The 50565-nt window shown below is 43.4% G+C and overlaps 1 protein-coding gene across 2 annotated transcripts; it reads left to right on the top strand.

Annotated features, from left to right (window-relative positions):
* The first annotated feature begins 9871 nt into the window (after nucleotides 1-9871).
* cluap1 (clusterin associated protein 1) lies at nucleotides 9872-49984 on the top strand. Of its 2 annotated transcripts, none has more exons than XM_041877477.1 (13): nucleotides 9872-9961; nucleotides 10225-10295; nucleotides 20224-20335; nucleotides 20452-20536; nucleotides 21010-21189; nucleotides 38873-38968; nucleotides 39318-39401; nucleotides 39518-39651; nucleotides 46725-46866; nucleotides 47710-47782; nucleotides 48034-48144; nucleotides 48397-48449; nucleotides 49317-49984. In XM_041877477.1, exons 2-13 carry the CDS (start codon nucleotides 10274-10276, stop codon nucleotides 49482-49484), a joined length of 1260 nt encoding a protein of 419 aa, XP_041733411.1. In that variant the 5' UTR covers nucleotides 9872-9961; nucleotides 10225-10273; the 3' UTR covers nucleotides 49485-49984. The 2 variants fall into 2 exon arrangements, with proteins under 2 accessions (XP_041733411.1, XP_041733402.1); XM_041877468.1 differs by having other exon boundaries at nucleotides 38873-39052.
* Nucleotides 49985-50565: the final 581 nt, after the last annotated feature.

The following is a 50565-nucleotide window of genomic DNA, read 5'->3' as shown; positions in this document are numbered from 1 at the left end:
GCTGGTTGAGAGAATGATAAGAGTGTGCAAAGCTGTTATCAAGGCAAAGGGTGGCTACTTTGAAGAATCTCAAATATAAAATATATTTTGATTTGTTTAACACTTATTTGGTTACTACATGATTCCATATGTGTTATTGGACACTTTTTGGCAGGGGGACATTATTTGGCATGATTGGCCGCCCAACCAAATGTTGCCTAAGGGCCCCAAAAGGATATAGCATATATTCTGACACATAAACTGGTCAGTGCCTGCCTTCAATCATCACAGATGGTTCTTAGAACACTTTGAGAAACCTTATTATACTTTATTATAAATAGGAATGAGTCATCCTCCATCATATGCTCTGCAAACATGGCCATTCATCAATCTATCATTCATGGAGTGAAATCTCTAAACAAGATATTAGCTTACCCCACTTAGCTAGGAGAACATTACATCCTAGAGCAAAGAAATGAATTACCCCTGCACGCCTTTGAAACACGCTTTTTGAATCCCCAACTAATGTACTATTGATTAGGCTGTTTTTCACGCTAAAGAGCATCATTCTGGGAGGGGTAAGAGGTGAAGAAACAGAGAGAACAGAAGCAGTGAGCATTGTTAGAGGCCATCTCATTAAGCTGGTTGGCTGCACTAGGTATTCCATTCGTGAAGATCCCACAAGAGTGCCATCAAAAGTTTTTGTCCCTACCCTCAAATCTTCAATGCACAATTGGAAAAGCCAGATGAAAGGAGGACGACAATTGAGAGTGAACCCAGCAAACCAAAATTGGTTCTGTGAAATCTGTTCTTTAAAGGAATAGCTAAATACAATTTTATTCGGCACATGCTTCGTAAGCAACAGGTGTAGACTAACAGTGAAATGCTTACTTACAGGCCCTTTCCAACAATGCAGAGTGAAAGAAAATAGAGAAATAATAGAAAAGTAATAATAAATTAAATACACAATAGGTAATGATAACTTGGCTATATACACGGGTTACCAGTACCGAGTCGATGTGCAGGGTTACGAGGTAATAACTAGGCAACAACATAGATAATAAACAGTAGCAGCAGCATGATGAGTTTAAAAAATAAGTTGTTGCAAAAAGGATCAATGCAGATAGTTAAATAAACCAAATAGCTACCCAGACTAACTATTTAGCAGTCTTAAGGCTTGGGGTAGAAGCTGTTCAGGTTCCTGTTCGTTCCAGACTTGGTGCGTCGGTACCGCTTTCCGTGCGGTAGCAGAGAGAACAGTCTATGACTTGGGTGGCTGGAGTCTTTGACAATTTTTAGGACCTTCCTCTGACACCGCCTGGTATAGAGGTCCTGGATGGCTGGGAGCTCGGCCCCAGTGATGTACTGGGCCATATGCACTACCCTCTGTAGCGCCTTGCGGTCGGATGCCAAGCAGTTGCCATACCAAGCAGCGATGCAGCCAGTCAATATGCTCTCAGTGGGGCAGCTATATAACATGCCAAATCTTTTCAACCTCCTGAGGGGGAAGAGGCGTTGTCGTGCCCTCTTCACGACTGTGTTGGTGTCTGTGGACCATGGTAGATCCTTAGTGATGTGGACACTGAGGAATTTGAAGCTCTCGACCCGCTCCTCTACAGCCCCGTCAATATGAATGGGGTCGTGTTCGGCCCTCCGTTTCCTGTAGTCAACGATCAGCTCCTTTGTCTTGCTGACGTTGAGGGAGAGGTTGTTGTCCTGGCACCACACTGCCAGGTCTCTGACCTCCTCTATATAGGCTGTCTCATCGTCGTCTGTGATCAGGCCTACCACTGTCGTGTCGTCAGCAAACGTAATGATGGTGTTGGAGTCGTGCGCAGCCACGCAGTCGTGGGTGAACAGGGAGTACAGGAGGGGATTAAGCATGCACCCCTGAGGGTCCCCCATGTTGAGGGTCAGCATGGCAGATGTATTGTTGCCTATCCTCACCACCTGGGGGCGGCCTGTCAGGAAGTCCAGGACACAGTTGCAGAGGGAGGTGTTCAGTCCCAGACTCCTTAGCTTAGTGATGAGCTTGGAGGGCACTATGGTGCTGAACGATGAGCTGTAGTCAATGAACAGCATTCTCACATAGGTGTTCCTCTTATCCAGGTGGGAGATTGCAGTGTGGAGTGCAATAGAGATTGCGTTATCTGTGGATCTGTTGGAGCGGTATGCGAGTGGGTCCAGGGTGTCTGGGATGATGGTGTTGATGTGAGCCATGACCAGCATTTCAAAGCATTTCATGGCTACAGATGTGAGTGCTATGGGGCATTAGTCATTTAGACAGGTTACCTTAGCATTCTTGGGCACAGTGACTATTGTGTTCTGCTTGAAACATGTAGGTATTACAGACTCGGTCAGGAAGAGGTTGAAAATGTCAGTGAAGACACTTGCCAGCTGGTCAGCGCAGGCTCTGAGTATGTGTCCTGGTAATCCGTCTGGCCCTGCGGTCTTGTGAATGTTAACCTGTTTAAAGGTCTTACTCACATCGGCTACAGAGAGTCATCCGGAACAGCTGGTGCTCTCATGCATGGTTCAGTGTTGCTATGCCAGCATAGAAGGCATTTAGCTAATTTAGTAGGCTCGCGTCACTGGGCAGCTCGCGGCTGGGTTTCCCTTTGTAATCTGTGATAGTTTGCAAGCCCTGCTACATCCGACGAGTGTCAGAGCCGGCATAGTAGGATTCAATCTTAGTCCTGTATTGACGCTTTGCCTGTTTGATGGCTTGTCGGAGGGCGTAGCGGGATTTCTTATAAGAGTCCGGATTATTGTCCTGCTCCTTGAAAGAGGCAGCTCTACCCTTTAGCTCAGTGCGGATGTTGCCTGTAATCCATGACTTCTGGTTGGGATATGTACGTACGGTCACTGTGGGGACAACGTCTTCGATGCACTTATTAATGAAGCCAGTGACTGATGTGGTAAACTCCTCAACGTCATCAGACAAATCCCGGAACATATTCCAGTCTGTGCTAGCGAAACAGTCCTGTAGCTTAGCATCCGCTTCATCGGACCACTTCCGTATTGGGCGCGTCACTGGTACTTCCTATTTGAATTTTTGCTTGCAAGCAGGAATCAGGAGGATCGTGTTATGGTCAGATTTGCTAAATGGAGGGTGAGGGAGAGCTTTGTATGCATTTTTATGTGTGGAGTAAAGGGGATATAGAATTTTTTTGCAGTTCTACTACCATACCCCGTTCAAAGGCACTTAAATATTTTGTCTTGCCCATTCACCCCCTGAATGGAACTCATGCACAATCCATGTCTCAGTTGTCTCAAGGCTTAAAAATGCTTATTTAACCTGTCTCCTCCCCTTCATCTACACTGATTGAAGTGACATCAATAAGGGATCGTTGCTTTCACCTGGATTCTCCTGGTCAGTCTATTTCATGGAAAGAGCAGGTGTTCCTAATGTTTTGTACACTCAGTATATATTATCCATGTCCAGCAACGACTCCGAGAAACATAGGCTATTACAGTTCTTCAGGTCCCGTTGATAGGATAGTCTCGAACGGAGCTCGTCCAGTTTGTTCTCCGGTGATTGTATGTTAGCCAATAGAGCGGAGGGTAAAGGCGGTTTATTTACTCGTCAACGTTGTTTCGTCAGGGTGCCCGCACGTCGGCCTCTCTTGCGCCGTCTCTTTATCTGTATTGCATTGATTGCTTTGTATACCTCTATACTGTTCAATTGCCACCATAACAACTCAATCCCTGCAATGGCAGCTGCCTGGATAGGCTAGATAAGGATGGCACACTTGTGAAGACAACAACATGAAAGAAAAACAAATAATACACTTTTAAAAGACCAACTCCAAGACCAGCTCCAGTTGAGCCTTTTGGTAAATCTGAATCCTAATAAGAGTCTGTCTGAGAAAACCCAGGGTTTTAACCATTCCAGATAATCCTCAAGAGGTCTAAAAGCTAATGTACATATATTTCTTAGTCAATCAAAACACAAGAGTGTGCATCACCACAGTGGCGATGTGATTTCGGGGAGAATGTACTGTTTTGCTTGGCTATTTGTTTGCTAGTTTGTTGCTCAATTTAATGTGGCAGTAAAAGCAGTGAGGGTTGGCAACATAACATCTGTGGGTGGTGACACAATATCCACTCCTGCTGTTAAGGGTCTCCTCAGTGGACCTCCCCTGCAGTCAGTCAGTCAGTGTGGAACAATGCTAATCACTATGCCAGACAGACACCTGCAGACCCCGGAACCTACCCTCACCAGTAACCCCCTCGGGCTCCAGACTAACACACACTGGTGGGCTTAGATTGGCAGATCACATTTAGTCGTTTTACTCTCTTGGCAGGACCAATTTCACAGTCATTGCCAGTGGCAGCTAAAGCAATGGTTCCCTATGGAGAGAAAGACTCTTGGGTCTGTTGAGTGACACAATAGACTGTGAATGTCTGTGTGCTCCCTGAGCAGTATGAGTTAGAGCAGAGGTCCCCAATTACATTCAGCCATCAGCCAATTTTTCCTTGAGCGGATGTTCCAGGGGCCGGAACATAGTTATAAATAATTTGTACACTGCAAATTCACAGCAAGAATCCCAAACAGATATAGTATGTGACAAAAACAGAATCATTTCAAACCTTGATTACATTGGGATACGATCACATATGTCTCTCTATTTATGAATGGGAATAATTGGTTACAGATTTCCTAAATTAAAAACACTGATCTCATTTCCTGGTGATGTTACAGCAGTGGAGGCTGCTGAGGGGAGGACGGCTCATAATAATGGCTGGAATGGAGTCAATGGAATGGTATCAACCACATGGAAACCACGTGTTTGATGTTTTTGATACCATTCCATTGACTCCATTCCAGCCATTTTTATGAGCTGTCCTCCCCTCAGCAGCCTCCACTGTGTTACAGTCTTTTATGTCCAAGAAAAAAATATATGTTTTTGTTTTCTCAGAAAACTTGGGGGTATATGAAATCACTTGCAGGCTGAATTTTGTCAGTATCTGGTATGGCCACCATTTGCCTCATGCAGCGCGACACATCTCCTTCGCATAGAGTTGATCAGGCTGTTGATTGTGGCCTGTGGAATGTTGTCCCACTCCTCTTCAATGGCTGTGCAAAGTAGCTGGATATTGGCGGGAACTGGAACACGCTGTCATACACTTTGATCCAGAGCATCCCAAACATGCTCAATGTGTGACATGTCTGGTGAGTATGCAGGCCAAGGAAGAACAGGGAAATGTTCAGCTTCCAGGAATTGTGTACAGATCCTTGCGACATGGGGCCGTGCATTATCATGCTGAAACATGAGGTGATGGTGGCGGATGAATGGCACAACAATGGGCCTCAAGCTCCCAGCCGGCCAAACCCTCCCCTAACCCGGACAACGCTGGGCCAATTGTGCGTCGCCTCATGGGTCTCCCGGTCGCGGACAGTTGCGACACAGCCTGGGATCGAACCTGGATCTGTATTGACGCCTCAAGCACTGCAGTGCCTTAGACCACTGCACCACTCGGGAGGCCCTGGTCTTCTTTCTTTTTAAACAATCTTTATTAAGAGCTGTCATTTTATTGAGAGGAACTGAAGTTTTATCAGAAATGTTTTCTGTTTTGTCCTCTGTTATTTGAGTATACCTTTGACGCGGAAATGTTCAATAAATGTTTTGTCCCGATACCGGGTTACCCTCAGATGGGTTCCGTGACACTTGTGGGGGTCATAGAGCAAAACAGAGAACACCATTGTGTTCGTGAGAGTCTCATCTTTCCACAGAGGGGTGAAATCATCAGTATGTAGCCAAGTATGTAACTGTTCGGAAGCTACAGTCAGAAGTTGGCATATCGGCTGTACTGACATCAGACGAGTCCGGTAACGCTTATTCTCAAATTGAAGAACATTATATGAGACAGCTATTGGAAATATGCTGCAAATGAGAAGAGATTGCAGACTGAAACAGAGATTATTGCAGCCCTTTACGAATGTGGTAATGACTTCCGCCCTCCACCACCACTTGGCACTGACAGGAGCCTCGCGTCAGAACAGCATAAATGGAATTAGAATATCTGAACAGTTCGTCCTCAGAGCGGAGCAGTCAAGTTCAAACGTACATAATTACTGACATTACAGTTGAATTGTGTGCACTGTGCACACTCATCATTCATACAGTAATCTCTCTTTTTTTTCGCAGAGCCTGCACTTCACTTGGGAGATTTAACAGAGGAATCATGAGACCGTAAGAATAGGAAGGAAGGGAAGGATAGGAGAAATCAATAAATAATATATGCCATTTAGAACGAAAGAGAAAGGAAGGATAGAAGGATGGAAGGAGAGGGTGAACGGAGGTGATTAAAAGGGGATGAGATAGGAAGTGCTCCTCAGGTACTTGTCCCTGTAGTTAGTGAATATATAAGACATGAGACCAAAGAAGTACACACCGCCTACTCATGTTGTCAAACTCAAAATCAAACTCAAAAGTAATAGAAGTCGAGGAGCCAGAGAGAAAGAGTGTGAGAGAGGAGAGAGTGAATGGAGCATTCACACAAGAGCATTCAACGTCAGTTGTTAATAGGGTCATTCTTGAATTGCGGTGGCATTTGCGTCCCTCGCCTTTGCAACCATGAAAAACACTTACAAATTATAAACAGTTACACATCATACATATTTTTGTTTATATTGAACTGTTTCTCAATTATAAAACATAATGCAAGTCCTTTATAATGCAAAACTTTGTTTATGCATTTTTTCAAGTACTTTCGGAAAGCAAAATGGCTTGTCTCAGTAGTGATGAGTAGAGTTGTAGTGACATGTTTTGGGGATTTAGAGATATCTATCTATCATTTTGAATACCAGAAAGTAAACAAAAGTATTGAATATATTATATAGATCAATACAAATATAACGTGTTGCTATGTTTTATGTCATTGGTGTTACCACCTTGAAAATCACTCATTACAAAGATCTACAAAAAAATTAGAAAATATTTGTATTATTTTTGTATTATTGTGACCTTGAGCATTTCCTCCAGTGGAATATGTTATTGGGGAAGGGATCTGTATTAAACATAATTATTAGCTAATCATACCCTTTTAGTATATCATACATTTGAGGATTCCATTGATCATTTGGTGTCTAAATACAAAGTGTAAATGAAGGGAAATTACATTGTGAGCAAAATGATTAATCATATCACTTTAGTAAATTATTAAATAAAAATAATAAAAATGAGTAATTGGTGTTAGGACCCCTACTGGTGGCACAACGTATCATAATGGTACAACATATTTAAAGCCACTAAGCTGCCATATTAGTCCATTTAGAATAAGAGGATGTACCCAAATACATTTGAAAAAATCTAGGAAAATTAAGATAGTTTTTTCCAAATGCCATGTCCAAATGCCACCGCAATTCAAGAACAACCAAATACATCCATAAATGCTCATTTGAATCCCTTCAGATTAGCATGGTGTTGCTGTTTCATCACGAAGGTGATCTTATCAAATGAATTTGAATAATATCACATATAACCATTAATTAATCATAGCACCATGTACTGTAGTTACTGTATATGGTTTAATAACTACCCAACAGCAGGAGCCTCAAGACTACTTACCTGTCACTCCTTTTGCTCTATACTTGCTGATGCCCAACAATGATTGACCATTTAAGAATGGTAATAGTCATATATGCGTAATGGTACATTACAGTATGTAATGGGTTAGCTTATGTCTATTCCACATCAACATAACCTTTGAAAACCATGGTACATCATAATCATTGATTGGTGTACGATGGTTGTCAGCACTCCAGTCATTCCATTTCCTCACAGCTCAGTTGGTAGAGCATGGCGCTTGCAACGCCAGGGTTGTGGGTTCGTTTCCCACGGGGGGCCAGTATGAAAATGTATGCACTCACTAACTGTAAGTCGCTCTGGATAAGAGCGTCTGCTAAATGACTAAAAATGTAAAAATGTAAAAAAAATTTACGTGTATATTGTTGTTCAGTATAATATAGCAGGCATAAAATAAACACCTGAGCGGGGCCGGTATAAACTGGCAGAATCTGGTTTTCAAGCTTCGCCTCTTCTCTTTTTTGCCCCTGAAAACCGGATGCTTCCGGTTTACATTGACCCCGCTGAGGGTGGTGAAAATAGAGCTCTTTGGCCATGCACACCAGTGGTGGGTTTGGCGTCGAAATGAGAATGCAGAAGCAGAAAAGATGTGATGATGCTATTTTGCTTCCACTGGTCCTAGGGCCCTTGTTAAGGTCAACGACATCATGAAATTGACCCAGTACCAGGATTTTTTGGCCCAGAAACGTGGATATTCTAGCAAGACAATAACCCCAAGCACATATCAAAATCCACAAAGTAATGATTAATTGTCCACAAAATCAACATTTCAGTCTCCGGACTTGAAATCCATCGAAAACCTGTGGTTTGAGTTGAAGGGGGCAGTCCATAAGCGCAGACAAAGGATATCAAGGATCTGGAAGGATTCTGTATGGAGGAATGGTACCCAACTCATAAAACATTTTAGAAAAAGGCTCAGTGCCGTTATCCTCGCAAGGTGAGGTATGGAAAGCTATTGAAAACAGGGGTGTCAATAATTTTTACCCCTACCTTCAGAAAAAAAAGTATTACTTGTTCAACAAAATCAATGAACAATAAAGTTGCATTCTATTCTATTCTACTGTATGTCACATTGACTGTAACTTCTTTAAGAGATTTAGTTTTAGATTTTTTTTTACTCAAAGGTTATAATAAGAGGTCCACATCTAGGCTATATCATTTGACAATCACAACTTCAAACCCTTAATAATGTTATACATTTACATTTTAGTCTAACAGGTAAAGCAAAAATAACACCTCTGGAGTCCCTACAGGCTGACATTTACAATTAGATAATTTGTGGATAAAAGGCAGGTGCTACTGAAGGCCAATAATCTTACATTTCAGCAGGCATCAGTAAATCAAACAAAATGCGATTACAATTATACCATAAACTTTGTGAAATTGTACCCTCAAGCCACACTGTAAGATGTACACACCATCAAGTGGGCTACCAACTAAAAGGTAAACAGAATAGAGTAAATGGACAGAAATTGAATTCATTCTATAACAGTAGAATGTATTATAGTTCTATGAGTAAATGCATTCCATTCCGTTTTCACATGCAAATAGGTATATTTCTGCCCTTGCAAATAATACAGGAATTCTCATATTTTCATTGCAATGAAGTCCATTTATGCCAGTATATAATTCAATCAACAATAGATCCATTCTTAATGGCTGGAGTCCACCATCCATTATTAAAAATGTTTTACCAGTGCCCACAATGTTCTTATTGAATAACATTGATTATATGCAGGTCACATTAAAGTTAGTCTACAGTAACCTACCTTGACAACATCAACTATAAACTAAGAACAGTTTAATACATGGCTAAAGAAATAGGGTACATAAAATAGAGTACAATATTTAGAGTACATAAAGATACTGTACCTTCAAGTAGAGATGTTGCCTCTTGTCGAAAGACTGGCACTGAGATGCAGTGCACCTGTAGCAGTCAAGTGGCATCATTATACATACAGAAAACTACGTACGTACCATGCATGCACCAATACTGACAGTTGATACCCGGTTGAAATATCATATTCTAGGGATTTAGACCAATTATTTTAATGCATGCAATGTAAATTCATAGCCCCTATAATCTACGCATAGAATGGACTTTATCTCAACCAATAATATAATTAACCTATATAGGCTATTTGGCTATACAAAGCTGACGTGATGACAATGAAACTATATTGAACTATATGCTTATTATAATAATGAAGAAATTATAATTTTTCCAGCTACAAATTTATTTTAGCTAGATTATGAGAATGCGTTCCATTAAAACCGTTAGCTTTGTCTCCTCTACGATTCCGTAGTATTGGCTCCATAGAGACGGGCAAGGATATTATTATTTTTTGCCAGATAGCTAACAAGTTAGCAAATCTAACACCCAAGATAAGGTAAATCGTGTTTAAACTTTATTACTAAGGCATTGTGTTATCGTGTGCAACTTTTAAGAGCATTTTGCAGCTAGTACGATATCAACTAGGTGTTTTGCTCGAAGTTTATAGTTAATGTAGCTACATTCCGGGCTGTCATGTTTCTCATTTAGCTAATGTTAGCTAGCTAGCTAACGTCTTTAGTGATGATGGCACCACATATTAATGTTTGACTTTGGTAGCATAAGGCAATATCTGATTTTTCTCATTCTCAAATCTCTCAGGATCCAGAATACTTCATTGGGTGATTGAGTGCCACAACACGAACAAACTATGTCCTTTAGAGACTTACGAAGTAAGTAACGAACGTTAGCTATTACCACAGACAGAAGTGGTAGTTCTAAATATCGTTGCTATTACTATCTGTAATAGAGAGCAATAGTAATGGCGTATTTTTGTAGCCACTAGTAAGGGAGGCCCGCCGTGGCTCGTTGATTAAAGCCTACAAGGAAACGAATGTGGGTTTGCGATAAAAGCCGAAAATAAGGTCTGGTAAACAAAGGCTTAGTAGATCTTATAAGTTTAGTCCTATGAGATAATCTTAATTAGGTAACGTCACTTTTTTGTGATTTTGAAGCATTTATGTAGCTACGTTAATCAAACAAACACAAAAGCACAACATCTTTTCTCGAAACATGTCGAAGTCTACGCCCCTTCGGCGGTCATTGGTCAACAGAAGGGATTCTTCAATGGAATGTTAGTCATGCAATGACGACAACTTCGACTTGTTTTCATGCACATTTTTTCACTTGAGAAATACTGCATCAAACATTTAAAAAATAGTAAAAATAAAGAAAAACCCTTGAATGAGTAAGTGTGTCCAAACTTTTGACTGGTAGTGTATATACATACAGTACCAGTCAAAAGTTTGGACACACATACTCATTCAATGGTTTTTCTTTATTTTTTACAATTTAGGACATTGTAGAATAATAGTGAAGACATCAAAACTATGAAATAACACATATGGAATCATGTAGTAACCAAGATAGTGTTAAACGAATCAAAATATATTTTAGATTCTTCAAAGTATCCACCCTTTGCCTTGATGACAGCATTGCACACTCTTGGCATTCTCTCAAGCAGCTTCATGAGGAATGCTTTTCCAACAGTCTTGAAGGAGTTCCCACATATGCTTAGCACTTGTTGGCTGCTTTTTCTTCACTCATCCCAAACCATCTCAATTGGGTTGAGGTCGGGTGATTGTGGAGGCCAGGTCATATGATGCAGCACTCCATTACTCTCCTTGGTCAAATAGCCCTTACACAGCCTGGAGGTGTGTTTTGGGTCATTGTCCTGTTGAAAAACAAATGATAGTCCCACTAAGCCCAAACCAGATGGGATGGCGTATCGTTGCAGAATACTGTGGAAGCCATGCTGGTTAAGTGTGCCTTGAATTCTAAATACAGTGGGGGGGGAAAGTATTTAGTCAGCCACCAATTGTGCAAGTTCTCCCACTTAAAAAGATGAGAGAGGCCTGTAATTTTCATCATAGGTACACGTCAACTATGACAGACAAATTGAGGAGAAAAAACCCCAGAAAATCACATTGTAGGATTTTTTATGAATTTATTTGCAAATTATGGTGGAAAATAAGTATTTGGTCAATACAAAAGTTTCTCAAATAACACATGTAAAAAGCATATTGTGATTTTGGTTGGTGAGTTGCAACTGGATGCGTAAGGTAGGTTTAATATAAAATACTAGGTAAACTCCAGCAGAATGCGAAACAGTAATGCACACAACAGATTTAAAACAAGGAAGCCATGCCTAAAACAAGGAAGCCATGCCTAAAACAAGGAAGCCATGCCTATATGCAGCTATATCAACACCCTTCAGGTACATGTTGCTTCTGTCAATTGTGAGCACGGACTGGGAGACTAGTCAGGATCAAGGGAAAGATGAACGGAGCAAAGTACAGAGATCCTTGATGAAAACCTGCTCAGGACCTCAGACTGGGGCGAAGGTTCACCTTCCAACAGGACAATGACCCTAAGCACACAGCCAAGACAACGCAAGAGTGGCTTCGGGACAAGTCTCTAAATGTCCTTGAGTGGCCCAGCCAGAGCCCGGACTTGAACCCGATCTAACATCTCTGGAGAGACCTGAAAATAGCTGTGCAGCCACGCTCCCCATCCAACCTGACAGAGCTTGAGAGGATCTCAAATCAAATTAAATCAAATTTTATTGGCCACATGCGCCGAATACAACAGGTGCAAACATTACAGTGAAATGCTTACTTACAGCCATTAACCAACAGTGCATTTATTTTTAATTAAAAAAAAAGTAAAATAAAACAACAAAAAAGTGTTGAGGAAAAAAAGAGCAGAAGTAAAATAAAATAACAGTAGGGAGGCTATATATACAGGGGGGTACCGGTGCAGAGTCAATGTGCGGGGGCACCGGCTAATTGAGGTAGTTTAAGTAATAAGTACAGTGAGGGAAAAAAGTATTTGATCCCCTGCTGATTTTGTACGTTTGCCCACTGACAAAGAAATGATCAGTCTATAATTTTAATGGTAGGTTTATTTGAACAGTGAGAGACAGAATAACAACAAAAATATCCAGAAAAATACATGTCAAAAATGTTATGAATTGATTTGCATTTTAATGAGGGAAATAAGTATTTGACCCCCTCTCAATCAGAAAGATTTCTGGCTCCCAGGTGTATTTTATACAGGTAACGAGCTGAGATTAGGAGCACACTCTTAAAGGGAGTGCTCCTAATCTCAGCTTGTTACCTGTATAAAAGACACCTGTCCACAGAAGCAATCAATCAGATTCCAAACTCTCCACCATGGCCAAGACCAAAGAGCTCCCCAAGGATGTCAGGGACAACATTGTAGACCAACAAAAGGCTGGAATGGGCTACAAGACCATCGCCAAGCAGCTTGGTGAGAAGGTGACAACAGTTGGTGCGATTATTCGCAAATGGAAGAAACACAAAATAACTGTCAATCTCCCTCGGCCTGGGGCTCCATGCAAGATCTCACCTCGTGAGTTGCAATGATCATGAGAACGGTGAGGAATCAGCCCAGAACTACACAGGAGGATCTTGTCACTGATCTCAAGGCAGCTGGGACAATAGTCACCAAGAAAACAATTGGTAACACACTACGCCGTGAAGGACTGAAATCCTTCAGCGCCCGCTAGGTCCCCCTGCTCAAGAAAGCACATATACATGCCCGTCTGAAGTTTGCCAATGAACATCTGAATGATTCAGAGGAGAACTGGGTGAAAGTGTTGTGGTCAGATGAGACCAAAATGGAGCTCTTTGGCATCAACTCAACTCGCCGTGTTTGGAGGAGGAGGAATGCTGCCTATGACCCCAAGAACACCATCCCCACCGTCAAACATGGAGGTGGAAATATTATGCTTTGGGGGTGTTTTTCTGCTAAGGGGACAGGACAACTTCACCGCATCAAAGGGATGATTGTGGGGGCCATATACCGTCAAATCTGTACCCTTCCCTCAGTCAGGGCATTGAAAATGGGTCGTGGATGGGTATTCCAGCATGACAATGACCCAAAACACACGGCCAAGGCAACAAAGGAGTGGCTCAAGAAGAGGCACATTAAGGTCCTGGAGTGGCCTAGCCAGTCTCCAGACCTTAATCCCATAGAAAATCTGTGGAGGGAGCTGAAGGTTCGAGTTGCCAAACGTCAGCCTCAAAACCTTAATGACTTGGAGAAGAGTGGGACAAAATTCCTCCTGAGATGTGTGCAAACCTGGTGGCCAACAACAAGAAACGTCTGACCTCTGTGATTGCCAACAAGGGTTTTGCCACCAAGTACTAAGTCATGTTTTGCAGAGGGGTCAAATACAGTGGGGGAAAAAAGTATTTAGTCAGCCACCAATTGTGCAAGTTCTCCCACTTAAAAAGATGAGAGAGGCCTGTAATTTTCATCATAGGTACACGTCAACTATGACAGACAAAATGAGATTTTTTTTCTCCAGAAAATCACATTGTAGGATTTTTAATGAATTTATTTGCAAATTATGGTGGAAAATAAGTATTTGGTCAATACAAAAGTTACTCAATACTTTGTTATATACCCTTTGTTGGCAATGACACAGGTCAAAGGTTTTCTGTAAGTCTTCACAAGGTTTTCACACACTGTTGCTGGTATTTTGGCACGTTCCTCCATGCAGATCTCCTCTAGAGCAGTGATGTTTTGGGGCTGTCGCTGGGCAACACGGACTTTCAACTCCCTCCAAAGATTTTCTATGGGGTTGAGATCTGGAGACTGGCTAGGCCACTCCAGGACCTTGAAATGCTTCTTACGAAGCCACTCCTTCCTTCGGTGTGTTTGGGATCATTGTCATGCTGAAAGACCCAGCCACGTTTCATCTTCAATGCCCTTGCTGATGGAAGGAGGTTTTCACTCAAAATCTCACAATACATGGCCCCATTCATTCTTTCCTTTACACGGATCAGTCGTCCTGGTCCCTTTGCAGAAAAACAGCCCCAAAGCATGATGTTTCCACCCCCATGCTTCACAGTAGGTATGGTGTTCTTTGGATGCAACTCAGCATTCTTTGTCCTCCAAACACGACGAGTCATCTGACCCTATGACATTCTCCCAATCCTCTTCTGGATCATCCAAATACACTCTAGCAAACTTCAGACGGGCCTGGACATGTACTGGCTTAAGCAGGGGGACACGTCTGGCACTGCAGGATTTGAGTCCCTGGCGGCGTAGTGTGTTACTGATGGTAGGCTTTGTTACTTTGGTCCCAGCTCTCTGCAGGTCATTCACTAGGTCCCCCCGTGTGGTTCTGGGATTTTTGCTCACCGTTCTTGTGATCATTTTGACCCCACGGGGTGAGATCTTGCGTGGAGCCCCAGATCGAGGGAGATTATCAGTGGTTTTGTATGTCTTCCATTTCCTAATAATTACTCCCACAGTTGATTTCTTCAAACCAAGCTGCTTACCTATTGCAGATGCAGTCTTCCCAGCCTGGTGCAGGTCTACAATTTTGTTTCTGGTGTCCTTTGACAGCTCTTTGGTCTTGGCCATAGTGGAGTTTGGAGTGTGACTGTTTGAGGTTGTGGACAGGTGTCTTTTATACTGATAACAAGTTCAAACAGGTGCCATTAATACAGGTAACGAGTGGAGGACAGAGGAGCCTCTTAAAGAAGAAGTTACAGGTCTGTGAGAGCCAGAAATCGTGCTTGTTTGTAGGTGACCAAATACTTATTTTCCACCATAATTTGCAAATAAATTCATAAAAAATCCCACAATGTGATTTTCTGGAGAAAAAAAATCTCAATTTGTCTGTCATAGTTGACGTGTACCTATGATGAAAATTACAGGCCTCTCTCATCTTTTTAAGTGGGAGAACTTGCACAATTGGTGGCTGACTAAATACTTTTTTTCCCCACTGTACTTATTTCCATCATTAAAATGCAAATCAATTCATAACATTTTTGACATGCGTTTTTCTGGATTATTTTGTTGTTATTCTGTCTCTCACTGTTCAAATAAACCTACCATTAAAATTATAGACTGATCATTTCTTTGTCAGTGGGCAAACTTACAAAATCAGCAGGGGATCAAATCCTTTTTTCCCTCACTGTACATGTGGGTAGAGTTAAAGTGACTATGCATAGATAATTAACAGAGTAGCAGCAGTGTAAAAAGATGGGGTGGGGGGCAGTGCAAATAGTCTGAGTAGCCATGATTAGCTGTTCAGTAGTCTTTTGGCTTGGGGGTAGAAGCTGTTGAGAATTCTTTTGGACCTAGACTTGGCACTCAGGTACCGCTTACCGTGCGGTAGCAGAGAGAACAGTCTATGACCAGGGTGGCTGGAGTCTTTGACAATTTTGAGGGCCTTCCTCTGACACCGGCTGGTATAGAGGTCCTGGATGGCAGGAAGCTTGGCCCCAGTGATGTACTGGGCCGTACGCACTACCCTCTGTAGTGCCTTGCGGTCGGAGGCCAAGCAGTTGCCATACCAGGCGGTGATGTAACCAGTCAGGATGCTCTCGGTGGTGCAGCTGTATAATTTTTTGAGGATCTGAGGACCCATGCCAAATCTTTTCAGTCTCCTGAGGGGGAATAGGCTTTGTCGTGCCCTCTTCATGACTGTCTTGGTGTGTTTGGACCATGATAGTTCGTTGGTGATGTGGACACCAAGGAACCTGAAGCTCTCAACCTGTTCCACTACAGCCCTGTCGATGAGAATGGGGGCGTGCTCAGTGCTCTTTTTTTTCCTGTAGTCCACAATCATCTCCTTTGTCTTGGTCACGTTGAGGGAGAGGTTGTTATCCTGGCACCACCCGGCCAGGTCTCTGACCTCCTCCCTATAGGCTGTCTCATCGTTGTCGGTGATCAGGCCTACCACTGTTGTGTCGTCGGCAAACTTAATGATGGTGTTGGAGTCGTGCCTGGCCATGCAGTCATGGGTGAACAGGGAGTACAGGAGGTGGCTGAGCACGCACCCCTGAGGGGCCCCTGTGTTGAGGATCAGTGTGGCAGATGTGTTGTTACCTACCCTTACCACCTGGGGGTGGCCCTTCAGGAAGTCCAGGATCCAGTTGCAGAGGGAGGTGTTGAGCTTTGAGTGCACTATGGTGTTGAATGCTGAGCTGTAGTCAATGAATAGCATTCTCATGTAGGTGTTCCTCTTGTCCAGGTGGGAAAGGGCAGTGTGGAGTGCAATAGAGATTGCATCATCTGTGGATCTGTTGGGGCGGTATGCAAATTGGAGTGGGTCTAGGGTTTCTGGGATAATGGTGTTGATGTGAGCCATGACCAGCCTTTCAAAGCACTTCATGGCTACAGACGTCAGTGCTACGGGTCGGTAGTCATTTAGGCAGGTTATCTTAGTGTCCTTGGGCACGGGGACTATGGTGGTCTGCTTGAAACATGTTGGTATTACAGACTCAGTCAGGGACATGTTGAAAATGTCAGTGAAGACACTTGCCAGTTGGTCAGCACATGCTTGGAGTACACGTCCTGGTAATCCGTCTGGCCCTGTGGCCTTGTGAATGTTGACCTGCTTAAAAGTCTTACTCACATCGGCTACGGAGAGCGTGATCACATAGTCATCCGGAACAGCTGGTGCTCTCATGCATGCTTCAGTGTTGCTTGCCTCGAAGCGAGCATAGAAGTGGTTTAGCTCGTCTGGAAGTCTTGTGTCACTGGGCAGCTCGCGGCTGCAGAGAAGAATGGGAGAAACTCCCCAAATACAGGTGTGCCAAGCTTGTAGCGTCATACCCAAGAAGACTTGAGCCTGTAACTGCTGCCGAAGGTGCTTCAACAAAGTACTGAGTAAAGGGTCTGAATACTTATGTAAATGTGATATTTAAGTTTTTTATTTTTTGGCCGGGCGGCCAGCTCTAGGAAGAGTCTTGGTGGTTCCAAACTTCTTCCATTTAAGAATGATGGAGGCCACTGTGTTCTTGGGGACCTTCAATGCTGCATAAATGTTTTGGTACCCTTCCCCAGATCTGTGCCTCGACACAATCCTGTCTCGGAGCTCTACGGACAATTCCTTCGACCTCATGGATTGGTTTTTTCTCTGACATGCACTGTCAACTGTGGGACCTTTTATATAGACCGGTGTGTGCCTTTCCAAATCATGTTCAATCAATTGAATTTACCACAGGTGGATCCAATCAAGTTGTAGAAACATTTCAAGGATGATCAATGGAAACAGGATGCACCTGAGCTCAATTTCAAGTCTCATAGCACAGGGTAGGAAGGTATTTCTGTTTTTTATTTGTAAGACATTTACAAAAAATTATGAAAACTTGTTTTCGCTTTGTCATTATGGGGTAATGTGTGTAGATTAATGGGGAAAACATTTAATTTAATACATTTTAAAATAAGGCTGTAACGTAACAAAATGTGGAAAAAGTCAAGGGCTCTGAATACTTTCCGAATGCACTGTATATGTATCTTTGAGGTTTGTCTTTTAGAAGAGCGCAAATGGCACGTAGCGAATTGTCCCAGTTCCATTGATTTCCATACAATATCGAAGTGAGTGATTCATTTGCGTGGACTATTGATTACGGTAGAACAAGCTTCGAGTGGGCGCTTGGCAAATGTTGGTGTGTGTACAGTTTGTAAGGTACTAATTTAGCAAAATACAAGTAATCTGAACACAAGTGTGCCTATAGAAAGTCTACACATTTACATTACATTTACATCATTTAGCAGATGCTCTTATCCAGAGCGACTTACAAATTGGTGTATTCAACTTATGATAGCCAGTGGGACAACCACCTTTATATTTTTTTATGGGGTGTGGGGGAAGAAGGATTACTTTATACTATTCCAGGTATTCCTTAAAGAGGTAGGGTTTCAAGTGTTTCCGGAAGGTGGTCAGTGACTCCGCTGTCCTGGCATCGTGGGGGAGCTTGTTCCACCATCGGGGTGCCAGAGCAGCAAATAGCTTTGACTGGGCTGAGTGGGAACTGTGCTTCCGTAGAGGTAGGGGGGCCAGCAGGCCAGAGGTGGATGAACGTAGTGCCCTCGTTTGGGTGTAGGGTCTGATCAGAGCCTGAAGGTAAGGAGGTGCCATTCCCCTCACAGCTCCGTAGGCAAGCACCATGGTCTTGTAGTAGATGCGAGCCTCAACTGGAAGCCAGTGGAGTGTGCGGAGGACCGGGGTGACATGAGAGAACTTGGGAAGGTTGAACACCAGACGGGCTGCAGCGTTCTGGATAAGTTGAAGGGGTTTAATGGCACAGGCAGGGAGCCCAGCCAACAGCGAGTTGCAGTAATCCAGACGGGAGGTGACAAGTGCCTGGATCAGGACCTGTGCCGCTTTCTGTGTAAGGTAGGTTCGTACTCTGCGAATGTTGTAGAGCATGAACCTGCAGGATCGGGTCACCGCTTTGATGTTAGCGAAGAACGACAGGGTCACGCCAAGGTTCTTCGCACTCTGGGAGGAGGACACAATGGAGTTGTCAACCGTGATGGCGAGATCATGGAGCGGGCAGTCCTTCCCCGGGAGGAAGAGCAGCTCCGTCTTGCGGAGGTTCAGCTTGAGGTGGTGATCCGACATCCACACTCCTTAACACCCCTTTAACTTTTTTTTCACCAAGTGGAAAGAAAGCCTGTGTTAGAAAATCCACTCCAAATCATCCATTCTGTTTGCAACAAGGCTGTTAAGTAATACTGCAAGACAACACGGCAAATAAATGTACTTTCTGGCCTAAATTAAAAACTACAGGGTTAAGTCAAATCAAATACAACACAACACATAGTGAAACCCTCTCTATTTTCAAGTATTGTGTTGGTGGAATCATGTTATGGGTATGCTTGTCATCGGTAGGGACTGGGGATTTTTTCAAGTTCAAAATAAATATGAAAGGAGCCAAGCCCAGGTAAAAAGTTAGAGGAAAACCTTCCTCAGTCTTCTGAAAAACTATCCCAGGGTTAGGTTATTTTTCAGCGAGACAATTTACACAAATGTTAATGCCAAAGACACACCAGAATGGCTTTCCAAGAAGTGTTGAGTGTTCCTGAGTGGTCTAGTCTCAGTCCTGACTTACATTTGCTTGAAAATCAGAAATAAAGTTTGAATATTGTTGTCCATCAATGATTCCCAACCAAATGTAGTGAGCTTGAGCAATGTTGCCCTAAGAGTTGTGCAAAGTCTTGTCTTGCCTACTACAAGTCAAGGATTACCTGAAGTACCCACCCATCAGACACAAACAAACATTATTAAGAACGCCTCTTTACCATCTAAGTTAGTTAACTAGCAATTAGCATTTCATTTTTATAGGGTAAATGAAAGCGAATGTATTGATAAAAGTCACCTTGTCCGAGAGAATTACACCCATTATCAAAATGTCACGTCTGGGTAAGCCTACACGAAACACATACCTTATTTGAAGTGGTTGTGAAATCCCCTATGGGAGAAATTGATGGTGAAAAAAACGATTGGAACCATTTCCGTGTTTGACCACTAGGTTTTTTTTATGGGTATCATGACTGAAACTGTGATATTCTATAACATTAGATAACGTTAGCTAGGTGATGAAAACAAGCTGTTTATCCTAAGGTTTACAATACAGGGTAGCTATCTGCCAAAGTAATCTAGCTTCTTTGCTATTTATGGTAGCAGATAGTTAATATTGAACCTATTGGTCCAGGCATCATGACACTAGTTACCTTTTTTCTACTGGTTTCCAACTTATTGTGTATCAGCCAGCAGAAAGTAGTTAGTTAATCTAAGTTAATATGCAAATTACCATCTCTTAACAGATTTCACAGAAATGATGCGGGCTCTGGGCTATCCTCGCTTGATATCAATGGAGAACTTCAGGACCCCCAACTTTACCCTGGTGGCAGAAATTCTCATTTGGCTTGTGAAAAGGTGAGAAATAGGCGAAGTCTGACAAATGCAGTAGCTAGTCATCTGACAAATGCATACGATACAGCACACTACTGCAATGATTTTTCTTTTATCCTACGTTTCTGTTGTTCCAACAGATATGAACCGCAAATGGACATACCGAGTGACGTGGACACGGAGACAGACAGGATTTTCTTCATAAAGGCAGTGGCCCAATTTATGGTAAAGATGTACTGTCATTTGTTTAAGGCCAAGGCTGCGCCGCATCTCACCCCCCTAGATCCGTTTTCCCCAGAGCTAAAGTCCCATCAGCCTTGGTCTTACTTTGTTAAATGGGCACCATTCACCAGAGTAGCCTGTTCTCTGAGCAGCCGAACGAGTCGAGCAGAGACAGTGCGTCAAGTACATGAGCGGAAGCTTCGGTACCTTTAGCTATCGGGAAGAGGGGTCCAGAGAAGTCGGATTCACAGCCACGCCATTTGTTTAATTTATTTGACTGTTTATCAATATTTTGTTTATTTTGAGACCTCCCATATTTGTCTATTATTGCATATCGTATTATTTTGTAGTAACTGTTCTACAAGGCCACTTTAATTTGAAGTGCTAATGTCTTCATAGAATAAGGGAATGTGTAGTTTACGAGGCTAACAGGTTTTGGAGGGGGAACTCAAAATGTGTTTTTCACCTGATTCCAGGCAACAAAGGCTCACATCAAGGTGAACACAAAGCGTCTGTACCAGGCTGATGGCTACGCTGTGAAAGAGATGTTGAAGATCACCTCAGTGCTGTACAGTGCCATGAAGACCAAAGAGATGGCCTCAGGGGACAAAGTGGAGGAGGACAATAGCAAATTCAAGTTTGACTTGGGTTCCAAGGTGAGAATGACGCTGTCGGTAACATGTACCTCCATGTTGTCAACTCCATGTAGGCCTACCTTCAGATATGCTAACTCCATGTACCTCCATATATGCTAGCTCCATGTGCCTTCTATGTAACAAAATACATCTACCAAATGAGAAAAGATCTGCAAGAAATTGTCATTTTTAGGAAGAAATGGAGTGGAGGTCCAAAATGGTTTCTAAGGTTCTGCTGAAAGGTTATGTTTAGCCCATAGATATGACTACGTTAATATAAGCAGGGGACCCCTGACAGAGAAAAGGCTGTGTGGGGTTTCCCTGTTGGTGTTACAGGGTTATTGGTATTGTAATATATTCAGCCCGACAGACAAGGAGATACTCCCAGCCCTGTCTGTGCATACAGTTCAGACCTGTTGGGGGTTCGACCACGAATGTGACAAATGGACAATTTTGCTTAACGTTTAAACATATACACTACCGTTCAAAAGTTTGGGGTCACTTAGAAATGTACTTGTTTTCGAAAGAAAAGCAAAAAATGTTGTCCATTAAAATAACATCAAATTGATGTTGTAAATGGCTATTATAGCTGGAAATGGCTGATTTTTAATGGAATATCTACATAGGCGTACAGCGGCCCATTATCAGCAACCATCAGTCCTGTGTTCCAATGGCACGTTGTGTTTGCTAATCCAAGTTTATCATTTTAAAAGGCTAATTGATCACTGTGCCCTTGGCAGATAACAAAAGAACAGGATGTACCACTTACTGTGGTCACCCCCAAACGGCCCTTGACCGCATGACTAAGTTACACAAAGACAGTTTGTATCAGTAGAAAAAACACTAGCATATAACAATAGACAATTCTCTAAGTAACAAACAGCATAGTATGTCTAATTTGTAATTTTCCACCACAGTACCAGTACCGATTCAATGTGCGGGGGACAGGTTAGTCGAGGTAATTTGTACATGTAGGTAGGGGTAAAGTGACTGCATAGATACTAAACAGCGAGTAGTAGCAGTGTAAAAACAAAGGGGGAGGGGGTCAATGTAAATAGTCTGGGTGGCCATTTGATTAATTGTTCAGTAGTCTTATGGCTTGGGGGTAGAAGCTGTTAAGGAGCCTTTTGGACCTAGACTTGGCACTCCGGTACCGCTTGCCATGCGGTAGCAGAGAGAACAGTCTATGACTTGAGTGACTGGAGTGACAATTTTTTGGGCCTTCCTCTGACACCGCCTAATATATAGGTCCTGGATGGCGGGAATCTTGGCCCCAGTGATGTACTGGGCTGTACTCACTACACTCTGTAGCGCCTTATGGTCTGATGCCGAGCAGTTGCCATACCAGGCGGTGATGCAGCCAGTCAAGATGCTCTCAATGGTGCAGCTGTAGAACCTTTTGAGGATCTGGGGACCCATGACAAATCTTTTCAGTCTACTGAGGGGGAAAAGGGATTATCGTGCCGGGAGAGGTTGTTGTCCTGGCACCACACTGCCAGGTCTCTGACCTCCTCCCCATAGGCTGTCTCATCGTTGTTGATGATCAGGCCTACCACCCTTGTGTCGTCAGCAAACTTAATGATGGTGTTGGAGTCGTGTTTGGCCATGCAGTTGTGGCAGATGTGTTATTGCCTACCCTTACCACCTGGGGACGGCCCGTCAGGAAGTCCAGGATGCAATTGCAGAGGGAGGTGTTTAGTCCCAGGGTCCTTAGCTTAGTGATGAGCTTTGTGGGCACTATAGTGTTGAACGCTGAGCTGTAGTCCAGGAACAACATTCTCACATAGGTGTTCCTTTTTTCCAGATGGGAAAGGGCAGTGTGGAGTGCGATTGAGATTGCATGATCTGTTGGGGCGGTATGCGAATTGGAGTGGGTCTAGGGCAGTGGTTCTCATCTGGTTTTGCCTGGGGACCCACATTTGATAATGACAATTGAGTCGTGACCCAATATTATGGACTGTTGATGATTACATTTTGTAATGTTGTATTGCAGCTGCCTTCCTGGGCAGGCTTTACTTGCAAAATAGACTGTTTCAATGGGCTACTATTATGTTATTAAAGAAAGTCATTACACAGCCATTTATCAATTCAAGAGAATAAGCCATTTAATTAGGCGACCAGTTCAGGAGTGGCGTGTAATAAATGATCAGACTCAGAACATGACATCAAAACCAGTCCAATAATGTTAATGAACAGTAACACATACCAGTGTTTTAAAATAGAAAAAACAACAATCATTAGGAATTCTTGATAATTAATTACCGTGTGAATAGTTTCACAACCTTGAAAATATTTTTTAAAGGTGTAATCTTTTATTCAGTTCAATAAAATGTATGAATGTCAGAATTAATTAACAATAATAATTAACATAGTGAACAATAATTCATTAACCTGTTTATTTATTGTGTGTGTGTGTGTGGCCTATCAGTGGGAAAGCTGGGGGTGTTACTTCAGTTTGATACGTTTATTGAAGTCTGGGGGGATGGTTGACAGGGAAACTCGGAGGTCATGCTGGCTGTCCAGTTTGTTTCTGCTTTTAGTTTTCAGCACAGCCATAGCAGAGAAGCCACTTTCACACAGATAGGTAGTGCTGAACAGTAGCATGATTCCGATTGCATGACAGGTGAGAGCAGGATACTCTCCCTCTACGCTTCACCAGAACTGAGGCAGTGTCATTTCCGGGAAGCGCATGTTCAGTCCGGTATCAAACGACGGCTCCACCAGCTCCACAGCTCTTCTTCGTTGCTTGGCAACGTGACGCTTCCCATCTCCACTCGAAAGGGGTCTTTTCCCTGCAGCTTGACAATATGCTGTTTAATGTTTGTTTTTTTTTTCAATGTGTCGCCGTGCGCTTTGTTGATCAGATTCTGAATCTCAAAATCAGCATTGGGAAACCTGTCAATCCTCCTGTTAGAAACATGATTTGCCCAAACGGTAAGCGTCATCTTGAAGGCATCCTCTTTGTCCCTCTGTTCAAATTGATTGTGCCCCCTCCCTTGCAATGACACATTGAGCGAATTCAGATGATCAAAAATATCCAACCTGCGCAATCCATTCCTCACAATCGAAATGTTCGGCCAGAGGTGACTTGTTTTCTGAACGAAACACCGCAATCTCCGCTTGAAGCGCATAAAAGCAACCCAACACTTTACCCCTGGAAAGCCAGCGGACCTCTGCATGATAAAGCACCTGCTGGTGCTCGCTCCCCATATCCCTGCAGAAGGCCTGGAAACACCTGCTTTTCGTGGAACTCTTTTTGATATAGTTGACACACTTGATCACATCCTGTAGAGTGGCGTGGAACTCAGGCACCATGTCCTTCGTTGCCAATTCCTCCCTGTGTAGGAAGCAGTGGTTCCACCTCGCACTCTGTGCTCTCTCCAGGATCCACTTTACTACCCCGGAGTGCTTTCCCGTCATGGCAGCTGCCCCATCAGTGGTCACACCGACGCACCCATCCCAGTCCAGTCCCACGGAGCTAGGTACATATTCATTGTGTTAAAGACAGCATCTGCAGTGGTGGTGGTGGTGGGCAAATCAGCACTAAAAAGGAACTGCTCCTTGAAGTTATTATCCCAGACGTGTCTGACATAGACCATTAGAATTGCATGGTTAGCCACATCGGTGGATTCATCAAGCTGCAGTGCGAAATGTCCATTTGCACTGATGTGCTCTGATGTCTGCCGTGTTATGACCTCATATGTCCTGTATTCTCCTCCTCATGGTGTCATTGGATAGGGGTATGGTTTTAAGTTTGTTGGCGGCTCACTCTCCCAAGATTTCACTGCACATATTAATCGCAGCAAGGAGTATGAGATCCTCTGCACTGGTGTGGGCTTTTTTGCACTTAGCAATGCGCTGGGCCACAAGGTTTGGCTTTTCTTCTACTGTCAATACGTTCTTCAATCAATCTTGTAAGGCCTCCAGATATTTACATTTTCTTTTTTTTTAAGTCAGCTGTCTTATTTTTGTGGCTTGGATGCTTGGTGTCCAGATGCCTTTTAATTTTGGAGGGTTTCATGCTCTCATTAGCTAACAGCTCGTTGCATAGGACGCACTGCGGTCTACACTCACCCTTCCTGTATTCTTTATATGTAAAACCATATTTGATGAAGTCGGGGTGGTATTTTCTCTTCTTGGCAGGGACCGGGTTGTCTGCCTTGTTGTTGACATTGGAAGCAGCAGTAGATTAAAAGGGAGCTGCCCGTTTTAAAAACGTGTCCATTAGTTTACTCTGACAGCTAGCCTACATGAGTTAAATGACAGCTAACTATCCACATGTGCAATGCCTGCAGAACACATCTGCATAGTTAGCTGTCAACCAAGCTAGCTGTCAGAAGATCTGTATTATCTGATTGGATGTGTCACATTTAAAACAAAACAATGTTGCAGAATGACATTTTTATTGGATCAGTGTGTGTGTGTGTGTGTGTGTGTGTGTCGAGAATGTCATTTTCATTGAATCAGAGAACGTTATTGTATTGGTCAGTGAGTGTGTGCAGCGCGAAAACCCTCCGAGACCGAACGTAGATAGCCATTTCACCATTGCGGACGCGATGCACGTGTAAAGTCAGCAACAATAAGCGGTGCAGCCTGTGTGTAGCGGTAACGTTGTGTAAAGTCAGCAACAATAAGCAGTGCGGCAGTATCCTTTCAAAATAAAGGTTTTGGTGCGAAGGTTACTTTTCAAAATAATGTTGTTTAAATAAAAAATAATGTATTCTTGCACAAGTTCCGCGACCCTTTAAAATCCTCCCGTGACCCCTAGGTCTAGGGTTTCTGGGATAATGGTGTTGATGTGAGCTATGACCAGCCTTTCAAAGCTCTTCATTGCTACCGACGTGAGTGCTACAGGGCGGTAGTCATTTATGAGGGTTACCTTCGCTTTCTTGGGCACAGGGACTATGGTGGTCTGCTTGAAACATGTAGGTATTACAGACTCGGTCAGGGAGAGGTTGAAAATGTCAGTGAAGACACTTGCCAGTTGGTTAGCGCATGCTCTGAGTACACGTCCTGGTAATCCGTCTGGATTACGTGATCACACAGTCATCCGGAACAGCTGGTGCTCTCATGCATGCTTCAGTGTTGCTTGCCTCGAAGCGAGCATAAAAGGCATTTAGTCCATCTGGTAGGTGTAGTTTCGATGCGCAGGCTGACTGGCATCGTTTGCTTCCCCTCGCTCATCAACCCAGAGTCAAGGATATGTTTTGCATTATTCTAAAAGCCTACTGCAACACGTAGCATGTTTTCGTTTCCGTTACAATACATTCAGTAATAAAGTTATAGTAAATAAAACAGTCCTGTAACAGCTTATTTGTACAAAGTAAAACGTAAAAGAGAATGATACAGTGTCAACCCGCAAGCCGTGCGGTCAAATTATTTGCTAAAAACATGAGCGCCAATGCTGATAAATAGGCATAACACAAACTCGTCATTACACTTTTGTTGTTATAAATTAAATCAACCTCCTTATCATTCAGTTAAGCCTAATTTAAATTCAGTTGTGAAGTGACGTGCACAATTATCGCCCATTCATTATTTTAATATATATAGAACCTTATTTTACCAGGTAAGTTGACTGAGAACACATTCTCATTCACAGCAACAACCTGGGGAATAGTTAAAGGGGAGAGGAGGGGGGATGAATGAGCCAATTGGAAGCTGGGGATGATTAGGTGGCCATGATGGCCAATTTAGCCAGGACACCGGGGTTAACACCCCTACTCTTACCATAAGTGCCATGGGATCTTTAGTGACCACAGAGAGTCAGGACACCCGCTTAACGTCCCATCTGAAAGACGGCATCCTACACACGGTAATGTCCCCAATCACTGCACTGTGGCATTGGGCTAATATTTTTTTAGACCAGAGGAGAGTGCTTCCTACTGGCCCTCCAACACCACTTCCAGCAGCATCTAGTCTCCCATCCAGGGACCGACCAGGACCAACCCTGCTTAGCTTCAGAGGCAAGCCAGCAGTGGGATGCAGTGTGGTATGCTTCAGTGCGGAGGGAGACACATTAGCGCCTGGCTGGGTACCAACATCCTACAGCGCATTGTCTTGCGGGTTAAGTTGTGAATAGGTATGGGGGGAATCGACTCCTAAGATTCAGTATTTTTGGAATGGAGGAGACTGATTAGTTGCCGTACTTCCGAGAACACAAACACTTTCATAGCGAGCTAGCAAGGGACGGAGAGAGAGAGAGAGGATGGGCATGCCGGAATGCTGTATTTCGCAATTTCTTGTCTCGCAACTTCAGTAAAGCAGGGACTATCATCAATGAATAGGCTAGGATATTCTACACGCAACAGACTGAAGACTGAAGACACACTCGCATCATTAGCGAAGAGAAAGAGCAGGCGAGCCAGCTGCACTGTGATTTTAGTTTTGTGAAGGGGGGTAAACATTGTTTTTCCGTTAGGAATCCCAATTTCGTTTAAACGTTCACACCCCTAGGTTCGACCCTCCAAATTATGTTGGGATTTGCATTTTGACCACTTTGGGCATCTCTGTACTCACTGTTGTAGATCAGAATGTTAGAAGGAATGACTCAATGATATATTTTACCAGACAATTATCACAGTTGATTATGACAAAGTATGCCATTACAGTTTGAGAAAATTGTGTTTATTATTTAATTGAATTTATTTTGGGTAACAGACATATACAACAAAATGTACAATGTGGACCCAGAGGATATCACTTAAAAGTATTAATTAAAATGCTTGTTTCCAAAGTGGTCCTCGATGGTAAAAACAATAACACATATAATGATTAAAAGGCAAGACAAAATTACAAATAACCATAAAAATGTATATTGACATCCTAAAAAGTGGCACTATTCACTACACTTTTCCCTAACCTTAAAAATCAACCAGATTCATTGCACATCATACCTATCATTCAAATCAATACACCTGACCAGCAGTAGGGGGCACAAGGGGCAGTGGAGTGGTTTGTTTTCTTAGACAACCTTGTCCAAATGAAAACCTTTGCCTACTTTTTAAAGCTATTTCTACTTTTTCTTTGCTTGATCTCCAAGGGGAGGCTATTCCATAGACAAATGCCTGTATAGAAAAACGTGCTTCTCGCAGTACTGTTTGCTCTAGGGATTTTACAAGAAGTAACACTAGCTCTGGTATTGTAACTGTGTTGGTTATAGACCATATCAATGTGGTTTTTCATATAACCTGGGACACAGTCATTTAAGATGTCAAACATATGATTAAGTTTAAGTTGGTCCATTCTGGACTCCAAAGGCAACAAGCCCACCTCCCAGAACTCCTGTACCCCTATATGGGTCCTAGGGGCGACATTCAGCATATACCTGATAACATTATTTAGCATGACCTGCATTCTCTTTTTCAGCTTTTTTGATAGCCCACTATACCAAGCAGAGCATGCATAATCAAAATGACACTGAATCAAGTTTGAGACCAGCAGTTTCTTAACTTTGATGTTAAAATATCTAGTGTTACGATATACAAAAAATCAATTTGTTCGCCATTTTAGAAAGAATTTTAGCAGCAATCAGGTCTCCAGAAAGGGATTGATCTAGGGACACACCAAGATAAGTTACACTTGTTTTAGATTCAATCTCCTTGCCTGCACAGTTTACCTTTATCTTATCAGCCCTAAGCAATCTACGTTTTGTTCCAAACGAAACCGATTCAGTTTTTCCCAAATGTAGCGACAATTTGTTGTCAGTCAACCAATCTCTAACAAAATGCAATTCCTTACTCAGGGTCTCCTCTATGTAAACTGTATCCTTCCCTGATACCAGTATGGCTGAGTCATCAGCATGAAGCAGGAGTTTGCACTTTACTGTATCTGGCATATCAAAAACTTATATAAGAAATAAGAGAGGCCCTAAAATTGATCCCTGCGGTACTCCACAGGATATTTATTTGGCCTCTGACAGAACATCACCAACATTACATACTTGTGTTCTGCTGGTCAGATAAGACCTAAACCAATTCACTGCTACATCATTTAGACCCATGCATTTCAGTTTCATCAGGAGAATATCATGGTCCACAGTGTCAAGTGTATAGTAGTAGAAAGTGTACAGTGACCATACCTGTATAGTTCCCCTTCTCACTTTCCTGCTTGAGGTGGTCAAAAAGGTGGATAAGGCAAGTATCAGTGGAATGAGCTGTTCTAAAGCCAGATTGGGAGTTCATAAAGAAGTTTGTGCTCGAGAAGGTATCCCTCAAGTTGATTCAAAACAAATCTCTCAACAACTTTGGATAAGGTGCTGAGGATCGACACAGGCCTGTAGTTTCCTACATTTGTTTTACTGCTCTTCTTGTGGAACGGAACCACCCGGGCTGTTTTGAGATCATTGGGAAATGTACCACTACTAATAGAAAGGTTTACAATATGCGTTATCATTTTAGCAGTGACACAAGCACTATCCTTTATGAATCTTGCAGGAAGGTTATCCAGCCCAGTTGCATGGTTTGTGCTCATTAAGCACAGTAGATTGGAAACTTTGTCCTCTGTTACCATGCACAGCTCAAACAAATAATTTGTGATATCTTTGCTATGGTAAAAGTTGTTAATGAAAGACTGGCCGTAGTGTCCAGAGCAGGTCGGTAACTTCTTTACCAGAGATGAGGCTATAGTGGTAAAAAAATGTGTTAAAATAATTTGCAGCCTTTGCTTGGTCATAACATAAAACATCATCAATATTCAGGCCAATACTACAGGATTTTACCTTATGGGAAGTTTTTGAGCCAATGTCCTTTTAACATTTTCCACAGTTTACGAGGCTGATATAAGTTGACATTAACATCGTCTATGTAATGTTGGGATTTGGCCTTATCCATTTTGTATCTTGCCTGGTTTCTCCAGTTAATATAACCATCATGATCTTGTTGTAGATTTGTCCTTTGAATTTGGCCAGGTAGCGATCCCTTTTCCTTATGAGGTCTAAGATCTCGGAAGTGATCCATTTCCCTGACCGCTGTTTGATTTGAATTTGTTTCATCGGAGCCAGAGTCGAGTGCAGACAAACATATCTTTAAAAAGATACCAAGCTTGATCAACATCATCACAGTTTAGTACATGAGACCAATCCAAATTTCCAAGTACTTCTACAAAACATTCCTTTGAGTATTGTTTCATAAACTGTACCTTCATGTAGTTATTACCTGGCTCAAGTAGCATTTTGGATTTCTTACGGGTACAGTAGGTTCCCATATGATCACTAAAACCAATATTTAAGACTCCTGACTGACAGACGTTCTCTTGGTCTGATACAATAATCAAATCCAAAGTTGATTTACTGTCAATACACACCCGGGTTGGCTCAACAATCAGTTGTATCAGTCCAAATAAACTGATTAAAGTTATACAGGGCATTTACTAGTGTACATTTCTTGGGTGATAACTGCACATTTGTATTAAAATTGCCAAGCAGAATACATTCCCTATCAGCAAATACATTGTGATCACAGCAATTCGATTCAAGTAAATCATAGAAATTATTCTGCTTAGGAGGCCGATAGCACACACCAACAAGTATAGGACGACATTTAGGAAGAAGTATATCTACCCACGCAACCTCAAGTCCATCCATTTTCAGATCTGAACGAGGGTTAAAATGCACATAATTCCTAGTAAAAACACACACCCCGCCACCGTTTCAGTTTTGGTCAATTCTATGAATGCTATAACCAGCTAGCTCAACATCATTGTCCTCAATTGACCCATCGAGCCATGTCTCAGTCACAGCAACTGCTGCAGCCCGGGTGTTAGAAGCGAGGAGTTTTAATTCCTCTAATTTCGGCAGCAGGCTCCGTGCGTTCACATGGTGAAGTCCTCTCCGATTTGAAACAGTCAAACATGTCATTTTCTGTGCCCACTGCTGACACATCTTCTGTCTCATCTAGATTGCACTCATCATCCCTGCTTGTGTCCAGCATCCCAATGTTTGGCACTGCGTTTAAACAGCATACATTGCAAACAAGTGAAATGTTACTTTGAGACTTTACAGCTTAATCATATGGGTTGGATATCTCCACACTTTGTGTACTTAGCACTTTATGCTTATTTTGCAGAACAATACATTGCATGGGGGCGCAAAGATGCAGTCCTCCATAACCACAGGCCAGGCATTCAGGCTGTAATCAATACTTGAACGGATAAATAACTACTGGTGACAACCCAAAACTAGCAGTCACAGTCAACAGCCCTTAAGAACTGGTGTTTTGCCACCAGTGGCGGCTGGTGAAAAATATTCTCGGTGGGGCTGTGCCATACTTTTTTTTTCCTGTAACCATCGCGATATATTTTAACACAAACTGCAGGACAGCAGTGCTCAGTGAAACATTCAGTAATTATTTAATGCCAATATTAAAAAGTTGAGGCATTCTTACACAAAAACATATTACACAAACCCAAGCCTTTCATTTGCATTTAAAGTGAACTTTTCACCATTGGTAGTAAACAGGCAACGCAACAGGCATGCTGTCAGAACAGAGTGGAAAGTGGACAATAACATGAAATTATTATAAAGTTTATAGGAAATCTTACACTGTATAAAAGGATGTATAATATAGAAATGGATATCAAGTGGATGAACTCAAACCTTTGACTGGAAGAATAGCATACAGTATTTTATGATCATACTAAATGTGACTAATTGTTAATGTGCTCCAGAACTGCAACAATTAATTGATACAAAACAACATATATACAGTAATATTAGCAAAGACACTATTAAGACTTTCTAGAGTACCATATATAACTGGATTTTTTATGCTAAGGTCAACTATATACAAAGAAACATGCGGCCAGAGCTGCTCTGTGTGTGTGTGTCTGTCATCTTATTTGTACAGGAATTTTGCCCGTCTGTCCTTCTGAGTGGCAAACCTCTCAATGACCCTTTGATTAAAGTCAGGAATGTCCCTGACAAGTTTCTTCTCCATGGAGAGCATGGCCAGAGCGTTCAGGCGATCCTGTGTCATGCTGTTTCTCAGGAAGGTCTTGATCCTTTTCAGTGTAGAGAAGCACCTTTCTGACTCAGCAGTTGTCATGGGTGTGGTGATGAGGATCTTGAGGAGGCTGGCAGTCTCTGTGAAAGTGCTCTGAAGGTTGTTCTCCATGAAGAACTGGTACAGGGGCACTGCACCACTACAAGCCTTGAACTCACTGTTCTCATAGATGAGGGACAGTTCGGTTTTGAGCTTGGCCTTGTTCAACATGGGGTACGCCTCCACGGTTGTTTCAAGCGCTGTATCGGGGAACTTCACACTGTGTTGTGGGAACAACTCTCCGTGCAATAGTGTTGCGCTGATGAGGTGCTGGGTGAAGGAGAACCTCTCTTTGGCATGACTCAGGATGGTATCACATACCTGTAAAAGATACATCATCAGCTTTAATTTGCAATTAAGCTATTTTGATGCAAGTGATCCTGACTGACACATGCCTATGTCCAACTCAAGTATATGATTACCAAGGTGCTGATTGTTCAGGGTTTTGGCTACATACTACCAGGCCTGAAAAAAGTTCTAGGGGGAAACACTGACAATTACATCACAACTTACCTCTATAGCCAACCTCTGTTGTTCTCCTGGTCCCAGCATCCTCCGTCGCTTGATGGGCTGTTGCTGCTCGTCAGATGCGCTGTCCCCACACAAAGAGGGAATTGAGGCCCTGGGTCCAAAAAATAAAGTTTAATTTGATAACTTGCAATCAGACTTCTTAACTCACTGTAATTCCCCCTCAACACACAACCAGTGACTTTTATATATATATATATATATATATATATATATATATTGTGATGTCACGAGAGGCTGTGTCCTGGAGGGACGTTACATCCCCCTGAGGTGGCTGCAAACCCAGACAGCTATGGCTCCATCTGCTGGTATGGTCGGGAACTCCACCCCTCTATGGCCAATCTTCCCACGCAGCTGAAACAAATGAGGAGCTGATGAGCTGAAGGTTTGGGAAGGGAAGAGACACAGTCTCCAACCTGGGCTCTCTGGAGGACAAGAGTGCTGCACGTCCACTTCCATGAGGAATATAAGGATTTGGAGATACTTACCTTTGGGAAATACTCACCTTTGGATATATGCACCTGTGGAAATACGTGAGAGACATTTGGAAGGACTTTTTGCTGGGTTGGCCACTAGCTGCAACGTGGACTACCGTAAGGCTGGGGAAAAGTTATCTGAGCGAGTGAGAATTATGATTTTGGATGTGGAAGAGACATCCCTGAACTGTTAACCCTTAAAGAGCCACAAGAGAACAGAATTTTGTTATATTTTCGTTAATTTCCCAAGACCTATAATAAAATCCTTGTTTTGTTTGAACCTTGTCTCCTTGCACTACTTGAGCAATCCCGCTGAAAGCTGTGTAGCCTCTCGTGACGTCACAGATGGTGGAGAATACGGGCACGCTCAAGCGTTAATAGTGCATGTCAGAGGAGGATACCGAAGGTTTGATCACCCAGTTTTCCAAGTTGGCCGTAGGCTCCCCGCCCGACTGAAATGGAGGACATATTGAAAGCCCTTGTTGCTGGCCAGCAAGCCCAGATGCAAGCAAACGTGGCTCTCTTGGAGGAGCAAAAGAAAGCCAACCTTCTGAAGGCAGAGGAATTGCAGTTGCAGAGACAGAGGGTGGTCCAAAATACCCGCCCAATAAAGGCAAGTGACTTTATATCTAAGATGGGAGCTACCGATGACATTGAGGCATACCTGCATGCATTTGAGGCCACGGCCACTAGGGAAGCCTGGCCCAAGCAACAGTGGGTTGGTCTGTTAGCCCCCCTTTCTAACCGGGGAATCGCTGAATGCTGTCCGGGACCTGGGCCCTGACCAGGTTACTGACTATGATGCCCTGAAGTCTGAGATCCTCAGCAGATATGGACTCACAAAGTTTGGTATGGCCCAGCGCTTTCACAGCTGGACCTTCCAACCAGACCAACCTCCTCGGGCGCAGATGCATGAACTTGTCCGAATCGCAAGGAAATGGCTGGATCCGCAGAGGAATACAGCAGCGGCGGTGGTGGAGGCCGTTGTGGTGGATCGTTACCTACGCGCCCTGCCTTATGAGGCAAAACGGTTCATCAGTCAACAGGCCTTGACCACGGCTGATCTGACCGTGGAAGCTGTGGAAAAGTACCAGGCCACAGCGGAGATGCTGAATGCTTCCCGAAAAGACCCCAGGAGTGCGGCCCCCACCACAAATGGGAAGAACCCGTCCAAAGGACCCCAAGGTCTCGAACCCAGCCACGTCAGGACTTATCCCGGCTCCAGGGGGAGCCAGAAACCAGGCGGGTCCAAGAAGAGTACACCAGGAGGGGGAAACTTCGACAGTGTTACCGGTGTGGGGAGATGGGACATATCTCCTGGCAGTGTGGGAAACCAGCCGATGAACCTATGCCCACTGCGGAGTCCTCCAGCTCAGCACCCACACACCGTTTTGCCTCGCTCTTGGGAGTCGTAGATGGCGGCCCAGATCGACCCCCCCACCTGCCCGGTAACTGTGAATCACCATGATGTGGAGGCCTTACTGGATTCTGGTAGCCGGGCCACCCTGGTGCGTAAGGATTTGGTGGGCCCAACGTGTCTGACCCCGGGAAAGTCCTCCCAGTTTCCTGTGTCCATGGGGACACCAGAGAATACCCCATTACTGAACTTACAATGACCAGCACACGGGGAACCATACACACGACGGCGGGGGTGGTTGATTCCCTCCCCGTCCCTGTCCTAATTGGACGAGACTGCCCAGCCTTTTACCCACTCTGGAGAGAGTCTCAGGAGAGGATAACCCGAGTACCTCGGAAACGGAGAGGCAAGACTCATCCTGGGAAGGCTCCGGTGCAATCCTCCGAATTACTCACTCCCGCCCGGGCTCTGATAGGGATGGCAGGTGCCCAGACCGACACAGAGACGGAGCTACAGAATCTGGACAAAGAACTGTCTGGTCTGAAGGGGACCGCTGAGAGGTATCGTTTGTTAAAGCAACAGTTAGACATGAAGACAGAAGAGTTAGATATCCTCCAGGCTAAACTCCAACAGAGCTCCTTCCCTAAGCAACAGGAGGAGCTGGAGAGGCTGCGCAGGACCATCGAGGAGTGTGAGGAGACCCTGCGCAGTAGTAAGGAGGTCCAGAAGAAGGCAGAGGAGAAGTACAAGGTGTTGGAGAACAAGATGAAGAATGCGGAGGCAGAGAGAGAGAAGGAACTGAAAGCTGCTCAACAGAAGCTAAACTCTGCTAAAACCAAGGCTGATGCGTTCAGTAAGAAACTCAAGGAGAGACAACAGGAGGCTGAGTCCCTGGTCCTAGAGTTGGAGGAGTTGAAGAGAGAGCAGTCTGGCAAGCACCACGGCAATGCGGACGCCCTCTCCCGGCGTGATGCCTTCTTCGCTGCCTTTACCCCCGACGAGGACGTCGGTCCCGAGGAGGGGGATGTGTGATGTCACGAGAGGCTGTGTCCTGGAGGGACGTTACATCCCCCTGAGGTGGCTGCAAACCCAGACAGCTATGGCTCCATCTGCTGGTATGGTCGGGAACTCCACCCCTCTATGGCCAATCTTCCCACGCAGCTGAAACAAATGAGGAGCTGATGAGCTGAAGGTTTGGGAAGGGAAGAGACACAGTCTCCAACCTGGGCTCTCTGGAGGACAAGAGTGCTGCACGTCCACTTCCATGAGGAATATAAGGATTTGGAGATACTTACCTTTGGGAAATACTCACCTTTGGATATATGCACCTGTGGAAATACGTGAGAGACATTTGGAAGGACTTTTTTGCTGGGTTGGCCACTAGCTGCAACGTGGACTACAGTAAGGCTGGGGAAAAGTTATCTGAGCGAGTGAGAATTATGATTTTGGATGTGGAAGAGACATCCCTGAACTGTTAACCCTTAAAGAGCCACAAGAGAACAGAATTTTGTTATATTTTCGTTAATTTCCCAAGACCTATAATAAAATCCTTGTTTTGTTTGAACCTTGTCTCCTTGCACTACTTGAGCAATCCCGCTGAAAGCTGTGTAGCCTCTCGTGACGTCACAAATATATATATATATATATATATATATATATATATATATATATATATATATATATATATACATACATATATAGACAGACAGACAGACAGTGTGTATATACACACAAACTATGTCTAGTAACTGCTTTTAACCTGTGATGTACATAATTAACTGATGTTATTACGTTTTAAAGCCTTTTTCTATTACATTTGTGAGAGGGATGCAACATCATTTTGTTCTGCTGTGCACTTAGCATTAAAGTTAATCTTCAATAACAACTAGGCCTCTTCTAGAAATTGACCTGGTGGACACCTGAATAATTATTACAAACTGTGTAGTACTTTCCTGCATTATTATCAACGTCTGATTGTGTCTTCTCTTTCCTTTTAAAATACTAAAACAAATATAATTGTGACGGCTCTATGATAATCACTCACTTTGATGACCAGACACATTTAGGCTTTTAAACTGTTGTAAGTGAACTATTCATCTTTCTAACAACATCTTTATCAGCCAATAGTAAATATAGTTATTTACCTGATTGTTAGCATGCTGTCTGTGAACCTCTGGACAAGTGCTTTAATGAAGACAGGGTCGATGTTCCTCTTCTGCAGCTGGCTGAAAAGCATGTCCACATTTGGCATGATCTTGTGGAACAGTGCCAGGAAAAAACAGAAAGCCTCGTCTTCGAGCATCCTCACAAAGCCCCCGCCTCTCTGACAGTCGGGGCATCAAAGTTCCCAGAGTCTCTGATGGTCTGGAAACACGTTAGGAGGTCATCCCTGTACTGCGTACACAGTGTTTACAGCGCGACTGTGGAAGTTCCACCGTGTTGTAGAGGCTCTGGGGAGTCTATGCGCAACCACTTCGTCAAGCACGGTGGTTCGCTTGGGAGACCTGGAGAAGAAAGCAGAAAATCCTGCAAGGTCGGAAAAGAAAGTGCCGATCCTGGGGATGCGTGAAGTAGCCTGCTGCATGATGAGGTTCAGCTGATGTGCATAGCAGTGGACGTAGTGCGCATTTTCGTACACATCCACTATTTTACGCTGCACTCCGCCGGTGGCTCCCCTCATCACACTTAATCCGTCGTAAGCCTGGGCAATAAGTTTGGCCTTTTGTCCATGTGAGAGTATGGTGCTGAGCCTCTCCAGCAGCGCTGTAGCGATGGTGTCGGCGGTTGCGTTCTCGATCAAAATGAACTCGAAAACGCTCTTGGACGTTACTTTTAGCATCGATGTAGCGTATCACAAGCACCAACTGGCAGTGGGTGGAAAGCGTCAGTCGTCTCGTCAGCTTGAATGGCGATAAAATCAGCACTCTTTACTTCCTCCAGGATGTAATCCTTAAGCACTGACAGCATACAGTCCAACAGCTCGTTCTGTATCGTCTTTGACGTGCCCTTAAAAACGGTAGCTGTCTTCAGGTGCTCCTCCAGCACACTGTCGAGGGAGGCAACAAAATCCACTAAGCCCCGGAAAATGCCGGGGTTGTCCGAGGAGTCAGTCTCCTCGTGCCCACGCAAGGCCAACTCAAAAGCCCCACAGAACTTCACACAATCGATAATTTTGGATAGAATGTGCCTGTTTTTATCCACCTCCTCATTGTGTTTCCTCACCGCAATCCTGTGGCCGTCATCCAGCTGCGTAGCAATGTTCACCCTTCCTAATACAGCTAGCTTTACAGAGTTGTCCATGTGTGCCCTGGTGTTCTCATGTTTCTTTACCTTCTCTGACAGGTGCTTCATATCCCTCACTCCGGTACCTGTCCATGCTGAATCTGACCCCGTCGTTTTAAAAAGCAAGCACGGAAAGCAAAATAAAGCATTAGCATCAGTGCACCCAGCTAGCCAAGCCTTCCTGGTGTACCAGCTACGGGAGAAGCCGCGCATATACTGCTTCCCTTTCTCGCTAGCCTGCTGTCTGATTGAGAGGTCAGGTTGATCTGGGCCCAGCTCTTTCACCCGAACTTTCTCTGACAAAGTTCTCCTCTCAAACGGATCTTGGAGGAGAGATTTCACCGAGTTAGGGTTGGGTCTTGGAGGAGTAACGTTTGCGCTCGCCATTGTCGTCTAGTAAAAATGGCGCCACTGGAGCCCGGTCCTTATTTTATCAGGGGCGAGCTTGGGGCGATAAAATAATCGCCCTCCTTGGATTCGATTTAAGATCGCTGATTGGCTACATTTTATGTCATACATTCATATCTTAAATTAGCAATTGGCTTAACTGCTACGTAGACCCGCCTCCTCGGGGCACTTTCTGTATCGCCCAGAGCTGACGAGGCGTTTGACAGGCAGAGGAAAGGTTGCGAATATGATTTTCTATCATATCTTACACATATTACTGTGTGCATTCCATATTTCAAACACACAAATATTGACATACTGATGTTTTTATTATTATTATTATTATTTTTATTTATTTTTTATTTTATTTTTTAAATAATTTTATTTAAGGGGGCGGCGCCCTAGCGCCCTCTATCGGCCAGCCGCCACTGTTTGCCACACTCATACAATATATTTAGTTATTGATGTTGTGGCTGGGGAATACCATCATGAAAATTGCACACACAAAAAGAAGAAAGAAAAACAACTCAATATCGTCATGAAAGATTGTTATTTTGTGTATCACGTGGTAGTGTTTTCAAATGTACTTTTTTCCAGGCTTTCTCCGAATTCTCCTTCTCTTGTCTGTGATCCAGATTGCAGACCTGAAGGCAGCGAGGCAGCTGGCCTCGGAGATCACGTCTAAAGGAGCGTCGCTCTATGACCTGCTGGGAAAGGAGGTGGACCTGAGGGTGAAGGAAACACACACAGGCTCAGAAACACACCACGGCTGGGGAAAGCAATCAGACGTTTTGACTGTATCTCTGGGACTGCGGGTGACAGTTTGACAGCCCCCCAATATGTGGAGATGTTACCAAAGACGTCTGTATAATTTAAAATATTTGACACGGCACTTCATTTGAGAAGACATTGGAACACTGCAGATAGGCACACACTGGTTACTTAAACGTTTTAAACCCACAAACTTTGGAGAAGAATGTCTATGTAATTATTCACCAGAATATCTTTGACAAATTATAATGACATGTTGTCTTTGAGAGTTGAACCTTATCATGTTGATCCTGTCTCTTTTCATTATAGGAGATGAGAACTGCTGCCATCTCCAGACCCTTGGAGATCAACGAGACAGAGAAGGCCCTCAGAGCAGCCATCAAGGAAGTTTTGGTGTGTATTGTCTTGAGAGACACATCACACACACACGGCTCATATCTGTCTTTTCCACCACCATTCACTCTCTAGCTACTCTAGCTAATGTATATGTGTCTTGCTCTGTGGTCCAGGAAAGCGTGGATAAAACCAAAGACATGCTGAACAACGTGTCCTCCGATGAGACCAGCCTGGAGTCCAAAATGGAGAAGAAGAAACAGGAGCTGGAGAGGAATCAGAAGAGACTCCAGACTCTACAGAGTGTACGGTGAGTTAAGAGAAACTTCTGTGGCAATTAAGTTAACTCAACCATATTCAGAGCAGATCGCTTTTTGTTATCTCATAGAATATTACTCACATCACATACACTGAGTGTACCAAACATTATGAACACCTTCCTAATATTGATTTGCACCCCCCCCTTTTGCCCTCAGAACAGCCTTAATTCGTTGAAGGGTGGGTCTCCTTGTTTTGTTTAGAGGGTCCGGGGTCCCACCCGGAGATTTTAGATGTAGGACTGAGATGCTCAGTTCTGGTGAATTTTTAAAAGGACATTGTACTCCAAAATGAATGAAAATACAATTATGCTGACACCATCTAAGATTTAATTTCCACCTCGAGAAGTTCATGGCCCAATAACATATTGGACCATGAAATTAATTTCACATATTGGACCTTGCATGGTCCATATTTTCAGGTATGCTAATAACAATAAGCATTATCACCTTGGAGCCCAACTGATGCAGCATATTGGCTCTAAATAAATAGGCTGAAGCATGGGGTTGCCTATCTACATTTACTAGGGATGTGCATCTTTCCCTTTCAAGACGATTTGATAGGTATCTAGATACATGGGTTCCGATACGATACAGGAACGATACGTTTTAGTTTGAAATGATTCGGTATGAGTCGGTTTGATTAGAGAACGAATCAATGCGATTCAGTTTGATGCGAAACTATTTGATGCAGTAACATTTGTTGCATAAACATTCCTTTTCCATTCTAAATTAAAATCTGCTGATGATGGAGTTCAAGTGTGTCTATGGTGTATGTGCTATGTAGGCACATGAGCTGAGCCATAAGGGAGACTAGGCATCTACCACCCCACTACCACCTTTTTTTGTCCCCCCATTTGGTTCTGAAATCCCCATCACCCACTAATTACATTTTACATTTTAGTCATTTAGCAGATGCTCTTATCCAGAGCGACTTAGTGAGTGCATACATTTTCATACTGGCCCCTGTGGGAATCGAATCCACAACCCTGGCGTTGCAAACGCCATGCTCTACCAACTGAGCTACACGGGACTAATTAACTTGTCATTTTTGCAGATTAAGTGTTTGAGCTAGTAAAGTATTAATATTTATATATCATTTGAAAATTAGCTATGACATAGGCAATGAATATACAGTGGGGAAAAAAAGTATTTAGTCAGCCACCAATTGTGCAAGTTCTCCCACTTAAAAAGATGAGAGGCCTGTAATTTTCATCATAGGTACACGTCAACTATGACAGACAAAATGAGAAAAAAAAATCCAGAAAATCACATTGTAGGATATTTAATGAATTTATTTGCAAATTATGGTGGAAAATAAGTATTTGGTCAATAACAAAAGTTTCTCAATACTTTGTTATATACCCTTTGTTGGCAATGACACAGGTCAAACGTTTTCTGTAAGTCTTCACAAGGTTTTCACACACTGTTGCTGGTATTTTGGCCCATTCCTCCATGCAGATCTCCTCTAGAGCAGTGATGTTTTGGGGCTGTCGCTGGGCAACACGGACTTTCAACTCCCTCCAAAGATTTTCTATGGGGTTGAGATCTGGAGACTGGCTAGGCCACTCCAGGACCTTGAAATGCTTCTTACGAAGCCACTCCTTCGTTGCCCGGGCGGTGTGTTTGGGATCATTGTCATGCTGAAAGACCCAGCCACGTTTCATCTTCAATGCCCTTGCTGATGGAAGGAGGTTTTCACTCAAAATCTCACGATACATGGCCCCATTCATTCTTTCCTTTACACGGATCAGTCGTCCTGGTCCCTTTGCAGAAAAACAGCCCCAAAGCATGATGTTTCCACCCCCATGCTTCACAGTAGGTATGGTGTTCTTTGGATGCAACTCAGCATTCTTTGTCCTCCAAACATGACGAGTTGAGTTTTACCAAAAAGTTATATTTTGGTTTCATCTGACCATATGACATTCTCCCAATCCTCTTCTGGATCATCCAAATGCACTCTAGCAAACTTCAGACGGGCCTGGACATGTACTAGCTTAAGCAGGGGGACACGTCTGGCACTGCAGGATTTGAGTCCCTGGCGGCGTAGTGTGTTACTGATGGTAGGCTTTGTTACTTTGGTCCCAGCTCTCTGCAGGTCATTCACTAGGTCCCCCCGTGTGGTTCTGGGATTTTTGCTCACCGTTCTTGTGATCATTTTGACCCCACGGGGTGAGATCTTGCGTGGAGCCCCAGATCGAGGGAGATTATCAGTGGTCTTGTATGTCTTCCATTTCCTAATAATTGCTCCCACAGTTGATTTCTTCAAACCAAGCTGCTTACCTATTGCAGATTCAGTCTTCCCAGCCTGGTGCAGGTCTACAATTTTGTTTCTGGTGTCCTTTGACAGCTCTTTGGTCTTGGCCATAGTGGAGTTTGGAGTGTGACTGTTTGAGGTTGTTGACAGGTCTCTTTTATACTGATAACAAGTTCAAACAGGTGCCATTAATACAGGTAACGAGTGGAGGACAGAGGAGCCTCTTCAAGAAGAAGTTACAGGTCTGTGAGAGCCAGAAATCTTGCTTGTTTGTAGGTGACCAAATACTTATTTTCCACCATAATTTGCAAATAAATTCATAAAAAATCCTACAATGTGATTTTTTGGAGAAAAAAAATCTCAATTTGTCTGTCATAGTTGACGTGTACCTATGATGAAAATTACAGGCCTCTCTCATCTTTTTAAGTGGGAGAACTTGCACAATTGGTGGCTGACTAAATACTTTTTTCCCCCACTGTATAGCACAACTTTGGATTTCACCCCCATCTCAAAATCGAATGGTTTCGACAGTTTGGACGTTTTTACGGAGTGATCTTCTTTCTTCGGCCATGCATTGCACCACGCAAAAGTGATCCTCATTATGAAATGATCAACTTCACCCTGTATATCTAAAAATGACAATATACAGTACACTGATTATTTAAAGCAAAACTACTGGTGATGGTGAACCTAAACAGTCAAAATAGAATCTATTGTAAACCCTGATCAGCATGTATAGCCAGACGTCTCCGGTAGTTTACTTTCATTCTTGTAAAACACAATTTTCAACTGCGCATAGATAACAATAACCTAGCAAATTACACAGGTTGTCACTCAACTAATAAAGCCTAATATCACGCAAGCCATTTTAGCATTTGAATGCTGAAGGTGCCGCGCAGATGTGCAAGATCAGGAACAGGCTGCCTACCTCGTGAAGCTGGGCACAGTGTGCCGTTTGACTAGGCTAAGGATACTGCCTGGGGTGGTTAGGTATGCAAAATGACTTGTAGATCAATGGATCATCACCGTTGTATGCAGTTCGACACTAAAGGAGAAGGCGCATCAGTTGTCACTGTAATGTTTGAATACATTTTCTGACCGATGCATGCTACATTTGGATCAGTTTGGGTCCGCGGACTGATACACTTGTATCTTAAACATTTGAATCAGGGACCGATGGGTATCGGTGAATCGTTACATCCATAGCATTTACCCTAGGCTAATCATTAGCTAGATCCCAAATATGATCTTTTAACTAGTTAGTATTTATTTGATTAATTTTAATGTCCCCAAAAATGTAATCCATTAGCCTCACTCTTCCCAATGCACTCACAAAGAATTGCAGCTAAGGCAATAAGCTTAACCATGCTGCTGCTAAAAACTCTGTTTAAAATGGTGCAGTTTGCGCATATTTAGGAGTTGGGATCCCCCCGTTTTTAACAAAGGCTATTAAAACTGCTGTTTTCACGATTGCAAGAATTGTGCATTGACTGCGTATCAGAATGCATGTTTCCCTCCCTATGGCACTCGTAACTTGAATGCGCATCGAGAGGAATATTTATCTCGCATAGAACACACAACAACAAGTCGAAGAGGTAAATAGATAAACTATTCTACAATGGGGTTGTCAGATTTTCTATTCATTACTTGTTTTGTTTGCAGAGGGAAAGTAAATGTGGACTGTTGTAGCATCTTCAAAGTGAATTTTTGAGCCACAGATAAATGACTGCAGCGGAAACACTGCTCAAATAGCACAAGCCATGGCAAATGTGTAGAATTGCAGCAACATTTTGTCACTGCGGACAACAGGAAGGCCTCTAAAATTTCAGTCTGCGACCACACCATTCATTTGCCACGACCACCACCTACGGCCCATTAGAAAGAATAAGATGAAGCTCCGGTAATATGGAGAACTATTGAAAGATAGCTGATATGCGTTTTTCTACATTATAATGGACACGGTGCAACCTTTGGTAGGTAGGCAGCTGGCAGGCTGTGGTACAGCAAAGCCAAGTCAGCCCGTGCTCATGGTTTTCACAGGGGAAGTGAAATGATAGGCTACAATGACTTTGCTCATGATCATGCACACCGCAAATGACATGTAACTATAAGTTCCTTAAATTTTATTTCACGGGTGCCTTTTCATTATCTTGATAGACACTTGTGGAGGTGCAAAAAAATATTATTGAAATGTTCTCAGGCGGCCAAGTGTACACAAGGGTATTTGTCTCATCTCAGTCGCGAATAGGACTCACTTTGCAGCAGTTTCTGATTAATAAACAATTCCATGCTGGTAGGTGGTAATGTTCAAATAAAACCCAGCCCTTAAACAACACATAGGCTGAAAATTATGTGTATGTCATATCATAGGAAAAGACACCACATTCACACGGATTTGCATGAAGTGGGCAGTTCAGATTTGTCACTTCAAGGCCAAATATATCATACTTGGGCTAAAACGATTACTTATTGACTTAAATCGTTGGGTAAGCTCTGCCCATCATCTTTCAGCTCAATAAATGTGATTTCTACTGGTGTGGGTGTTTAAAGACATTGTAGGTGGCAAATCCAGACAGAAAGGTGTACGGTAGCACATTGATTAAGGTGGATTTACATTTACATTTTAGTCATTTAGCAGACGCTCTTATCCAGAGCGACTTACATGAGCAATTAGGGTTAAGTGCCTTGCTCAAGGGCACATCGACAGATTTTTCACCTAGTCGGCTCGGGGATTAGAACCAGCGACCTTTCGGTTACTGGCACAACGCTCTTAACCACTAAGCTACCTGCCGCCGATTTGTGACCCAACTCTATACATCTTTGTTTTTCTATGCTCTGATTGACATTTGATGTGACCAAAACATCATCGATATAGATGGAATGTGCTCAACTCTGTTCTCACAAGCAAAAACAAAACAATTATAGCAGGGTTGTAAAACCCAAGAAACAATCCCAATAACTGAGTAAAAAAGGACAGCACACACTTGGTAAAGTTGCAACAAATTAATTGAATTTGTTTTATGTAAGGTAATATACATGAGAGGAGTGGTTTAGAGAATCCTTGGATGCTGTTGTAGTGCATCTTAAAGACATGCTCCGGTACTTTGGCGACTAGTAAGTATTTTTTAAACCTCCCCGTTTGGTTTGGATGTGCCAATGTGTAGTTCATGCATGCATAATCTATGAGCAGAATTACTGTCTTGCCTCAGTTAGCCACGAAATCCCTAGTTTGAAAGTAACTGTTTTCTGGAAGCTGTGCGGCGCCATTTTCCCTACATTTATCCCCATGTGGGCCAGCCACCTAGCAATTTAAATTTCAGCCAATGAGCTTCAGCCCCTCACCATTTGAGTGACAGCTAGCAAGACACACACAGTAGAGCCCGAGCAATGACGTGGTGCACATATCTGCACATTTGTGATGCACTTTTTGGGGACCACTTTTGGCTCGTGGATGCTAATTTCAGAACTACTGGCTAAAAAGTATACAAAAGTACCGGAGAATATATTTAAACAGGTAGGCCAAGCGCTTGCTTGCCCACCTGAACACACCCACTTTGCACTTTACAACTGCGTTGGGTGCTTCCTGGAGGGGCGGAGTCCTCAGAGCTGCCCTTGGAAGCTTCTATCTTCCTCTTCCTCTGCTGGGGCCTTTCTGCCCCCTCCTTGTCCTCCCTGCTATCCGGAGCCTTTTTCTAGACTGGGACTGTGCACAGGACCAACAGCCAGAGGTCGTCTTCGTAGTCATAGTCCGAGATCCTCCATTGGCCTTTCACCCTCTCCCCTTCTTGGTTGAAAACCTGAGAAGCAACCCGCCGGCCTCCACACCGGCCCTCCACACCGGCCCTCCACAGCAATCCAGTTCCACTCAGACCCAGCTTTGTTTCGAGACTACCCAGGATTTGAATGTCTCAGGGTAGTGGGGAAGTGCCATCGAGATGCCTCGGGTACTAGTATCCCTCCTTGCCTCTATTGTAGTGTTGTTTCTCAGAAGCCCTGTTAGTGAGGCACCTGGAACAGTGGTGCGCTGGGTGTTCGGGAGAGAAAGAACCCCCTCAATAGGTGGTGGAGGATTCTCATCTGACATGGCTTCTCTGCCTCTGCGGCATGGAGTAAGTCATGCTCAGGTCAGTGGAGCGCAGGTTGGCCACCTGCATGTCCAGGATACCGAACTTTCCATCCATATCCATACCACCTGGAAAGAGAAGTCAGACAAAATGGTCAGACCTGACCACAAATTGAAGACTCATGATTTCCCATAGAGTACAGGCCTAAAATTATAATATAATCTATAGGCTAACTTTTGTCCCGAAGACTGTCCTGACTGCACCTATAAAATAGCTAATTTGCAGTGCACTATGCTATATCTCAATATTTGTTCATAAATACCTGGGAAGCGTTAGAGAAAAATATATCATTTCATTTTTATTAGAAATGAATATCGTGTACAATGCTTTCAAAGTTAATTCCACAACTTTGCCCATGAGTTACGCATGACGGTAAAACGTGCTTACTGCTTAACTATTTTCTCTTGCACAACAATACATTTGAGCAGGGTGCTAGTCTAGAAGCCAAGAAACAACAATCCCATAATATAGAAGTGAAAGAGTCCAACACTCTTGAAATAGTTGCAGATAAAAAAAAATTTTTACATTAATTTTTCAAAGACTGTCTCAATAGCGCACAAACATATCAGCTGGCACTTTCCTCAGTGTGTGTTTGTGCATACTAGTTCTCTCTCTCTCTTTCTCTCTTTCGCTCTTTCGCTCTCTCTCTCTCTCACACACACTCACACACCTGTTCCTCTCCCAGGCCAGCATTCATGGATGAGTATGAAAAGATTGAGGAGGACCTGCAGAAGCAGTACGAGACCTACGTGGAGAAGTTCCGTAACCTGAGCTTCCTGGAGCAGCAGCTGGAGGACTACCATAGACTGGAGCAGGAGAGGTTTGAAGTGAGCGAGCGTCCTCATCAGTCATAGGGTTGTATTGGGTTGGTACCATAGACGTCAGGGGCCTGTTCAAGAGGGTGCAATGTTATGGAATGTTCACAAATATACCGGTAACTGCCAAAATAAAGGAAACACCAACATAAAGTGTCTTAATAGGGCGTTGGGCCACCACGAGCCAGAACAGCTTCAATGCACCTTAACATAGATTCTACAACTGTCTGGAACTCTATTGGAGGGATGCGACACCATTCTTCCACAAGAAATTACATCATTTGGTTTTTGTTGATGGTGGTGGAAAACGCCGTCTCAGGCGCTGCTCCAGAATCTCCCAAAAGTGTTCAATTGGGTTGAGATCTGGTGACTGAGTCGGACATGGCATATGGTTTACATCATTTTCATGCTCATCAAACCATTGAGTGACCACTCGTGCCCTGTGGATGGGGCCATGGTAGCCAAAATAATGGCCTACCCAGCATTTTTATACATGACCCTAAGTATGATGGGATGTTAATTGCTTAATTAACTCAGGAACCACACATGTGTGGAAGCACCTGCTTTTAATATACTTTGTATTTTTCATTTACCCAAGTGTTTCCATTATTTTGGCTGTTAACTGTATTATGTAGAACAGATGTGAATGTCTGTCATGCAGAATAGGGAATCTCGTCAACTCTATTTTTTAAACTTTTCTATCTGCAACATTGTGAACATTTCACCTCACTGAATACACCCCTGGTATGAATTCTACTGGCTGTTACCTAGAAACATGGTCTTAGCTGATATATTGTGATTGACAGATGTACCAAAGGCAATATCTACTTCTTTATTTTGCTCTATCTATCTCAGGAGACTGAGAACACCCTTAGGATGATGCAGCACAAACTGCGGGAGGAGGAGAGGAGGCTGATGAGGAGTGGAGGTGACACACACACTCAGTAACATATACCTGGATGACACACACACAATAAACCACAATCAAGAGCACACACTTGATGAAACACACTCAAATCGATGCTCAAACACACTCACACATAATTAGAAAAGTAATCATTCCTATTCAGAGGTCAAATGAATGATGCTTGCAATGCTCATGTAATATTCTTTGAATGCCATGCTTTAATAGATACATACTGCCCTTAGCCGCAATGCTCTAGTTCTATGCCTCCATAGCCAAAGACGAGGACTCCGATATGGACATCCCTGAGGACGAGGGTTCAGACAGTGATATGGAGGATCGAAGACCCTCTAAACCCCGTCCCACCAGAAACGCCCCCATGACAGGTACTAACTCTCTACTCTAACGTTACCCCTTTTCCTAAGGCAGAGGGGCAAATTCCAGCCAGGCGATTTCCAGCCCAGCTCCAACACACCTGATTTAAACTACAGTAAACGGTTGTGTATTTGAATCAGGTGTGTTAGACTGCAGAACGGCTGGAGCAAAAAAAAACTCCAGGTCCAGAGTCGCCCACCCCTGTCCCACGGGGACCCAGCTACCTCATATCACACTTGACCCTTAAACCTCTATCCTAACAGGGAGAGGTGGAGCGCGGCTCGTCGGCAACATGCAGGGTGGAGACAGCGAGGAGGTCAGTAAAGGGGTAACCATAACGATGGCGAGCGCTGAACATTTCTTATTCACTCCTTTTTATAAACTCAACTCATTCACTCCATATTAAGTGATACCTACCGGTGAGGTATGATTACAGTCGATAGAGGAAAATGTCAGTCTGAGAGTGAGGACAAAAGGACAGTACATCCAATAGAAATGAGACTGGGAGGCAAAGGTGCTTGGTAATCCGTGTAATTTATTCCTGAGAGAGTGTGTTGTAAGTGTTGCTATAGTCTCCAGTGTCTAGAGATGGGTTTGTCTCCCATGACTTTGTGTATGGAGACTTCTCTGGCTAGATAAACAGAGCCTTCCAGAATCTTTTATTTCCCTTCCTCATTTCTCTCCCATCTGTTCTTTCTACCTATCCTGTTCCTCATCATCTCATATTTCTCAATGTTATCCCCTTTTCACTTAATTTCTCTCCTTTTCTCTCCACCATTCGTATTTTAAAAGCTCAAAGCGGTTGCGTCCAACTCACTTCCTCACGCCCCCACACAGAGGAAAGGAAAGGTTGGTGTGGGACCATGGGATCTAGTCTGTGGCATCTAACTGCCCCTAGCCATGATGGATGTGAACTGAGCAGGTCACATAAGTGGATCCGATTGGCTAGCTCATTAGATGGCAACATATAATTGGTGGTAGCTTAGAGTTTGGTTGCACTGCACAGTGAAATGTTTCCCTAGATGGTCGAATTAGCACTAGCTGAACATTACTCCACGTACCCTGTATGTGTGTAGAATTTCCTGAACCTCCTAGAACCCATCAGACTTTGGCTTGTGGTTGTGTTAAGGCATTATCATGCTAAGGTACGAACCTTGTTAGCTAACTCTGTCTGCTCTTTCAGACAGAGGACAGTGAGATAGACGTGGACGAGGATGAGGAAGGTGAGGAAGAGAACGAGGACCTGGAGGACGACAACGACAGTCTAGAAGTCCCGGCGCCCAAGCCATCCCGGCCCTCCAGGGGGCCCTTGAGGCCCCAGCTCTTAGAGGAGAGCGATAACGACTTTTAAGCTGACACACACACATCAACCAACACTGTATCACAGCTTGTGAGCACTGAGGACAAACAAAATACTTTATTATAACCTAATAATTTAATAAACAATATATCATTTGTATTATATAATAAACTGTCTGTCCAATCTGAGCTTCCTGTTCGTGAGTGTCATCTATCTCCGCAGTCCACCACTCAGTAGTAAATAACTGAATCATCTTAATGGAACGAGTGGCACGAGAGCTAGCACTCCTAAGTTCTCACACAGGCACGTAACCTTGGAGACTTCCTGCTGGGCGGTGATTGGACAGACCAGCAGCCGGAGCCACATCCACTCATTTTGACAAATCACCTTCACTCTGCTGATCCGGCCCTCTTCTCTCTGGTTCCCCCGTTTATCATCACAATACAAACCCGGCATCATACTGCAACGATAAATTCATTATCATTCCAGTTTTTACATATTTATAAAATATGACATTTTGACTCAATAAAAAAAGTATTTCATTCATTTAACCCTGGTTGAGTGTGTGTGTGTGTTGCTTGTGGTAAGACAAAATGCATGGGAATGTGTCCTGGAAGGCACTGTTGCCTGTTTTTATACATACTGCTCTTACAGTAGTCAAGAGACAGTTATCCGCTGAGCCAACAACAGTCTGTAGGCTGGGGAAAAAGTGAAGTATGTGGCATGTCAATATTGCTAACAAATCCAATAGAATATGCATAACCTAGAGAGCTACCACCCTAAATGACTAAAATGTAAATGTAAATGTAGATTGACATCTGCATAGCGTTGTTTTGGCAGTGTCGGAACTGCGAGCTGTCAAATCCACAAGAGGCTCATTACGTTACCTTATCGCAGACACTGCCATTGGATGCAACGAAACGACACATGCCTATACATCCCATGCAGTCACGTTACAAGTTCAAACATTCGAATTTGACTGATCGGCGTAAATCCCCCCCATCCAAATTAACATGAAAACGTATATTAGCCCAACATAAATGGTTTGACATTTGAGTCATTATTTCTAACATCAACAGAGCATACTTGAACTTCTAACGTAAAGGGATAATAAGGAAGGGAGTGGTTTGAC

The sequence above is a fragment of the Coregonus clupeaformis genome, chromosome 1, assembly GCF_020615455.1.
Source record: "Coregonus clupeaformis isolate EN_2021a chromosome 1, ASM2061545v1, whole genome shotgun sequence".
Lineage (NCBI taxonomy): Eukaryota > Metazoa > Chordata > Actinopteri > Salmoniformes > Salmonidae > Coregonus > Coregonus clupeaformis.
This window is presented reverse-complemented; position numbering and strand designations above follow the sequence as displayed.

Excerpts from the sequence above, each read along its gene's own strand:
- cluap1 (XM_041877468.1), top strand. The coding sequence starts at position 10,274 with ATGTCCTTTAGAGACTTACGAA. Across the intron at positions 39,053-39,317 it reads CTGTATCTCTGGGACTGCGG|GAGATGAGAACTGCTGCCAT; the intron begins GTGACAGTTTGA and ends TTTTCATTATAG. Across the intron at positions 48,450-49,316 it reads AGGGTGGAGACAGCGAGGAG|ACAGAGGACAGTGAGATAGA; the intron begins GTCAGTAAAGGG and ends CTGCTCTTTCAG.